The following is a 72,089-nucleotide window of genomic DNA, read 5'->3' on the forward strand; positions in this document are numbered from 1 at the left end:
AAAGGAATCCGCCTTCAATGCAGGAGACCAGGGTTTGATCCCTAGGTCAGGAATATCCTCTGGAGATGGAAATGGCAACCCATTCCAGTATTCTTGCCTGGGAAATCTCATGGACAGAGGAGCCTGCTGGGCTAGAGTCCATGGGGTTGCAAAGAGTCAGAGATGACTTAGCGACTAAAGTTCAAATTTAATACTCTTACATAGGGCAGGGCAAATGTCTAATTATCAAACAGCTGCCCTTCCTCTTATTGTCTTGTGAATGACCTTCCTGTCCTAGGTAGCTCCAGGTTCCTATTCCATTCCTCATCGCTGGATGACATCTATCTCTCATGTTACTTTCTGTCTTCAACTCTCATGTATATGTGATTCCCATAGTATGAAACTAAATTTGATTTTCTCCTATTCATCTGTCTCAGGACAATACTATCCTTAGACCAGTCACCTCTGTCAGTCATATTTGTGAACACAGGTAATGACCTGTGTCTCTGCATGGTCTTTTCTCTGTGTCCATGTATCTTTGGTATCTCTGTGTGTGACCAAATTCCCTTTTCTTAGAAGGACTCTGCTACAGTTGGATTAGGATCCTCCCTAAAGTCCTTATTCTAACTCACTCATATCTTTAAAGATCTATCTCCAAATATAGTCACATTTTGAAATATTGAAGATTAGGGATTCAACATGAATTTTGAGAAGAGACAATTCAGCCTATAAAAGAAAGTCATTTGAGGATTATGAGAGCTGGGAATTTAAAATGCCATTTCCCTATTGAGGAAACCAGTAACCAGATAAACCAAGTAGATCGAGGTTACATACTCAGTCCATTGTATTAATATGTCAAGATTCTCAATCAAATACACCACACTTAGATTGCAGACTTAATTTTAATATGCCATGTCCCACAATCATATTATGTTAATACATATCTTACCAAAATTCAATTGTAGGGCTTGATTTTTCAAAATGAAAAAGGAGAGTAATGTGTGCCTATCTACTGAGGTGTTGAATATGAAACACTATTTTTGGGAGGAAGGGGGTGACCCATGTATTATATTTTCACAGGATTATTAAACTTCGGACTGATTGGATCTCCTGAGTTTTGGTTTCTGTTTTTACCAGGAGTACTTTGTCTCAGGGCTCAAAGCACCAGCTGGTCACATTAAATATAAACTAAATCAATTTTAAGGACTTAATACACATATTAAGTCTAACATGTAATAACAAAAGGACTCTGACTTTAAATAACACAAAGTGAATTGAAGCATCTGACAGGAAACTGGAAATCCTAAGACACCTTGGCTTTATGTTATGACTTGGGAGGAGTTCAGGCTTCACACAGGAGAACCTCTCTGTAAGGAAAGGGTGCAGTTGAGTTGGGACAGCTGACTGGAGGAGATAACACAGAGTTTATCCACTTACAGCTCCCAGGGGAAGGGAGGGTGTTGAGTGAGAAAGAATGGAGGCAGTAATGTGAATTCACCAAGTACAAGGTGCAGAAGAGAGACAGCATTGTTAACTTAAAGAACTGAATGCAAGTCTGCTCATTCTGCCCAGAATGTGAAACACCAGGAATTGATTTGAAAGGTAGAGAGAAAAGACAATGATTGGAAGCTGGTATATTAGCAGTAAGTTATGAAAATAGAGATATCAACTAGGTCCTCATGATGAAAGGCTTATTAGACTCTCATAAAACATTAGGATTTCATCTTGAAAGCAAATGGGAGTCCTGGAAGAGCTGTTAAGTGGATAAACAGAATGATCATATTTATATTTATCAAAACAAGTCTGGTTGATGAATAAAGGATAAATAGGATTGGAATACAAGAGTCTGAAACAAGAAATAAAAGGCTGCAGCAATAATAGAAAAGGATTAGTACTAATTGAACCTCTATTATGTACCCCTGTTATATACTGGTTATTTTGGTGGACATTTAAATGATGCTCTTTCTTTAGACTTAACTTTTGAAGTAATTGTTCTTTTTAGTCACATTTTTGTAATGAGGAAAGCTAAATCAGAGAATTTAAATTCCTTTCCCCAAATAAAATATCTGTTGATAGAGATGTGGTTTGAAGTCTAGCAATCTGACTCCTGAGCTCATGTGCTTAAATACTATAAAATCCACACCCTCAAGAAAAGTAAGACCATGAAGCAAAGGACTCAGGACATAGAAAGAAATGAACAAAATAGGGTAATATATTGGACTGTAAAAGTTGAAGAAGTTAAAAAGAGTGGCACACAATTTATTAGCTCAGGAAACCCATCTTCACAGAAATCTCTGTGATTCCATAGCAATCTGTGTATTCCTCAATTGTAAATATTTCCAAATTTACTTTTATTTGGGAATTTGCTTTCTCCTTCCTATGCCTGATCAAACTCTTCATGGATAGGATTAAGTTTTAATTTTCCTTGTATTACTTTCCTTCCTTGCATTTTATTTTCCTTTCTTAGTATTGCGCCCCCCCCCCCCCCACATAGTGGGTGCACAACAACTTAATTAATGGGAAATTAGCCTGAGGTCTTTGATTCCAAGTAGCAAAACCTCAATTTTAACTTAGAAAGAAAACTTAGTAATTCTTATAATCAAACGGGAAGAACAGAAATTTAGTAGGGTTTAACACAATCATATCCAGAATGGAAAAAAACAAAACACTCCAGGAATTCCCTCTATTCTACATTCACTGGATATAACTGGCAATTCCATTTACTGTCGAATAACTTTTTGCATATAGTATAGACAAAAATATTGTGAGAAAAGCAAAACAACCCTGCCAACCAAAGACCCTGCCATACATTAAGATGAAAATAAATTTACCAAAGAAAGGAGACTTTTTTTTTTATTATAGGAATTATTTCATGCAGTTATTAAGGTGCAGAAGTCCCCCAATCTGCTCTCTGCAAGCTGAGAACTAGAAAAGCTAATGCACCATTCAGGCAAAATCCTAAGGTCTGGAAAGTGAGGGACCACTGGGTTGAGTCCTGGGAATCTGAAGGCTTATGAAGCAGGGCAGCTGATATCTGAGGGCAGGAAAAGATGGACCTCTCAGTTCAAGAAGAAAGAGAGAGAATTCTCCTTTTTATCAGCTTTTGTTCTATTCTGACCCTCCAAGTCTTGGATCATACTGCTTACAAAAGGGAGAGGGGGTTCCTTTACTCAAGTCTACTAATCCAAAGACTTCTCAGGTGGCTCAGGGGTAAAGATGCAGCCTGCCATGCAGAAGCCACGGTTTTGATCCCCTGGAGAAGGGAATGGCAACCTACTCTAAGATTCTCGTTTGGAAAATCCCATGGGCTGAGCAGCCTGGTGGGCTGCAGCACAGACGGTGGCAAAGAGTTGGACACGATTGAGTGCACGTGCACACACTCACACACACACACACACTCTCTCAAATGCAGGCTGACCTCTTCCAGAAACACCCCCACAGACACACCCAGAAATCATCCAGAGATTGTTTACCAGCTATATCTGGGCATCTCTTCACCCCAGCAACATTAACAATAAAATTAACCATTTCAGGTTCAAACATATTTGGAGAGGTTGTTGCTTAGTCACTCAGTCCTGTCCAACTCTTTGCAACCCCATGGACTATAGCCCACCAGGCTCCTCTGTCCATGGAATTTTCCAGAAGAGAATATTGGAATGGGTTGTCATTTGCTTCTCCAGGGGACCTTCATGATTCAGGGATCAGACCCCTGTCTCCTGCTTGGCAGGTGTATTCTTTAACACTGAGCTACCAGGGAAGCCTCTTTTGGAGGGGAGGGGAAGTTAATTAAAAATATATATTTAGGGAGAAAAAGCTAATTAGAAAAAAAACTATTTGAAAATTATATAGTATGATAATTAAAGTTAGCTTTGAGAATCCTGATAAAAAGGGAATATACTACAAGTTCTACAATTCAGAGTTTGACTTGTCTGGTTAGCGTAATCAGTTAAATTAGAAAAGCTAAACCTTTTCAATTAAAAATCATTTCTGGAAGAATTTTATCAACCTGGCATTCATAAAAGCTATTTTTGGCCACAACTAACTCATGGCTAAATTATTTCCAAAAGCTTCATATGTCATTATTCTGCCTTGGTAAATGAAGGTACCTGACATGTTTTCTAGATGACGTATGTAGGTGGTGTTATTGACAAGGAGTCCTGAAATTTTAAGACCTTGACTTGAATTCTCCTTTAGACAGACGGCTGGTTCATTTTAAAGGTACATAGGACACAGGAGTACATGAGGTTATACAACAAATATTATTTTTTGCCTCAAAAATAAATTTGAAATTAGCTAAGTAGATAGACATTTGCAGTTTGAGATTCAAAGTTCAGCCCTATAAACCTTAGACAGACTCTCTGGAACTAAAATTATATAAGAACAGGTGTTATAAATTGGCCATTATGTCTATATAGGAGCAAGATAGTAGTAGAAAATCTGCTTTCAAGTAGAAGTCAGTCATGATGGGTATTTCAAAATAAATTATCTGTAAAATGTACTCCTAACTGCCTAAATAAGTGTCAGTTAGGTGAGGCTACTTAAGAGCATCTACTAACATTTGACAAATATAAAATTAGGGTTTCATTTTTGAATATTTGTTTTTTGATCTTCTTTATAGTAAGTACTTAATGGGAGATTTTTCTTAAATTTCATTTCTTTATAAAATAAAATATCATTATCTAAATAATTCATGTGTCTTCTCAACTACTATTGTGGTAGATTTATATCTAACAATTCCTTGAGCAAAAAATGTTTATTTTGTATACATATATTTACATATATATACACATTGTATATATTTATATAAACATAAAATTATATATAACCTATACTATGTAGTATTAAATATATATCCTATAACAAATGTATATCCTATAATATATAAGAATTTATATGTATATGTATATATATATAAATGTACCCTCTTGGTCCTGTTTCTCTGGAGAACCCTGATTAATACAGAACATCTCCCAAATATTACTGTTGTCATTGTCTGTGTCAAGCAGAGTGAACTTTACACTGTGCATTCATTACCTCATTTAATCCAGAATATAAAACTATGAAATTGATGTCACCTACTTTATAAATATGATAACAGACATAGAGGGGTTAAGTGACTTGCCAGACATCACCAGTAAGTTTCAAATCCTGATTTGAGTACAAATCATGTCAATTTCAGAAGTTATTTGGCTACTGTACCTCTAAGACATTGGAAGAAAAGGATGAGGCTGGATGCTGTGACTAAAGATTCCCAAGGACATAAACACTACCCTGCCAATCATTCTATTTTCCCAGCTGAGATAACAATAGCAAATAATGCTTCACAAGAAGTCAGTACACCAATGCAGAGCTCAGTACAAGGAGATTTATATTTAAAGCGTGAATGGGATCTCCCAACGTGAATCTACACCATTGAGACTGGACTCATAGAATACTGAGACAGAGAAAGAGATGGGGAGAGAGAATCATAGGGCTTTGAGTTTTTTAATATAAAGTTAATTCCCAAGGCTATAATCAATCATATTAATAACTTCTGTTCCCCTGGGGGCTGATAGGAAAAAAAGAGAGAGGAGGCTAGATTAATCTGATATAGAAAGAATCAGGGAAGCATCTCCTTCCTCATATTAAACAAACCTTGTGTGTTGATTCTTAATTAGTCACCTACAGATTATGTGATCCTTTGACAAGTTACTTCATTTTATCAATTATTTCATTAATTACATATGAATTTATGATGATAATGAAGATTTCACATTATGATTAATTTGTCTATGTAGCTGTAGCATTGGTAAGCAAATGTTAATTATCTTTGCCTCATTATTTTGGTGTTCATGGAAACTTCAATCAGAGGATAAGTTAAAAAATAGTGTCTACCCACTGTCTCTAATTTTCCTATTTCCAAAAGGAAAAAGATGCAGTTGAATTCAGTATTAAAGGAAGCTGACGTGAAGACAACATATTATAATATTATATTACTCATCTAGATTCTCATGTAAATCGCTTTTGTGTCAAAGGTACTTACTAAAGCATAGATTACCATTTTAGCATATCCCATTGCACTAGCATTACTCCCGACCAGGACCATTTTCACAAGCTTGCATGTACAAGAGCTCCATACCTGGTTTAATGCACTACTATTGATGTGCTGAAATTTCTAACAATTTTGAAAAGAAGCCTGCACTTAACCCCCACATATTATGTAGTTGGCTTATCTATATCAAAATATAGATAGCTGGCACTCTCCTCTTTACTCTTTCAACATTAATTAAAATTAAATACACCAAAATCCAATTAATATTACTGATTGCACATAGATATTGAGAATTCCAGAAAATCACTGCCTTGCAGATGTTCATTGCTATCATTCTTCTTGTTTAGCATCTCAGTCATGTCTGACGTTTTGTGATCCAATAGACTGTAGCCCATTAGGCTCCTCGGTCCATGGTATTTCCCAGGCAAGAATACTTGAGTGGGTTGCCATTTCCCTGTCCAGGGGATCCTCCCAATCCCAGGATGAAATCTGACACCTGAGACTTTTGTATTGGAAGGCAGAATTTTTTTACTGCTGAGCCACCAGGGAAGCCCACTCATTAACATTACATACATTCAATGGATTTTTTTTTTTTTTTTTTTTATTTAACTACTGGGGATTCCCAAGTCAAGGTATCCTCTCCAGCAATGTAGATTCCATGATATGTTTGGTTTTTGACTGAAAATTTTACCCTTTGCAGTGCCGGGACTTACATTCTAAGTATTTCCTCTGTGTCTTTGCTTCCTCAAAAACCTCAAAGTCAACTGCTGTGATATAATCCATAAATAAAGAAAGGGAAAGTGAGAGATACTCTCCATTGTGTATCTATGTTTTCATTTTTCTTCTATCTGAAAACATCCCAGTTCTTTTAGAAGGTTTTCTAAAATTTCTTCACACTCCTCCTAGTGATCTAGTGAAGAATCTACAACTTGGGCTAGGAAGTTCAATTCTTTCATACATGCATTTAATAATTTTAAATAAATCACTGTACTTTACCTAGCATTCTTCTGGGTGCAAAGAATATAGCAGTGAAGAAGTTATAAATTCTTTTCCTGTAGAAGCTTAAATTCTTGTTGTCATTACTACCTTTTAGGTAACTCTGAAACATATAGTATCAGAACTATAAGAACAAAACCCATTAATAACTTAGATACATTTTTTCTAAATATAATAAACATTTTCATTTTTCATGGGCAAAATTTTTAGATACTTTTTTTTTTAAGCTGAAAGTTTTGATGTCACCAATCTTAGTAATGATAGGGTTTGGGAATAAAACATTCTCTTAAAATCAAATTCTCTTTAAATGTGCATGTGATCACTTATTTATTTTACAGTTTTCACTGTATAGTTTTCCAAATCCAAGAAAGGTACTAAATGTCAACTAAAATTACAACTGAAAACAAATCTATTCAGGAGTATAACTATCACTAAATTAGATTATCAGCTGAGGTTAAATTGTCTTTTGAGATTTAATGAAATTTGTTCATTTTTCCTAAGATATGTCTTATAGAGGACTCCATACATTTTTCCAAGTACTGTAAGAGTTCCCTCTTTCTTAAGTTCTTGTTCTCATTTCTGTTTCCAAGCTTCTACTGTTATATATCTCACTTCTTAGCCCCTTGCCAATTCAGTTGTTAAACACAGTTCTCATCAGTGTATAAAATATATTAGAAGTTTGGAAACAGCAAAAATCTTTTGCACCACACACTTTATAAATGAACACTTTAAATCTTTTTATTATTATTATTACTTGAAAGAACATTGTTCTTTATTAAGAATTGTCCTATATCAATTATTTTGATCAAATATTTTTCTAAATCAAATTTCCACATAAATTCTAGCTTCAGACATTGATTCTTAGGCTATTTTCATTTTTGCTGTTTCCCTTCTTTTGGTGTTTAACCCAGCCTCCAAATTCCTATTCATTTTTTTTTCCTATTCATTTTTTTATCAATGTAGTTTATTTAATTTCTCTTTTTTTGGTCTTATAATCATCTATATTAAACACTGCTTTTTAGCAAAAAAAATCAGTTTATTTCTTAGAGGTAATTTGCTGTAAGAAATTTGAAATACTATTTTTAAAACCTGGTATAAGTCACTGAGTGATTTACTATAATATGTGCATACGTAGCAAAGCACAGGGCACCATGGAATCCACAGGAGAGGTATTTCTGGGATATTGGGATGGGCTGGCTTCTCATCCCATCAAATTAAGTGAAGTGGCACTTAGGATGAGAAGAAGTGAAACTGTGTGTTATATATCGATTAAGGTATGGAAAGTGTTAACTACCCCAAGCCAAAGCTGAGAAGGTAGTTGGCAAAGTGACAAGAAATCAATATGCCTGGCATGTGGTACATGAGGAGATGGATGTAGAAAGGCAACAAAAGTAGAACTGAGTTGTAATGACTAGGGATAGTCACTAGGCTTCAAAAAGTTTGACCATCTTCTGAAAATTGGAAACACTGTAAAGGTTTTAAGCAAAATGGTAACAATCTGTTCTCTACTTCAGAAATTTTATGATGGCTACAATATCCACAGTGGATTCCAGGGAACAAACGTAAAAATTCAGAAGCTAGTTAGGATGTACCGTGGAAATTCATATGATAAATGATTGTGGTTTGAAGCAAGATAATAGCTTGTGGAATGGTCCAACAGGAAGAGGTATGAGAATGTTCACTGTGAGCTGACATTGACAAAAATTCATTGAATTTTGAAAGTCACTGCATGTTAGAAAAGTTGGTTGATTTATATTTTTGATATTAAAGGCAAAGTATATCTGCCTAAACTGATTGTATGTTATTTAAGTGGTTTTTGCTGCATTTTCTGAAGGTTTGATTTACACTTTGGAAGTGACAGAAAATGAAACATTCCTTTATACTTTTTAATTTGATTTTTTTAGACAAAATACCAATAAAGAAAAACAAGTAAGTTACACAATTTATTTTCCCTCAGATAAGAGAGGTGGAATTTTAAGATTTGTTTCCTTTATCTTTTCAGAAAGTCCCATTGAGTCTAGGATTGGTGAAGACTTTAAAGCATATTCTTTTCAATTACATATTTGACAGCAGAATTCTTTTAAAAGCATCCCTTATGAGAGTCACATAACCTGGTGCTCTTCAAATTTTGATGTGTGAACATAGGACATGAAGATCTTGTTAAAATGTAAATTTCAAGTCTGTAAAATTAAGGGGAGGAGTAATTTTAATAAGTTTCAATGTAAAATTTTGAGTTTTTAATAATGTTCCAGCTGCTGCTGACATTCTTGCTAATGGACTACCTTTGAGTACCAAGGGTCTAACTTTTACTTGAAAACAATTCCTAGTTAAACCAAGTTCATTGCTAATCCTGACATTATAGCAACATGAGAGAGCATTGTTGAGTCCAGAATTTTGGTTAAATGAAAAAAATTTGTCTCCATATTTTATTACTTACTTTAACTGATCTAATCAGAGAGCCAGTTTAAGCTCAAGCTTTCCTTGCAAAGTGAAGTGTAGATAGTATCTTTCTGTAAGACTCTCTGAATTAACAGGGGATAACCGATTGATCACATAACAACGAATTAACTGAACAAAATAGGCACTATTTAGTTTAGTTTAAAAGTGAGGGTACAATATATCTATATCTACAAGAAAATTCCTTCATGTTTCTTTACTTATATTTTGAAGATTCATTTATGTGAATACTACTTCAGACAAAGTTTTAGAGTGCTTAGTCGCTCAATCATGTCTGACTCTTTGAGACCCCATGGATTATAGCCCACCAGACTCCTCAGTCCACTGGGGTTCACTAGGCAAAAATGCTGGAGTGGGTTGCCATGCCCTCCTCCAGGGAGTTTCCCAACCCAGGGATTGAACCCAGTTCTCCTGCATTGCAGGTGAAGTCTTCACTGGCTGAGCCATAGCACCAAATCCAGAAATACTCAGTCATCTTAACATATTTTAATGTGCATTTTATGTCATGAATATTTTGGAATGAATACTGAAAATTATAAGGCTACAAATTTGATCCCATGTTTCTTTGTTTGAAGGTTTGTTTTTACATTATTACTTAGCTCTCTGTACTTTTACTCCAGTCAAAATTAGATATGTAAAAAGATCAATCTATTTCTATTCCTCTCATTTATAACATTCAGTAATAGTGATAAACATATTATCTACTTTGCAGGTTCATTTAGTGGATCAGGGTCAATAGGAATATTAATCTGGTGTTTATAATTTGTTCTGGTGGGTGTAATTCAGTTCAGTTCAGTTCAGTCGCTCAGTCGTGTCAGACTTTTTGCGACCTTATGAATAGCAGCACGCCAGGCCTCCCTGTCCATCACCAACTCCCAGAGTCCACCCAAACCCATTTCCATCGAGTCAGTGATGCCATCCAACCATCCCATCCTCTGTTGTCCCCTTCTCACCCTGCCCTCAATCTTTCCCAGCATCAGGGTCTTTTCAAATGAGTCAGCTCTTTGCATTAGGTGGCCAAAGTATTAGAGTTTCGCTTCAACATCAGTCCATCCAATGAACACCCAGGACCAATCTCCTTTAGGATGGACTAGTTGGATCTCCTTGCAGTCCAAGGGACTCCCAAGAGTCTTCTCCAACACCACAGTTCAAAAGCATCAATTCTTCAGCGCTCAGCTTTCTTCACCGTCCAACTCTCACATCCATACATGACCACTGGAAAAACCATTGCCTTGATGAGACGGACCTTCATGGGCAAAGTAATGTCTCTGCTTTTTAATATGCTGTCTATGTTGGTCATAACTTTCCTTCCAAGGAGTAAGCGTCTTTTAATTTCATGGCTGCAATTACCATCTGCAGTGATTTTGGAGCCCGGAAAAATAAAGTCAGCCATTGTTTCCACTATTTCCCCATCTATCTGGCATGAAGTGATGGGACTGGATGCCATGATCTTAGTTTTCTGAATATTGAGCTTTAAGCCAACTTTTTCACTCTCCTCTTTCATTTTCCTCAAGAGGCTCTTTAGTTCTTCTTCACTTTCTGCCATAAGGGTGGTGTCATCTGCTTATCTGAGGTTATTGATATTTCTCCCGGCAATCCTGATTCCAGCTTGTGCTTCGTCCAGCCCATGGTTTCTCATGATGTACTCTGCATATAAGTTAAATAAGCAGGGTGACAATATACAGCCTTGATGTACTCCTTTTCCTATTGGGAACCAGTCTGTTGTTCCACGTCCAGTCCTAACTGTTGCTTCCTGACCTGCATACAGGTTCCTCGAGAGGCAAGTCAGGTTGTCTGGTATTCCCATCTCCTGAAGAATTTTCCACAGTTTATTGTGATCACACAGTCAAAGGCTTTGGCATAGTCAAAAAAGCAGAAATAGATGTTTTTCTGGAACTCTCTTGCTTTTTTGATGGTTCAGTGGATGTTGACAATTTGATCTCTGGTTCCTCTGCCTCTTCTAAAACCAGCTTAAACATCTGGAAGTTCATGGATCATGTATTGCTGAAGCCTTGCTTGGAAAATTTTGAGCATTACTTTACTAGTGTGTGAGATGAGTGCAATTGTGTGGTAGTTTGAGCATTCTTTGGCATTTTATTAAAGGTACTTCTCTGGTTCTTAAAAACAGCATCCTTCTCACAGTCAGAGAATGCACAGTGAAGTTGGAAGATTTTTACCTCATTCACCAGGGGTCTCTCTGCTGTCTTTTCACAGGCTCCCAATTTCTTTATTTATATATACTTGTCATTTTTAATAACATCTCCTATTTTCTTCCTAATTTCACAAGGAATGCATGTTCATTGCAGACAACTAGAAATACATAAAAGCATATAAACAGTTTGCTTCCATATCTTAGCTACTAAATAAGGCTGCAGTGATAATAAGTATGCATATATCTTTATGTATTTTACTATTTAGAGCAGTACAGGTGGCTTATAATAGTATAACCACACACAGAAGAATTGCTCTTATTATTAAACCAAATTAGAAATTTAGAATGAAGGTCAAACCAAGGTGTGTAATTTCTATAAATGATTCATGATTCACAGACTCACTAATATATTTTTGAAGAGTTTCACTCAATTTAACTAGAGTTGGATATGACTTTGTGACTAAACAACAACAAAGAGGCTTTGGTGCTTTTTCACTTATCTAGTATTGCTTTGAAAAACAAGAAAAGATACACAAGACAGCTATTATCCCTTAAATTTATGTCTGTTCATAATTTTAAAATAAAATAAATACTTGATTTAGCAATAATATACAAATTATTAGTAGTTGTGAGATCATGAACGCAAATGATCTGGAAAAGTTCCACATGATAAAAAGTCTATTTAGAAAGAGTGAGGAGATTATTGGCCTTCTCATATGACAAATACATATGTAGTTAGGTTGAGTTTTGGTGTACTTGTTTTATCCTTGACTTTATTATCTGATAATTTTTAACTTTTATAAAATTTTATTTTCTGTTCATTGTTTATGTTTCCTATTTAGCTAGGCAATGAAACCAATGAGATTAAAGACACATGAATGAATATACTTTTTTTTAATAATTATTTGCTCATTAGCAATGAGCATTCAGGTTTTTCTAGTGTTATGAGATCATTGGTTTGATACAAATAATACATAATGACTTAACAAAGTCAGAAAGTGACAATATAGATTTCTCATCTAGTGGAACATTTTTGCTTGGCCAAAAATTAAAGAAAAAAACTGACAAAAGCAAAATAATAGAAAAAGTAAGGTTTTTTTTTTTTTTTACTGCTTTTGCATTTTTAAGATTCATTTAAAGTTTCTCACTGTCCTTCAACAAACACTTATTATCAGAAAATATATTGCTTTAGTTGGCATATTTAATGTTTAAGCAATCAATTTAATAATACTAATTTAGTAAGCAGAGGGCTATTTTTCATATGAAGTAGTTAAGTTTATTTACACAACTAAATTCATCTAAAAAATCAATATTCTTTTTCACTATATTGCTTTATTACACACACCTTCAAGGGTAATACGACATCTTTTGTGAAAAAAAACAATGTTATTTCTGTAATCTTATGGCTGTATGGGAAAATTGCTTAGAACTATTATTTTTAAGAGGAGAATCACTAGCTCCCCTTGGTCTAAAGCCCTTTAACTACAGGATGTATTGATTCAGAATAACCCATACTTAAAAAAAAGAAAAAAGGTGGTTGCTTTGGGAGTGCATAGAGTAAAATTAGAATGAAAAGACTTGAGAAGACTAGCAAGAATAAAAGTGGAATAAAAAGATAAGACTAAAAGGACCTTCAACAAAGATGACAGACAAATATGTGAAGTGTTCATATTTTTATTCTAATGAAAACTAAAGTAGCTGAGTATTTTTTCTTAAAGAGTGAGCTGTATAGTGCCTAGTTAGGTTTAAACAAATGCCAGATAAAGAGCTACCCAGGCCAGAATACTGGCGTGGGTAGCCTTTCCCTTCTCCAGGGGATCTTTCCAACCCAGGGATCGAACCCAGGTCTCCCATATTACAGGCAGATTCTTTACCAGATGAGCCTCAGGGGAAGCCCTTGAATAAATGAGACACAACTTAAATAAAAATAATGTAATTTTACAAAAATAAAGTAACATGATTTTAAGAAAATTTTTCTTGGTATGTAGTTAAATGTTACTTTTTAAATTATGTGTTTTTACCTTTCCTTCACATTAGAACTGAGTTTATAAAAATCACCTTTTTTAAAAAGCATTTTTTTCACTTTTATAAATTCATAAAATTATCCAGATGATGTGCTTTGCATTGCCCAAGTTCATGACAGAATTGTTTAATTCTTTTCATTCTGTCTGGGAAGACTTCATTCAGATATTGACATCTGATGTAATAGTAGTGTTATAAATTCTCTTCTACAAATAAAAACAAATCCAGGCTTAGATAAGGAGAGATCTCATTCAAAAAGACTAATGCAATAGGGAGAAAGCTAGGAGCTCAGAAATCTACAGGTGTCTCAAAATCAAACACAAAAATACTTTTCTTTTAGAGAGAGAAGTAAGCAGAGCTTAGCATAAACTTTTAAGAGGAAGTTGGACAAAGAGTGTATAACAGCATAATAGATGTGATCTGATAAACTAAAAAAATGCACAATCTAAAAGGTGAGAATTATAATTTATTACAGGGACATACTGAGGATTTAAATCTAGTAGACAGTCTCTCAGAGAGTTCTGAGGGACTTCCAAAGATGTAAGGGAAGAGCAGGATATATAGGAGTTTTTGCATAAATAACAACAACCAAAAACAACAACAACAACAACAAAAAAAACAGATGACTGGAACATCAAAAGAGTACTGTCAATTAAAGAAACCAGACATCTCAACTTGATGAATTTAGTGCCTTTCTATGTTCAGGGAGATGTAAGAGTCTGGGCTCACTGAACTCATTCCTGGCACATGCCCCTTAACTATGTAGGGTGAGGTTGTGCAACTTTTTGTATAGACAGATTTGACAGGAATGTGTCTGCTGGGCCTGTTGATCTGGGAATAAGATGATGACGGGGGGAGGGGGGTTGCATATTCTGCATCTTAGTCTTTTCCCCAGGGAGGGGGATAAGCCAAAGTTCAGGAGCCTGTGAGGAAAGAGAAGCCGGAATAAAGTTTGGTCAAGACAAAGCAGAGGAGAAGAAATAGGCAATTGTGAATACTTGGTCAGGAGTTATAAGAGTATACTGTGTGTGTGTGTGTGTGTGTGTGTGTTTGTGTGTATAAGTACATTTACTGGTGGCTGAGTATTCCACTTGTTTCTGATAAGCTAATTTGATGGGTTGGTATGTCATTGTGATATCATAAAATGGTCTTTGATCTGTGTCTCTCCCTTCCTGTCTCCTAAACACAGAGCTCCTAAAAAACTTGGAATATCCTGAGTGCTAACCATGATAGAGGCTTTTTTAAGTCTATTTTGAATTTATGACAATATTTTTTTTCTTTTTTATGTTTCAGTTTTTTTACTCCAAGACATGTGGGATCTAAACTCTTCATCAAGGATCAAACCCACACCCCCTGCATTGGAAGCCCAAGTCTTATCCACTGGACAACCTGGCCTTTTATTCTAACAAAGCAACCCTTGGTAACTGGGCCTCTAGATAGCTTCAGGTAGGGGCGCTGGTTGCCAGAAAGATCATGTCTTGATTGGAAGCTTGAGGTTTTCAACCCTCCCTCCAAATTGGTGGGATGGAGAAGAAGCTAGAGACTTGAGTCAATCACCAACAGCCAATGATATCTCCATAAAAATAACTAAATGATAGGGTTTGAAAGCCTCCAGGTTCATGAACACATTGTGGGATCAAAAGGATGATGTCCCTGGAGAGGACACAGAAGCCCCATGACCCTTCTTTCCCTAATTTGCCCTCTGAATCACTTTCATTTTGGCTGCTTCTGAGGTCTATCCTTAATAACTCTGGAAAATGTAAGTAAAATGTTTTCCTGAGTTTTGTGAGCCTGAGGAGGTTGAACCTTATATATAGTCGCTGGATCAGAAGTATGAATGGCCCACAAGGCCTGATTGGAATCTGGAACTGAGGCAGTCTTGGAATGAGCTCCTTATCTTGTGAGATATGATGCTAAGTCCGGGTAGAGAGTGCCAGAATTGATCTGAATTGTTGAACACGTTGGGCTTAGAACACTAAATAAGTGGTGCTGGGAAAAAAAAAAAAAATGTATTTATTGTCAAGAACCAGAAAAAAAAAACAAAAAACACCTCATTTGGTGTTAGTAAAAATATTTAATTTTCTAGAACAGCCATGGCTCAGAGTAACATGTGGTTTATACAGAGAAAGAATAAGACGATAGATGATGAGAAATCCTTAATCCCTGGATGGCTACCTAGTAACCATCTTATGAGAATTCAGCTGCATTGTGATCACTCACTAAAAGTAAAATTTACCAGTGGTATTTAGAAATGGTTGCAGATAAGACTTGGGAGGACTTCACTCTGGATAACTAATGGAAATGCAAAATAATAAGAAGCATGCTAAACATATAATCCATTGTTGGTTATTATTACCTGTAATAGGTAAAATGTAAGAAAATGCTGAGTCAAACCTTGATGTTAGACAAAGCACAGATTTCACGTGGTGAGAGTTGAGGGACTTATCCTGAAGGGGTGGAAATTTTTAAAAAGTTTCTAAAAAATGGGGTGAGTAAAGGAAACACTGCCAGGGGTGAAAAAAAAAAAAAAGAAGAAGAAGAAAAAGAGAGTCAAAACGGCCGTTTCAAAAGGGTGGGACTTCTTAGATGGTTTATTTAAAATGGGATGAATAAAATGGACATTGATGTTGTTGAAACAAAGGTATTAATAGACCACTGTTGAAGACAACATTCAATAGTGGTGTATTAAGGGGACTAAGAGTGTACCAAAGAAAATCCCTGCTGGTTTCCCAGCATTAAAAAAGACCCGGAACAAGTCTACATGCTCATGTTTGGAGGAATTAGAACAAAATGAAGAGGCAAATATTTCAATGAGCAACTGAACCTAGAAATACTTGATGCCATAATTGGACAGATTAATCAAGATAATGATTGACAAAAGGACCTGGGTGTCAGCGAGAAACCCTGCTGGAGGCTCAAAGCCTTTTGTACTTGAGTGGACATGATTTTCAAGGGGTGGAAAGAAAATTTTCTGGAATTTCTTGACATAGGAGCCACTTGCATTTTGGTACCAAAACTCATGGGACCAGCACTAACATGGGCTTCAGTTAGATTTAACAAACACAGAAGTAAAAGAGCTGATAGGATTAAGGTAGAGGTTTCAAAGAAAATTACAGTGCTTAAACCATTTCTATGTGAAGAGGTGTATCTGTTTTACCTAAATGTTCTGTGAGGGTGGATGTCTATGGATATTATGTCTGACTGTGAAATGCTTGCTCTCTCTAGTATTCTGAAACAAAAAACTGCTAATAAATGCTAGATGAAGGCTACAGTTAGGAGTATAAGGGTTGATGAGATTAACATGAAAACTAGAAGAGGTGGTAAATTTGAACAGGCTTTATTTGAAGTGAGAAGCTTTCTCAACCGGCTTCTCTAGTGCCTCAGCCATAAAGAATCCTCCTGAAATGACTCAGGAGATGTAGGTTCGATCTCTGGATTGGGAAGATCCCCTGAAGGAGAGCATGGCAACCCACTCTGATATTCTTGTCTAGAGAATCCCACAGACAGAGAAGCCAGACAGGCTATGGTCTACAGGGTTGCAAAGAGTCAGACACAGCTGAAGTGACTGAGCATGCACAGCTTTCTCAAATGAATTATCAGGACAGACACTCTGTCTGATTAGGAACATACCCTATCTGGTATTGTAAAATACAAGCCATGTAAGCCTACCCTTCAAGCAATACTAATGCTGAATGGGAACCAATAAGACTGGCTGAGTCCAAATATTACAGAATAAAAGCTGGAGAGATGGTAGAGACAAATTCTCCTAAGACACTCATATGTTGAGTGCATGCACTGTGCTAAGTAGGGTCCAACTCTTTTGTGGACAACCGTCCAATCCATGAACTGTAGCCTGAAGGCTCCTCTGTCCATGGGATTTTCCAGGCAAGAATACTGGAGTTCTTTTTCCTCCAGGGCATTTTCCCTTCCCAGGGATTGAACCCAAGTCTCTAGCATCCTCTAAACTGTGAGGTGAACTCTTTACCACTGAGCCATGTGGGAGTGCATACTAGGGCTTAAACAGGGAAACCTGAGGGTGCTTCTCTGCAATGACTGGGGCTTTGGCCCTATGTTGGCTCTCTTTATCTTCAGGTTCCACATCCACAGATTCAACCAAGCATGGATGGAAATTCTTTTATAAATATCCAGAATGTTCCAAAATGCAAAATTTGAATTTGTCATATGACAACTATAAATATACATTTATGTCGGATTAGGTGTTACAAGCAACCTAGAGATAACTCAAAGCATACAGAAGGATATGCATAAGTTCCATGCAAATACTACCATCATTTTATATAAGAGACTGGAGTGTTCTCATTTTGGTATCTGTGGGTATCCTGGGTATTCTATGGATACTCAGGAATGACTACACAGTCAGATCTTGATACTAGGGTAATCTGAAAAGACACCCAGGGGTAGGGAGCTCTTTTCTCAGTACTGAATTTGTAACTGTGTGAAGAGTTTCTGGTTTCTATTGTCACACGCACAGCATTCTACAAATAGCACACAATTGATCAACAAAGAGGTGCCTGGTTTATGGATGATATTCCAAAGATAAATGGATAACATCCTGTGTAGATGGCCATCACTTTGACTGAAAAAGGTAAAAACTCAGTTGCCTCGCTTGCTGTTTGCCACAACATTTCAGCTTTTACTAACTGATGGGTTGTACCCAGCAGGCCTGCAAGCCCTGTGCTTGCCCAGCCTCAAGACTAAAGAAAGAGCTAGGAGTCCAAAACATCTCTTTCTTTATCCTTGGCTATTATTCCTTCTTATCCTCATTTATGCCCAAATGTTTGCATCTTTGGAAGGAATGTTAGAGTTGAACCATGCACTGGTCTACAGTGTAGGCAACTGTAGTAGTAGTCTAGCAAGTACTTCCCCTCATCCAAGGAGGGGTTGTGGGAACCTCCTGATTTATAACCATTAAGTCAGAAGTAAGGATGATGCAGGGCTTGTCATGGTGGCTGAAGCGAGGGATTTGAATCCTTTTAACTGGTGGGGTCTGATGCTAAGTCCAGGTAGACGGTGTCAGAATTGAGTTGAGTTGTTGGACATTCTGTTGGTGTGTCAGATAATTCAAGGAAGTGATTTGTATCAGGAGATGTGCTAAGTAACTTCAGTCATGTCTGACTCTTTGCAACCCCATGGACTGTAGCCCGCCAGGCTCCTCTGTCCATGAGGATTCTCCAGGCAAGTATACTGGAGTGGGCTACCATGCCCTCCTCCAGGGGATCTTCCCCACCCAGGGATCGAAACACATCTCATTATGTCTTGGGCAGGAGACGTAATTGGCAGGAAGCTTCAGTAGCATAAAATCAAGGGTTAAGTCTCTATTAAAAGTTCGACACATTAGCTTTCTTTCTGTCTACTGCTACTGCTGCTAAGTCACTTCAGTCGTGTCCGACTCTGTGCGACCCCATCCCTGGGATTCTCCAAGCAAGAACACTGGAGTGGGTTGCCATTTCCTTCTCCAATGCATAAAAGTGAAAAGTGAAAGTGAAGTCACTCAGTCATGTCCGACTCTTCACGACCCCATGGACTGCAGCCTACCAGGCTCCTCCGTCCATGGGATTTTCCAGGCAAGAGTACTGGAGTGGGGTGCCATTGCCTTCTCCATCTTTCTGTCTATAAGCCCATCATTAATCCTGGCTCATTATATGAGTCCTATTGGTCATAAGAGAGATTGAAGAAAGGAAGAGTGTTTAAAATTATTAAAAGCTATTCTCAGCACTGATATAAAGAATTTTAAGTACAAGTTCAACACATGATGGGCTCGTAGTGTCAAATTTGCATGTGAAAATAAAGAAAGTGAAGTCGCTCAGTCATGTCCAACTCTTTGGCTCAGTCATATCCAACTCTTTGAGACCCTATGGACTGTAGCCCACCAGGCTTCTCTCTTCATGGGGATTCTCTAGGCAAGAATACTGGAGTGAGTTGCCATTTCCTTTTCCAGTGGATCTTCCCGACCCAGGGATCCAACCCGGGTCTCCCACATTGCAGGCAGGTGCTTTAATCTCTGAACCACCAGGGAAGCCCATGTGAAGGATGGTATATTATTTTCACCTTTCAGGTACTTGAGATTATTATACCTTTAGACAACTGATGCTTAACTAAAGAGTATGTTTTCCGCTCCTGTATTTTTTTTTTTTTTCTGTAATTCAGTGAGTTGATTCCACTAACTATTTCCTCTCTCTTCAAAACTCTTTCCAGATCCCAGGTATATATGGATATTAAAGTAAAAAAAACAGAAATAAATAAAAATCTAATGTCATCTGAGTCACAGACACCAGATAATAGTTGCATTCTTTTTTCTTTTTTAATTTTCTTGCTTTACTGTGCTGATATATCCATCTTTTAACCTTTTTGGACACACTGTCAGCTCATGAGTTCTTTGTCCTCTGACCAGGGTCTAACCTGTACCTCCTGCATTGGCAGTGTGGAATCTTGACCAATGGACCACCAGGGAAGTATAGTATACCATTTATATGGAAATCTTTAAGTCCACATTTCATGGAGACACAGGAGGGAAGAGGGCAGGACACAACTTTCAAAAGGATGACACAGCCTTTGAGGATGCAGCAAAACTGGTTAGAATCCATCAAACTCAAGATGGTATAAGATCTGACTCCCAGAAGACCTTGAGCCTTGTTATACACCCACTGTAATAGATTAACATGTTTAATGATACACCCACAGGTGCCATGACAATTCCAAGGCCAACCATAAAAGGCCAAAAAGTGGACGGTGGTCCACCTCCTGGAAATTCTCTTCCCTTCCCCAAAATAGCTGGACTACTCCTCCCATTCATTAGCCTATGAAATTACCCTGCCCATAAAATCTAACCAGTTTATACTTCAGAGTGGCTCTCACTCTCCTAGATGGCCTACACTCTGCCTATAGAATATGTTTCTCCCATGACTGCTTTCACTTGCTGACATGACCCCACTTCCTGGGGCCACTCCTGTCTTCTGAGAGGGACCACATTCTACCTATGGAATGCATATCTCTCTAAATGAACCTACCTTCACTTTACTATGGGCTTCTCTGGTGCCTCAGACAGTAAAGAGATCTGCCTGTAATGCAGGAGACCCAAGTTCGATCCCTGGGTCAGGTCCCCTGGAGAAGGGAAAGGCTACCCACTCCAGTATTCTTGCCTAGAGAACTCCATGGACAGAGGAGCCTGGTGGGCTACAGTCCATGGGGTGGCAAAATAGTCTGACATGACTTAGAGACTAAACAACAAATCATTGAAATGGGTGGAATTAAAGCAACAACAACAGCAAGCAAGTATGTAACGGCTACTTTTATGTAACACATTTGCATAAATTTCCCAGTATATAGTAAGCCTCTGTACACTTAGACCAATTGTGGGGTTTTTTGTGTCACTCTATTCTCATTCCTGTTTTCACAGGCATTTACTTTTCTTGTTGAATGACAGAGTCACAGAAATTTTATTTTTTAAAAAGCAAAACAGTGATATCATCTAATGCAAGTACTTTATTTTACAAAAGTTATGTCCTGAAAAAAAAATCAAGGTCATGTGCCTTTTACTGGACCTCTGAAAGCTGGGGGTTCCAAGCCACACCCCAGTGCATACTTCACTCTGTATGCAGCTTTTCCCCCTAAAAATAGCAGAAGGTGCTGGTAACTGAACTCAAGTCCCCAACCCAGCACCTTACTCACTTATTTCCCTATATGGATGTCATTCAATGCAGTGTTCTGAAACACAGGTAACACTGAAGAATCGGTCTTTTCTATATGGACAGTTTAACTGTTCACATTTTCTGAAAATCCCATATACTTCTGAGAGATTATTTTTCCTTAACTTTCTTTAAAAAGGAGGCTTGCAATTCTGAATAAGTACTACAGGCCATGAAAGAAGAAGTGTTAATAATTGAAGGATATCTTCCAAATAAAGGTCAAGTTTTAAAAAAAAATCAGTAAGGGATAATGTTTACAGAGGACAAAATGCTTTAAATTGGACATATGTGATATTTTTACATCAGGTTTACAGTAAAAGTATATCTTTCTCATAATCAAAACTTCTGTCCATGATTAGAGAAACAAACTGTACAGTTTTATATACAGAATTAATTTTGATCACTGTTTTTAATATATGTAGTACAACTATTTGAAGAAATATGCATTTTCTAAATCATTTAAAAATATTTATGCCAACACATAACTTATAAACAGATTATCTTTGACAATGGTGCATATCATTCACTGAAAATCTAATTTTTAGTATTTTTTTAAGAGAAAAAAGAAACAAATGATCTTTAAACAATTTCCAATGTGCTTTGGGGCCTGTCTAAATATAAAATTGTGCGATGCTGGTTTATGTTCTAAACTCTCTGTGGGAATCCTCAATCAATTGTTGCAGTGATTAGATCTTAGTTTTGTGGCATGCTGAAACTCCCTAAATCAGGACAGAGGAGGTGAAGAAAGCTCTCTTAGTTAAACAGATAACTTGTGTACTGCAAGGCATTCTTTTGTTTATGGACTTCAGAGAGAACTCTTTGTACATTATACAAGTCTATATTGTGAAGAACAAAGATGGGATTTCAAAGGCTGGCCTCTTTTGTGATAGAACAAAAAGCATTTTTCCTCTCCAGGTGAGTATATCTAAGAAAGATTAATAGATAGAGAAAAAGTCCTCTTCAGAAAAGATCAGAGTTGAGCTATGCTGTTTGTGCTTCATGGCTCTATATATCCCTTAGTAATAGTGGGCCATGCATGGAAAAGTTTTTTTTTTTTTTTCTTCAAACTCTAATGGAGAGTTGGCATAAAATAATTGACAAACATAACCATGTAGGACAAGGAAATCTGCAATTTTGTGGGCATATACTGTATGCCTTCTACTTTGTGCAAATATTCCCCAGCTGCTTTCATTTTGCTAGTAAGGACATATGGTCCTCTTCTACTATCATTCTCTTTTACTCTTCATTGAGTCATTTCTATACCTTTACAGGCACATTTTCAAGAGCTTCTGAAGAAGAATTTTGCCTCCATTGTGCCTCCTCGCAACGTGATGTCTCCAAGTTTCTACAATCAGAGCAGTCTTCCTTTTTACCACCCACTTTGTTTCCTTTGGCTGTGAAGATTTTAAATATTGCAAGTCATTTCATATTTCTATGTAATTCATTAAAAATCAGGCTTCCCCTGACAATTTCTGTAACAACAATGTTCTATTTCCTGCTCTTTTAATATAATTACTAGCATGAATTATCTCATGCCTGACATTTGTACCTGTATAATATATGCCTGACAGGATTGGACTTTTAAATACTCAATAGAGTTTAACCTACTGTAAAGTAGGTTGCTTAGCATGGCCATTGCATCTCATTTTATACATATTATTCATAAATAATCATGAAGAACATTTATGTAGACCAAGGGCAATTTATAGGGTTTAAAAAGGACTTAGGTGAGTAAATAGTGTTTTGAATACATTAAACAGTCAGACTATGTATTATAATTTTTTTTTTGAAAATGGAATTCTAGTAATTCTAAGAAATTTAAAAAATCTCATATACAGTCCTAAAAATCTCCTAATTAGTGAAATAAAAATGTGTCCTGATTTTTGTTTGTATAAAAAATGCACAGATTTAGAAATAATTTCATTACTATGTAGCATGTAACATTTGCTGAAAGAAAACAAGCAAAAAAAAAAACCCCACAAAATTAGATACACAAAATCAAATTACTATCTACAAAAATAATGTGACCAGATTATATTAAAATTAGGGTATAAGATATTAAGAAAGAGGTGTTGGAATTGGAGCAACATGTATCAGGATCCGTTAGCTCTTTTTCCTTAAATGAATAAACTTATTTTCACAGGGACATTGTTGTTCCCCATTTTTCTTGGTAATAGGCAGTTGTCTCAGCAGCAAAAGGCATTTAAACCTTCAAAAATATTTGAAAAACAAATTAGTATAATAAATTAAATATATAAAATGCTATGGTGAAGAATTCAGGAAAAGCTTTGTAAAGTAAGAAACAGAGGCTCGGGAAAAAAAAAAAAAGTAATTTTCAAGTTACAAGATTTTCATGTACACTGTAGGGGCAGAAACACTTTCCCTCTATCCTTCTAGGTTCTGTTAGAGTCAATTCCTAGGCAGGTTGATAAGAAGTTCAGGGTTCCCAGGGAGGAGAGAAGATGAGGGCAGGCAGATTGCTAAAAAAAAAAAAGCAGGGGAATTCTTGCAACTGGGACAGAGGGATTCCTGAAATGTGGATAATCTGCAAGGAGATGCACAAATTTATCAAGTGGCATCAGAAAAGGACTTTTGTTTTATAGGGAGGGGTAAACAAGGCTAGAAAAACCAGATGTGGGTAAACAGGACAAGTGGTGATATTGAACCATTATTGAGGAAATATTTTCCCCTGAGGTCAGCTAACATTCCCGGAGAAGACGTACAGCACTGAGATGCTCAAAGTTGGCGAAGGCTTAGGGGCCTTGGGAAGGAGAGGTGTCTGACTAAAGTTTCCTCAGGTTAGCAAGCATTTCATCCAGAATGTTCAGTGAGAATAACAACTCAGTTCACCATTTAAAGGTCAAATAATGGGAATTTGGAGTATTAGGCCTTGTCTTAGGTCAAATGGGGGTACTCATGGGTTTTGTTTAAGTACACACTAAAGGATGGGGTTTTTTTGCAGTCAGGGAGCACAGAAGAGCTAGGCTAATTTCTGGACTATTGCTATTTTGGGGGATCAAAGGAATCTGGTAAAGTTCAATATTGACAACCAAGTGGAACTTGGCTGGCAAGTGCTGCAAATGTCCCTGGTAAGTGAACTTGAGGTCGCCACCTTCTCAGTTCAGTCAGGTCTGAACAACTACTGTCAAATGGCTCAGTTCCTTATTGCCTCCCATTGGTGCTGAAAACCACAGTGAGCATGTTAATATGATTCCAGTACCATTTCCAATGTGGGGATAAAAGGATTTTCCCATCCAATTCTCTGACACCAGTTGGGTGTCCTATGATTCAACAAGGAGATCCAGCCAGTCCATCCTAAAGGAAATCAGTCCTGAATATTCATTAAAAGGACAGAGGCCGAAGCTGAAGCTCCAATACTTTGGCCACTTGATGCAAAGAACTGATTCATTGGAAAAGGCCGCGATGCTGGAAAAGATTGAAGGTAGGAGAAGAAGGGGATGACAGGATGAGAAGATTGGATGGCTTCACCAACTCGATGGACATGAGTTTGAACAAGCTCCGGGAGTTGGTGATGGACAGGGAAGCCTGGTGTGCTGCAGTCCATGGGGGTTGCAAGGAGTCAGACATCACTTAGCAACTAAACCACAACACAGTTCAACTCAGTCCTGACACTGCATCTGGAAATAACACCAGATTCCACAGGTGACGGGCTTAGTCTCACAGGATTTCCTCCCCATTTCTTATGTTAGTGGCAAGCCCAGGTTGTCACCTTTGCTTCTGACCTACCTAGTACAAATCAGAGCTTCCAATAGCCCCCTTCTTGGGTGTGATTAATTTGCAAGAGCAGCTCACAGGACTCAGAAACACTAGATCACCAATTCATTATAAAAGAATTTAGCTCAGGAACAGACAGATGGGAGAGTTGCATAGGGAGGTATATGGAGAAAGGGCATGGGACTTTCCTGTGCTCTCCAAGCTCGTCATTCTCCCCAAATCTCCACTGTTCACCATCCTGGAAGCTCTTGGAACCCTGCTGCTGCTGCTGCTAAGTTGCTTCAGTCGTGTCTGACTCTGTGCGACCCCATAGACGGCAGCCCACCAGGCTCCCCCGTCCCTGGGATTCTCCAGGCAAGAACGCTGGAGTGGGTTGCCATTTCCTTCTCCAATGCATGAAAGTGAAAAGTGAAAGTGAAGTCGCTCAGTTGTGTACGACTCCTAGCAATCTCATGGACTACACCCTACTAGGCTCCTCCATCCCTGGGAGTTTCCAGGCAAGAGTACTGGAGTGGGGTGCCATTGTCTTCTCTGTTGGAACCTTGCACTTTGGGTTTTTAAGGAGGCACCATTACATAGTCATGATTGATGAAAATCATTGGCCATTTACTAAATTTTCAGTTCATCTCGCCTTCCCCAAGGTTGGGGAGTGGGGCCATAAGTTCCAACTTCTAATCACATGGCTAGCTCCTCAGGTAATGAGCCCCTATCTTTAGATTACATTTTTTGCTCTCTTCTCTTAGGAAATCCCAAGGGTTTGGGGAGCATACCCAGCAATGGGAACAAAGACCAAAGCTACATTTCTTTCTATAAGTCATGTTTTCACAAGGTCATCACCTCACTTCAGCTCTTGGTCTGGGAGGTCTTCTCCCCAGAAATCACACTTCACACAGAGAGAATTATAAGTCAGGTCTGTAAACTTTCAGCTTAACACAGACACCACGAAGAGACAGAAGGGATACAAACCAAAGAGCTGGCTGCCTTACCATGGTTATTTGCTCTCTTAATCCATTATGAACACAAATCTTGGGACTAAATCACCCTGAACAGTAGTGACCTTTTCCAAACTGAATTTTGGATTGGTGAGCAGTCTCTCTGCTCTTAACAGAGCCTTCCTGACCTAAAATGCACTTCAAATGCAGTGATTACAACAGACCAAGCAGAAAAAACAATGAATATGTGATTACTGTATGAAGAATGGAGACATCAGGAAAAGACAAAACATTTTCCTTTCAAAAGTATTATCTGGTTACCCTTAAAGAATTATATATTGAAAACCACAAAAACAAAAAAACAGGTTTTCTATAAATCAGTTTTTAGGCCAAAAATGCAATAAGATAGAAATAATTAGACATCAATAAACAGTAGAACATGACTGAATATGTTCACTTTCAGAGTAAACCGATCAGATTAAAGCAAAGTATTAATTATTTATTATATAGCAGTAGTGAAAGGAAGTAATCAGATACCGATCTAAGAACTTTATTTTTTATTTTTTTATTTTTTTTGGTAGCCAAGTTACAGAACTTGGCAGTGGCAAGGGAGCTGAGACAATCTGACATCTGCTAATCGGGAAAGATCCTCTGTTGTAAAAAACGGAGCAATTGACATGCATGGCTGAGCTCCTTGATTTGACTCCTACATATCCAGTAAAACTGCATGATGTAATCTGTATAAAACTTTCCAGGAATTAATAGAGCTGAGAATTCAACAGCAGAATGGGGGTAGGGGTAAGGGTGGAGGTTAGGCAACACAACAACTATATTTCCAGAAAGTGAATTGAGACAGAATTAAGGAAAAAATTTTATTTATTGATTTATTTTTTAATTATCATCGGACAGAAAAATTCAAGAGATAGTAAGGTTAAGATGGAGTTTCCCTGATGGCTCAGTGGTAAAGAATCTACCTGCAATGCAGGATTAGATTCCTTGATTGGGAAGATCCCCTGGAGAAGGAAATGGCAACCCACTAGGATATCCCATGGACAGAGGAATCTGGTGGGCTACAGTCCATGGGGTCACAAAAGAGTCAGACATGACTTTGTGACTGAACAGCAAAAGGTTAAGATATATACCTTCAGAAAAATAACTCCAAGTTTATTTTATTGTGAAATAAGTACAAATATGGGAAATCCTAATTATTGGACAATAGCATGAGGGTGCTAAAAAACAAGCATATAGAAATATAGATAAATGTCTTTATAAAGACACGGTGCTGCTGCAGCTGCCAAGTTGTTTCAATGATGTCTAACTCTTTGCAACCCTATAGACTAACCCACCAGGTTCCTCTGTCCATGGGATTTTCCAGGCAAGAATATTGGAGTGGGTTGCCATTTACTTCTCCAGGGGATCTTTCTGACCCAGGGATTGAATCAGTGTCTCTTACATCTTCTGCATTGGCAGGCAAGTTCTTTACCACTAGCACCACCTAGGAAGCTCGGAGACATGGATGGCTGTCAAACAGAAATATATCTCTAAGATAGCTTACCTCTCTAAGGTAAGGAAATTTAGAGTAATATACCTTTGCCCCAGTGCATCTTTACACATACTTATTGGTCACGTACCTGATTGGCACTGGTATTATTTCATTTTTCCTTCACAATGGCCAGGAAAGGCGGTGAGGATATGAAAGGTAAAAGAGGAGAAACAGCAGTTGGACAAGATTATGTGATCTTGTGTGCTTATTCCACTGAAGGAGTTTTCATGGCACACCAGCTGTACGTTTTCTGACTTAAAGTGTGAGGCGAGCAGAAGTAACACAGCTTAGATTAAGAGTAGGCCTTCCTACTTGGTAAGATTCGCTTAACACTGACCACTGTTTGCCAGTTAGGACCAATTAGCTTTCACTTAATACTGACTGCTGTTTGCCAATTAGGAAATTAGGAACGGGGCGGAAACCCCCAGGAAAGTCCTGCGCGCACGAAAGTTTTGACCAATGAAATTGCTTTGCAAACATGTAACCAATCCGCTTCTCACCCTATAAATTTGTGTAACAGCTTGGGCTCAGGGCTCTCTGACCTGCACCACTGCGTTGGTTGCAGCAGAGAGTCCTGGCTCGAGTCAGTAATAAACTTCCCTTTCTGCGAGTTGCATTGTCTTGGAGGCCTTCTCTACTCCCGCTCGGGGATTCGGACATCAGGCATAACATCTGGGGGCTCGTCCAGGATCCCTTTACTGGGGGAAGAGAACACTTCCAGGACAGAGGGGAAGGATAGATAATAGCACCGGTGCTCAGGAAAACTCAGGGGGCCCGAAAACCCAGCTCTGTGTTGTCAGCTGTCTGTGTGTTTGTCTTTGGCTCTCCGTGTTTGTGTGTGTGCCGGCATTGTCTCAGGCAGGACAGGAAAAGTCCAGTGTAAATCCGGGGCCCTGCTGTGAAGCAGGAAGGTGTCTGGTGCAGGAAGTCCAGTGTAAATCCGGGGCCCTGCTGTGAAGCAGAGAGGTATCTGGCACAGGAGAAAGCTTTCTATCTGGTGAGAAAACTCAGGGGGCCCAAAAACTCAGTGCTGTGCTGTCGGCCGTCGTTTGTCTGTCCGTGTTTTTGTCTTCAGCTCTCCATGTTTGTCCGTGTTTGTGTGTGTGCCGGCATTGTCTCTGGTCTCGTTCTGCCTCTCTTCAGGAGTTTCAGTGAACAGGCGAACAGTTGTGGGCACAATTGATGAGTGCTGGCCAGGGCTACACTCTGGCGGACTCTGAAGGCCCTACAATAAGTGAGCCTCAGTAACTAGAAGCCCAACCAGGTGAAACTCTCCTTTCACTACGATTGTCCGCAGCTGTTGCAGGTGCTCTTCACCACAGAAGAATGGGAGTGAATTCTGGCAGAAGCGCGGAAATGGGTCCCAGGGGCCGACGGGAGGCCAATCGCCCAGCCTCATCTCATGGACGAGGGGTTTCCCCTGTTGTGGCCTAATTGGGATTTTGAGTGAGCGGAAGGTAGGGAGCGTCTCCGAGTATACTGCCAGACTCTGATGGCAGGCCTGCGGGCCGCAGCAAGAAAGCCGACAAATTTGGCAAAGGTAAATTTAGAAAGGCAAGAGCCCACTGTGAGCCCGCCAGCCTTCCTAGAGAGGCTGATGGAAGCTTTCAGGCAATATACACCTATGGACCCCCAGGCTGAGGAGTCACATGCTGCAGTTCTGTTAGCGTTTGTAAATCAGGCAGCCCCAGATATTAGGAGGAAATTACAAAAGATAGAGGAATTGGAAGAACAGACGATACAGGATTTAATAGGGAGACCCCAGAAGAAAGGGAAGAACAAATTCGATGGGAGGAAAGGGAATTAGCTGAGGAGATCAGGAAGGAAGATAGAGAATATAGAACGAGGGAAAACCGGAAGAACCAGAGGGAGCTAGCCCAGATACTTTTTGCGGGGATAAAAGCCGGAACAGAATTGAGGGAACCTCGAGACCCCTGGACAGGAGAAAAACAGAAACCAAAAAGGCAGGCCCTAAAGAAAGATCAGTGCGCCTATTGCAGAGAACAGGGGCACTGGAAAAACGAGTGCCCTAAGAGGGACCTGAGGAGAGGTACGACCCAGAGAGAGAGAATCTCCCCTGGAACTCGAGTTCTATATGCGGGGGAAGACAGTGACTAGGGGAGTCAAGACTCAGCACCCCTCCCCAAGTCCTGGGTATATGTTGGATAATTGCAGTCATGAGGAACTGGAAAATTCTGCTGAACAATGTTGCAGATACCAGAGCCCAAGACCCCCCGCCAGGTGAGAGAGTTTCTGGGGACTGTTGGATATTGCAGACTGTGGATCATGGGGTTTGCTGAGAAGGCCCAGCCCTTGTATGAGGGAAGTAAAGAGACCCCAAACTGGACTTGGACTGACACTCAGACGGGCCCTACTAGAAGCCCCAGCCCTTGCCCTGCCTAACCCAAATAAGCCATTCCAGCTGTTTGTAGCTCCATGATTGCAGCGAGATACTGGCTGAGGCCCTGGCTGCACGAAAAGACTTAACTGATGTACCCCTAGACAACAGTGAGCTAGTATGGTTCACTGATGGGAGCAGCTATGTAAAAGATGGGCAAAGGAAAGCTGGAGCCGCCACGGTAGAAGAGTACAGTTGTGAATATGGCTCCGTGAAGTTTTATGCACTGTTTGGCTTTGGTGGTGTCTTAAGTTGTGGTCTGACACACTGCTGTTGTTCCTCTGGATTTAGTGAAATGCTGTATGCAGGTGGACCCACAGAAGTACAAGGGCATTTTTAATGGATTTTCAGTTACACTCAAAGAGGATGATTTCCATGGGTTGGCCAAAGGATGGGCCCCGACCTTCACTGGCTACTCCCTGCAGGGGCTCTGCAAGTTTGGCTTTTATGAAGTACATGCTTGGAGAGGAGAATGCCTGTCTGTGGTGAACATCACTGTATTTGGCTGCCTCTGCCAGTGCTGAATTCTTTGCTGACATTGCTCTGGCTCCTATGGAAGCTGCTAAGGTTCGAATTCAAACCCAACCAGGTTATGTTAACACTCTGAGGGATGCAGCTCCCAAAATGTATAAGGAAGAAGGCTTAAAGGCATTCTACAAGGGGGTTGCTATGAGACAGATACCATACACCATGATGAAGTTTGCCTGCTTTGAACGTACTGTTGCCGATTCTGTGGTGTCTGTGTTGAATAAAGAGAAGGGTAGCAGTGCCTCTCAGGTCCTCAAGAGACTTGGATTTAGAGGTGTATGGAAGGGACTCTTTGCCCACATCATCATGATCGGCACTCTGACTGCACTATAGTGGTTTATCTATGATTCTGTGAAGGTCTACTTCAGGCTCCCTCGCCCTCCTCCCCCTGAGATGCCAGAGTCTCTGAAGAAGCTTGGGTACACTCAGTAGATAAATGAAAGCAAATATGGACTGAATCTGCATGTTGATCAGTGTTTGAGGAAAATGCCACTGGACGAGAGATAATCCAGGCTTGCAAAGCATGCCAGCTGATGAGGACAGGGAAAAAGCAGCACAGAGGAACAAGGTACTGAGGAGAAGAGCCAGGACAACACTGGGAGATAGATTTCACTGAGGTAAGGCCAGGCAAGTACGGGTATCACTATATGTTGGTTCTGGTAGATACCTTCTCAGGGTGAGTGGAAGCCTTCCCCGCTAAGGGAGAGCTTAGAGGAGATAGTGCCTAGGTACAGGCTGCCAGTGACTATGGGCTCTGATAACGGACCTACCTTTGTGAGCCAGATTGTACAAGGGCTGGCCCAAGCTCTGGGGATGAAATGGAAATTACATTGTGAATATAATCCCCAGAGCTCAGGACAGGTTGAGAGAACAAAGTTGGCAATAGAGACTGGCGGGGACTGGGTGACCCTCCTTCCCTTTGCACCCTTTTGGGTGCGTAACACCCCTCATAAGCTGCCCTTTTGAGATTCTGTATGGAAGACCCCCTCCTGTGTATTAGAACCTAGATGGAGAGGCCCTTATGTTGTTCTTCTTACCACTCCTACTGCTGTCAAGGTCAACGGGATCAGACCCTGGGTTCACTGCAATCACGTGCGGCAAGCCACACCAGAAGAACAGGAAAAAGCGCGAGGAGAATGGAAGGCAAGTCCTCACCCGTCAAATCCTTTGAAACTGAAACTCGTCCGCCGGGAGGTCTCCTAATTCTCCTGCTGATTGCAGGAGCTGGAGCTGTGTAACCTCTTGTGATGGGCCCCGGGAATGGGACGTAGGAAACAGAGATTTGGTAGCCCCAAGTGTGGCGCAATCCACAGGGCCAAGTACCTCAGATATGGGTACAATTTAACCAGCTTCACTATCTCTGCAAGGCCAAGGGCTTTCCTCCCTACAAGCCACTGTAGATGCAATCAGTCACTTAGAGAAGTCTTTGACTTCCTTGTCTGAGGTGGTCTTGCAGAATAAGAGAGGATTAGACTTGATTTTTCTCCAACAGGGTAGGGTCTGCGAAGTTCTGGGAAAAGAATGTTGTTTCTATGCAGACCATACAAGAGTGGTAAGAGAATCTATGGCAAAAGTGAGAGAGGGACTGGCGCAACGAAAGAGAGAACGGGAAGCCCAACAGAGATGTTTGAGTCTTGGTTTCAACACTCCCCTTGGCTGACTATCAGCCAGTGGCCCAAGATGGAAAAGAGGAAGATTCCTCTACTTGAGCAACAGACAGGAGGGAATGTGAGGCGAGCAGAAGTAATGCAGCTTAGATTTAAGAGTAGGCCTTCCTACTTGGTAAGATTCGCTTAACACTGACCACTGTTTGCCAGTTAGGACCAATTAGCTTTCACTTAATACTGACTGCTGTTTGCCAATTAGGAAATTAGGAACGGGGCAGAAACCTCCAGGAAAGTCCTGCGCGCACGAAAGTTTTGACCAATGAAATTGCTTTGCAAACGTGTAACCAATCCGCTTCTCACCCTATAAATTTGTGTAACAGCTTGGGCTCGGGGCTCTCTGACCCACACGACTGTGTTGGTTGCAGCAGAGAGTCCTGGCTCGAGTCAGTAATAAACTTCCCTTTCTGCAAGTTGCATTGTCTTGGAGGCCTTCTCTTTTCCCGCTCAGGGATTCAGATATTGGGCATAACAAAAGCTCTAATGCTTAGCGCATTTCTCTGAAAGTGATCATTCAAATATTGGTTCTCTGCTAAACTCTATCCCCTCTGTCCATAATATTTGGTCTAAAATCAGACTCTTTACACTAGAATTCCAGATGATGTATGAGTTATTCATGATATTAGCACTATCATCACATATTAGCACTCCCTGATTTTCACCCTGTAGCTTGCCATACCAATTTTGTTTTATTTCTTTACACATAGTGTGTGCTGTGGTGGCCAGTCCCTTTGCTGTTCCCTATAGTTATAATGCCCCTCCTTCAAAATTTTATCTGGTAATTCTCTACTCAATTATCAAAATACACCTCATGAAGGTTTCTTTATTCTAACTCAGTCAATGTAAATGTTTTCTTCTATGCTCGCACTGGAGAATTTCATCTAATACTCTTCTATTACTATGTGTATCATACATGGTTGCAAAATGTACTGTTTTAGTTACTTTCTCAGGAGCACGTGAGCTCCTCCATTAGTTCAGAGTTGTAATCTCGTATATCTCTCTAACCTAGGATCTATTTCACTGCCTGGTGTAAAGTAAACCCTCAATTTGTATGTTGAATGAAAGCTGAATAGAATGATAAGGACTGAATAAATGGCACCACTAATATACAGTGGGAAAATCCCGTGTGCCTGTACTATCTCTGTTGTTTTAAAACTGGTCTAGAGAAAGAGACTTTTTTAAAATTTGTTTTTCCATTAATCTTTACTGGAGTACAGTCACTTTACAGTGTTGTGTTAGTTTATATTATACGGCAAACTCAGTCAGCTATATTTATATATGTACCCTCTCTTTTCTGAATTTCCTTCCCATTTAGATCACTTGAAAAGCACCAAGCATGGTTCCCTGAGCTATATAGTAGGTTCTCATTAGTTATGTTTTATACATAGTACTGGGGCTTCCCTTGTGGTTCAGCTGGTAAAGAATCTGCCTGCAATGAGGGAGACCTGGGTTCAATCCCCAGGTCAGGAAGATCCTCTGTATAAGGAAGTGGCAACCCACTCCAGGACTCTTGCCTGGAGAATTCCATGGACACAGAGGCAGGATGGGCTGCAGTCTGTGGAATGGCAGAGTCGGACATGACTGTGCGACTCACTTTCTTTTTTAACTTTCTTACATAGTATCAAAAGGGAAAAAGGAGGTTTTTATCGATGTCCTCCTTGAGATTCCATTCAGAGGTGGCCTCAGACTCAAGTGTTCCTCTTGCTCCCGTCCAGGCCTTTCATACACAACTTCTCATTACTTGCTGTGTCTCTCACTTTAACTTCTGGATACACTACATAATGGGGTGCCATTCTTTCCCCAAGCATGGTTAATAAACAGAAGAAAGACCATACTTCCTTTCACTGCTTTTTTCTTATCTCATACTATTATGAGAAAGACATATCAAGTTTTGTTGAATTTTCTATTAACTCCAGGAGATAGTGAAGGACAGGGGAGCCTGGCGTGCTGCAGTCCATGTGGTCACAAAGAGTTGGACCTGACTTAGGAACTGGACAACAACAATAAACTCTGAAGGAAACTGTTCAATCATGTGAAATAGCTTTTCTTTTTTTTTTAAGTACAGGACTTCCCTGCTGACTCAGTGGTAAAGAATCTGCTTGCCAATGCAGGAGAGGCAGGTTCAAACCCTGATCTGGGAAGATCCCACATGTCGTGGAACAACTAGGTCTGGGTGCCAGAACTATTGAGGCTGTGCTGTAATGCTTGGAAGCCACAACTACTGAGCTCAGGTACTACATCTACGGAAGCCCATGTGCCCTAGAGCCCACGCTCTGCAGCCATAGAAGCCAGCTCAACGTGAAGCCCACACACCACAGCTAAGTGTAGCCCCCCATTGCCGCAACTTACAGAAAGCTCACACGTCAGCAAGACCCAGCACAGCCAAAAAATAAATAAAATTATATTTAAAAAAAGTACAAAGGAAAATACCTGGAAAGGTAAAACTTTGTGAGGGTTGGTATTCTTCTCAAAGTTATCCTCAGTTTCTAACATCACTTCCCTTTTCTCAGAGCCATGCTTTCTGTGACATGCTTTCAAATCAACAATGTGTCTATTCAACTTTGGAAAATCCAACCTCCTATTCAGAAGATGATCTTAGCCCAGGCTATAAACTCCGTTCTAGAAGATGCACTATGCATCTTCTTCCTTCACTACTTAAAGGTGTGGCCAATGTTTAAATTTACTAATCACCCTGGTCAGAATATAAATCAGTTCATATTGACATCTTGCTGATATGTCTCAGTAATTTCCATTTTCACTTTGACATCTTAACAAGTCATCATCCTGCTTTAACCTTGGATTTTTCTCCAGCTTATTCTTGCATCCACAGCTATCCTGGCCTTGTTTTTATACACTGAAACTGTCAAATTCCTTCCAGACTTTAGGTCCTTTCCAATTTTCTCTGCCTGGAACACTCCGCTTTCTAACCTTCACATGTTTAGCTTTTTCTTTTTCATCAGATGCCATTTCAAAACTCTTATGAGGCTTTTCCTGAACTCCTCAAGAAGTCCATGTCAATACTGTGTTATTTTCTCATGGCACTTGTCATTCATCCAAATGATCTTGCCCAAATATTTGCTTACTTATACTGTAGTCTTCCCGCAGCTAGAATATAAGCCTCAGAGAGCAGGGGACTTCTCTTATTCAATATCATATCCTTACAATATAGAAGATCAATTGGCACTTTGGAATCAGTAAGTGATGACTGAGTGAATGAATAAACAGCAGACAGAGGATATGCTTAGCCTATAGCCATTTTCATACTCCTTCTCTTTTCAGGAAGACAGTCAGTATTTCATTTTTCCAGTAACAACTGTAATAGTTCTTAAATAATAGATCAGTAATACTGTCACATTCAGTATAATAACAAACTAAAAATTATTGTATGCTGATGGATCACTGAATACATCATTTGGCATGGGTTTGAAGACGATGCAAAGAACGTTCAGAAAGCTTTGTGAGAATACTTCTGAGCTTGAGTTTAATTAAAATTAACAAAAGTACAAATTTTCTTGATAAGGAGACTGTTCAAGGGTTTTTCACAGTTCAAATCTTTTAAGAACAGCAAATCACTGATGGATAAGACAAATTGAATTCAAAGTGCTAGAACATTCTTTCATCACAACTTGATGTAGGATACCGAGATGAGTAGCAGTTAGTCAGAATGTATGGACGAAGGGGCACAGAGCATCTGAGCTATCAGCATACATACTGCGATATGAGTCCATTTAAAATGTGAAAGTCAGGACTGCCCTGGTGATCCAGTGGTTAAGACTTTGCTTTCCAGTGCAAGGGGTATGTGTCTGATACCTGGTCGGGGAGCTATAATTAAAAAAAGACCCTGATGCTGGGAAAGACCAAGGGCAAAAGGAGAAGGGGGTACCAGAGGATGAGATGGTTAGATAGTATCACTGACTCAACAGACATGAATTTGAGCAGACTCTGGCAGATAGTGGAGGACAGAGGAGCTTTACATGCTGCAGTCTGTGGGGTCACAAAGAGTTGGGCACAACTAATGGACTTGAACAACAACCACAGAAATAAGGAGGTAAGATCCCACATGCCAGATGGTCAAAACCAAAACATAAAACAGAAGCAATATTGTAACAAATTCAATAAAAACCTTTAGAAATGGTCCCTATCAAAAAAATCTTTTAAAAAATAAAATGCAAGTCTTACACAGTTGAACAAATCCAGAATTCATAGGGTACAACTGAAGACATATATCTAAAACACAAAAAGTGAAATTTCTAGCTGATTACTCAACCTCAAAATAGCATCACTACTTACACCATTACTTAGAGATGCATAAATGCACAATGTCACGTCTTGAATTCCTGCCTGCCACAGGTTTCAAAAATCACCAAAGAATAAATTAAAGAAGGATTGGTGTGAGAAGCATCTCTTTTCCACTTTTTATGAAAGCCCCCTAAATAGACAGCTTCATGAGTCTTTTATATAAAAACTGTAATGCACACGTTTTGCTTCTAAGCAAAGAGCCTCTGTTACTTTTTCTACATTTTTCATAGAAGATCTTGTAGCCTAACTGCTTTTACTTTTTTTTTGTTTGTTTTTTTTTTTTTTTTTTCCTTTAGGAACAAAGCCATGAATTTATATGAGGTGTCAGTGTATTTAGCAAAAATATTTCAGTTTTCAAACTCTGCGACCATAGATGACCACTGGGAAAAACAGGAAAAACAAAGATGCTTTCAGTTAATTCCCAGGAAACCTCTGAAAAGAGGGCTGCCTCAGCTCATAGATAATGACCTCTTGCCCCTCGATCCTCTCCTTCCCCTGTCTCATTCACAATCACTTGAATTTCAGGATAGAAGTCAGCTACTCCATTATATACTATTTAACCTTCCACATAGAAGTCACAGGCTAACAATGATGAGACAGGCAGGATGAAGGAGCCTAAAATAGTCTCTTAAGAAAGACAGAACAAATTCCTAGGGTTTGTTTTTTGTTTTGAATTCACTACAACTGAGTCTTGAATTTTAGCAGCCAAAACCAAATTCTTGCTGATTTATGGGCTTATTTCCATAGGCAATATGAAATTGCTCTAGGATGAGACACAGAAATAATAAAAGCATGACATCATAAAAGTGAGATTAAATGACAAGTAACAAGATAAAAGTGGTGAGTGCAGTTATTTACACAAGAAATCCTTAATATTAAAAAAAAAAAAAACACAACTGAAATTGAAACATATTTTTGCTTGAGCTTCTTGAAAATTAAGAAATCCCGGGAAATTGGATTATTTAATATATTTTTAAGTTTCACGATCAAAAGGCCCTACATCAAAATTGATAAAATGCTAATGCTAAAAAGTTCTATTATACAGAATGTTAATTTTTGTTGATCATTTTATATTTAATTTAATCTTTATAATACGACCAAGTGGTGGATTCTTCTCCTATTTTCATTTTATACCTGATGAATAGAGGATCAGGTATAAAAAGGTTAAAGGGCCATTAGAGGAGGAAACAACTTTCTAAGCTTGAAAGAAAAGTACTCATTTAAAGATGAGGTTATTATTTTTAATAGTGAGGTTTTCATTTCTGGAATCCTAGCTGTCCTTACTCTTTCTTTTCTGAAAATAGATAGGTACTGAATTATCCCCATTATTGTGAAGATTAAAACATTTAATGTAAGTGGGAGGCGTGCAGTAAGCCACAGTATTTCAGCTATTATTGATTTTATTTTGATTTCTTTTTATATCATCAGAGGTTATTTTATCAGAGCTTATAGTCTTCTGCTTTAATGCTACCCAATAAGTGGCTCAAAATTTGAGCAAAAAAGCAGAATTTTATCTTTCTAAAAGTATAGTTTATAAATTTTTTAAATCAAAAAAGATTTTTTTTAACCTAAGGTCTAGTCATTCTTATTTCTTCAGTTATGCTTACATTATATATTATGTAAAGAAATGGGGTTATAGTAATAAAGATATTTCAGAAATATATATCTGAAATTATTAATGTAATTATTGGTATTTTAAGCATAATAGTCCCAAATATTTAGAGAAGTTTACCATTTCCCTCTTGCTGTTGCAACAATGAAAACACATGTCACTGAAATTGTGAAAAGACCTGAGCCTGTCCTGTTGACAGGGCATTTTCAGTAAGACAGAGATGTTAGAAATATTTCTCATTGTCTCAGGTGCACGACTTTTTCTCATAAATAATCTAACTAATCTTATATGGATCTGGGACTGGTCCTTTCCAGCATTCTGATCTATCCCTTTTGAGTGCATCATTTATCATTATGCTTTGCAGAAAGACATGCTTTTGAAAATAAAAGTTCATGTATTCTTAAAGTTCATGAACTGTTTGTAAGCTTGGTAGTTCATAATACTGAATTAATACATTTTTAGAAATGATTTATGATTGCATCTTGGTGTTTATGAGCCAAGACAACCTGTACAATTGAGTAGATTGTATTCCTTACCTAGCTGATGAGCTGAAGCAGATTTGTGTGTGTGTGTATGTGTGTGTACTCTGATGGTCATTCTGCCAAGCTCTTTTGCACTGAACATTAAGAATTTATCAGGTTAAACCCTTTAGCCACTGGTAAAGTTAATAACAATGTTCAGTGTCAGTTAAGGTCAATCTGACATATTCCATTGTTGTGTGTAGTTATGGTTACAGAAGTAATACATCTTAAATGGAACTGTTCAAAAATATACTCATGTTAATAAAGAAAAAAAAATGTCCAAGGAAATTATGTTGGCAAAGAATAAGAAAAGGCTCACTGTCTTATAAGATTCTGCAGGTTTCTTTTATCATCAAAAGCAATCTTCAGTTTCACTGGCAAGAACTGAAACTCACCTGTTGTCTCAATATATAACCCATTGTGCTGTATTTTCATAAAAGGAAGCACATTTAAAAGTATATTTAAAAAGACACACCATTACTTTTGTGAAGATTTCTTGAGGTCATCAAACCAAAGAAATGGAGATATTTTCTATTCATGGGTAACTTATTGCCAACTGTCTGTATTTATTGATAAGCAAAGATTTTAGGCAGTTTTGATAGGCTTTGAGAAAGAGGCTGTGGGAAGACGAGACAAAATGTAGTGGAAAAGGAGAAGTAAACAGTGTTGAGAAGATAATTTTTACTAGTTCCCATGATTTTTAAAACACTAAACACTAACTATGTACTACATTCCTGCAGTGCTTACAAAACAGACATTAGGCATTTTCTTGCTTTTAATTATTTTCAAATTTGAATTGGCTGTCATCAAATGAAATACCACTTTGAAACCAGAATATAATTGTAGTTAATTATCCCTAGGTTTACTTGTGTTTATTCAAGATATACTTCATTATAATTATCACTCATTATCTTTCTTAGTATTATTTTTTAAAATCCCCAAACACAGTGACATAAATCAATAAAGCCATATTAATTCTGACAGGCCTAGTGTAGGCCTGGACAATCATGCTGATCAGTGAGTAGGGCTGACTTTGACTGGATCTGTGGGTCAGAGGTCAGCTCTTAGATCAACCAGGGGAAGATATCCAGAACAGCCACATGGGAAGGCTCATGACTGTTCCACACAGTCACGTCCTACAGCAGGCTAGCCCAGCCTACTTATTGGCTGGTTTCAGGATACTGGTGGATTGAGAGGAAGTTTTGACTGATATAGAGGCCAAGGCTTACAAGTGACATGCTAGCACTTTCATGTTAGTCTACTGCCATAGGAAAACCCAAAGTAAGTCCATACCCAAAGGATGAAGACACAGACTAATTCTTGATGGAAGAGCTTCAAATGGACAATTTAAGGGGAACCAGTATACATAGGTAAACATGCATGTGAAACTTGTTTTCTCCCTCACAGAACATTTAATAAAATGAAAGTGAAAGAAAGTGAATTAGCTCAGCCATGTCCGACTCTTTGCTACCCCATGGAGCCTACCAGGCTCCTCATATTCATGAAATTTTCCAGGCAGGAGTACTGGAGTGGGTTGCCATTTCCTTCTCTAGGGGATCTTCCTGACCCAGGGATCGAACCTGGGTCTCCTGCATTGCAGGCAGATGCTTTTACCATATGAACCACCAGGGAAGCCCAATAAAACAGAATCTCTTTGTAAAGGATTAGTACAACTTGGTCTTACACTGCCTTTTAATAAAATACCTCTGTTACTTAAAAAAAAAAAAAAAAAAGACTATTTCAAATGTGACTACTATTCTAAATATGACTTGATGTTTTTAAAAAGAAAGCCTTCATTTATTCATTGTAGGAAAATTTCTAAGCATCTACTTTGTCTCAGGCAATGTCCAGTGAACTTAATAGAAAAATACGCATATAACAAAAGCAAAAGAAACAAGCAAAAATAAACTAATTATTTTTTTTTAATTAGGAAACTAATTAGACTCAAAAGCTTTTCCACAACAAAGTAAACCATTGATAAGACAAAAAGACAACCTACTAAATGGGAAAAAAAAAGTGTTTGCAATTGATTTGTCTGATAAGGGGTCAAGATCCAAAACAGATAAATGGTATATACAACTCTATAAAAACGGGTTAACAATGGGAAGATCTTTTTTTTTTTTTTTCCCCCCTTTCTGGCTGTACTTAACATTTTAAAACATTATTTGCTTTCTAAAATTACATCCTGAAGGAATTTATGTAGTTTTCTTCACACCATTCTACTTGAGGTTAATAGATCTTGTGTATATGGGTTTATATTGGGTTTAGTCAAATCACAAAGAAAGGCAATGCCAAAGATTGCTCAAGCTACTGCACAATTGCACTCTTCTCACATGCTAGCAAAGCAGGGCTTAAAATTCTCCAAGCATGCCCAAGACAGGCTACAAGAGTATGTGAACTGTGAACTTCCAGATGTTAAAACTGGATTTAGAAAAGGCAGAGGAACCAGAGATCAAATTGCCAACATCTGCTGGATCATGGAAAAAGCAAGAAAGTTCCAGAAAGATATCTACATCTGCTATATTGACTATGCCAAACCTTTGATTGTGCATATCACAACAAACTGGAAAATTCTTCAGAGATGGGAATACCAGACCACCTGACCTGCGTCTTGAGAAATCTGTATGCAGCTCAAGAAGCAAGAGTTAGAACTGGACATGGAACAACAGATTGGTTCAAAATTGGGAAAGGAGTACGTCACGGCTGTATACTGTCACCCTGCTTACTTAACTGATATGCAGAGTACATCATGCAAAATGCAGGGCTGGTTGAAGCACAAGCTGGAATCAAGATTGCCAGAAGAAATATCAATGACCTCAGATATGCAGATGACACCACCCTTATGGCAGAAAGTGAAGAGGAACTAAAGAGCTTCTTGATGAAAGTGAAACAGGAGAATGAAAAAGTTTGCTTAAAATTCAATATTCAAAAAAGTAAGATGATGGCATCCAATCCCATCACTTCATGGCAAATAGATGGAGAAACAAAGAAAACAGTGACAGACTTTATTTTCTTGGGCTCCAAAATCATTGCAGATGGTGACTGCAGCCATGAAATTAAAAGACACTTGCTCGTGGAAGAAAAGTTATGACCAACCTAGACAGCATATTAAAAAGCAAAGACATTACTTTGCCAACAAAGGTCCATCTAGTCAAAGCTATGATTTTTCCAGTAGTCATCTATGGATGTGAGATTTGGACTATAAAGAAACCTGAGTGCTGAACAACTGATGCTTTTGAACTACAGTGTTGGAGAAGATTCTTGAGAGTCCCTTGGACAGCAAGGAGATGCAGCCAGTCAATCCTAAAGAAAATCAGTCCTGAAGATTCATTGCAAGCATTGATGCTGAAACTGAAACTCCAATACTTGGCCACCTGATGCGAAGTACTGACTCATTTGAGAAGACCCTGATGCTGGCAAAGATTGAAGTCAGGAAGAAAAGGAACGACAGAGTATGAGATGGTTGGATGGCATCACCAACTCGATGGACATTAATTTGAGCAAGCTCCAGAAGTTGGTGATGGACAGAGAAGCCTGGTGTGCTGCAGTCCAGGGGACGCAAAGAGTCAGACATGATGAGCAACTGAACTGAACTTATACAGGTTTATATTTTTTCCATTATTTTCAAAATTTTCAGCCATCATTACTTTTTTTGTTCTATTCTTTCCTCTTTTTCTTCTCTTCCTAAGATTCCAATTGTACATACATTAAATGGAATAAGATATCCTATAAGTGCCTGAGGTTCTCTGATACTTTCTCCTTATTTCATGTTTTACTATTAAACTTGGATAGTTACTATAGTTGTTTTCCAATTAACTGAACTAAAATCATGAATTCCTTACTGCCAAATTCAAACTTAAAGAAAGTAGGGAAAACCACTAGACCATGCAGGTATGACCTAAATCAAATCCCTTATGATTATACAGTGGAAGTGAGAAATAGATTCAAGGGATCAGAGCTGATAGACAGAGTGCCTGATTAACTATGGATGGAGATTCATGACACTGTAGAGGAGACAGGGATCAAGATGACCCCCAAGAAAAAGAAATGCAAAAAACCAAAATGACTGTCTGAGGAGGCCTTACAAATATCTGTGAAAAGAAGAGAAGTGAAAAGCAAAGGAAAGTTATACCCATTTGAGTGCAGATTTCAAAAGAATAGCAAGGAGAGATAAGAAAGTTTCCTCAGTGATCAGTGCAAAGAAATAGAGGAAAACAATTGAATGGGAAAGACTAGAGATCTCTTCAAGAAAATTAGAGATACCAAGGGAACATGTCATGCAAAGATGGGCTCAATAAAGGACAGAAATGGTAGGGACCTAAGAGAAGCAGAAGATATTAAGAAGAGGTGGGAATAATACACAGAAGAACTATACAGAAAAGATCATCACACCCAGGTAATCATGACTGTGATCACTCACCTAGAACCAGATATCCTGAAATATGAAGTCAAGTGGGCCTTAGGAAGTACCACTATGAACAAAGCTACTGGAGGTGATGGAATTCCAATTGAGCTATTTCAAACCCTGAAAGATAATGTTGTGTAAGTGCTTCACTCAATATGCCACCAAATTTGGAAAATGCAACAGTGGCCACAGGACTGGAAAAAGTCAGTTTTGACTCTAATCCCAAAGAAAGGCAATGCCAAAGCATGATCAAACTATCACACAATTGCACTCATTGCACACACTAGCAAAGCAATGCTCAAAATTCTCCAAGCCAGGCTTCAACAGTACATGAACCGTGAAATTCCAGATGTTCAAGCTGGATTTAGGAAAGGCAGAGGAACCAGAGATCAAATTGCCAGTATCCATTGGATCATAGAAAAAGCAAGAGAGTTCCAAAAAAATATCTATTTCTGCTTTATTGACTATGCCAAAGCCTTTGACTGTGTGTATCACCACAAACTGAAGAAAATTCTTCAGATCACCTGACCTGCCTCTTGTGAAATCTGTATGCAGATCAGGAAGGAACAGTTAGAACTGTACATGTAACAACAGACTGGTCCCAAAGTGGAAACAGAGTATGTCAAGGCTGTATATTGTCACCCTGTATTTAACTTATATGCAGAGTAAAACATGGGAAACTCTGGGCTGGATGAAGCACAAGATGGAATCAAGATTGCCGGGAGATATATCAATAACCTCAGATATGCAGATGGCACCACCCTTATGGCAGAAAGTGAACTAAAGAGCCTCTCTCTTGATGAAAGTGAAAGAGGAGAGTGAAAAATTGGCTTAAACTCAACATTCAGAAAACTATGATCATGGCATCTGGTCCCATCACTTCATGGCAAATAAATAGGGAAATAATGGAAATAGTGACAGACTTTATTTTTTGGGGCTCCAAAATCACTGCAGATGGTGACTGCAGTCATAAAATTAAAAGATGCTTGCTCCTTGAAAGAAAAGTTATGACTTTCCTAGACAGCATATTAAAACACAGAGACATTACTTTGCCAAGAAAGGTCTGTCTAGTCTAGGATATGGTTTTTCCAATAGTCATGCACAGATGTGAGAGTTGGACTATATAGAAATTTGAATGCCAAATAATTGATTCTTTTGAACTGTGGTGTGGAGAAGACTCTTGAGAGTCCCTTGGACTGCAAGGAAATCCAACCAGCCCATCCTAAAGGAAATCAGTCCTGAATATTCTTTGGAAGGACTGATATTGAAGCTGAAACTCTAATACTTTGGCCACCTGATGTGAAGAACTGACTCATTGGAAAAGACCCTGGTGCTGGGAAAGATTGAAGGCAGGAGGAGAAGGGGAGGACAGAGGATGGGATGATTGAATAACATCACCCATTCAATGGACAGGAGTTTGAATAAACTCCAGGTGTTTGTGATGGACAGGGAGGCCTGGCATGCTGCAGTCCATGGGGTCACAAAGAGTCAGACACGAGTAAACGACTGAACTGAACTGAACTCATTTTTACCACCGCATCTAATTTGCTGCTATTCTCATTTACTATACTTTTAGTTCATGATATTTTATGTTTCTTTTCCAAGAATATGATTTGGATTTTTCTTTCATGTTTTCTAATTTTTTGTCACTAAGTTTGTGCTCTTTTTTCTACCTACAGAAACATTTGTATTGTATCTCTGGCTGCTGGTTTAACAGTCTTCTCTCCTAACTGGGTCTGCAAATCTCTGGATCTCCTCTCTATCAGCTTCTTCTTGATTCCACTAACTTCTCTCTTTTTTTTTTTTGTCCAGACTTTCTAATCTCTTTGGTCTAGAGTCTCTAGATGTGTGATCGCTGGCCTCTCAACTCAGCATGAATCCTGGCCTCTATGTCCTCCCTCCTTTTGCTAACACCTGGACATTCTTTCCAGGAAGTAATTGTCTTGCTTTGTCTTCTTATCTCAAAGATTACTGACCTGTGCTGCTTATGGTCCTTTGTTTCAGATATGTTTGCCTGGTTTCTTATTTGTTCATGTCAGAAAGGTAAACCAAATATGTTTGAAAATCCTTTGTTTCAAATATGTTGCCTGGTTTCTTATTTGTTCATGTCAGAAAGGTAAACCAGTCCAGGTATCAATTTTTGAAATTCACCCTAGTCTAACCATATTTCTATATATAAGTGCTCTCCAATTCTTGGGTCTGTGGGAAATCCCAGTAAAAAACTTCCAAAACTTTAGATGTTTGGATGCTCGGGGCTGGTGCACTGGGATGACCCAGAGGGATGGGATAGAGAGGGAGGTGGGAGGGGGGGTCAGGATGGGGAACACATGTACACCCATGGCGGATTCAAGTTAATGTATGGCAAAACCAATACAATGTTGTAAAGTATAATAAATAAATTAATTAATTAAAAAATAAAAAGTCCATATTTTCTTTCATTATGTTGGGTATATACTGCTTGAAAAAAGTCTGTATTTTCTTTCATGTTGCATTACTAATAATATAATAATAATAATAGTGACAGTTAAATGCACCTCAGCCAAGTTTTTGATAATATTAAATTATCTATGGACTAAAAACAAGAGTTGAGTTGCTGTGAATATAGTCATAAACCTAGCGTCATTTTACTTAGCTTTTTGGATTATTATCTTTGTTCCATATAAAATCTTTTCAAAAGGAAGTGAAAATACAATATTTAAATATGACATGGATTTTTCTTTTGTATACAGCCACAAAACAGTCTCACTGCTACTGTATTAAAGTTCAGCCATTCCAGAGTTAATAGTAATTCTTAGGATGAATTTATCCTTGATTACATTCACTTTCTTTCTGCATTTTATTAGCAAGGATTAGGTAAAGTTGGCATGAGCAGGCTATGCAAGACACAAATTCTTATATTCTGATGTCCACTTAAATTAAACAAGTTGAAAACTTTAACTCATGTTTAATATAAAAGAATATCTTCAGCAATTAATGTAAAAAGGATTGTGGAAAATAGCTCTACAACATGCAGTTTAGTGAACAGAAAACATTCTCATCATTTTCATCCTTTCAAACATTTTATCATCACCCCATGGTGCAGAGAGCCGTTGTTTATATAGAAGGCAAATCTCCTACGGCATAATTGTTTTAAAAAGTCCAAAGACTTCATGGTGATCTTAATAAATGCCACTATCATCATTTAAAATTATATATTATATATTAAAATATCTGTGCTTCTCAAGTCTTGAAAATTTTAATTGCTATAGGAAGTAATGATTAAAAGAACAGTGAGCCATGGTTCAGTGAATGCAAGATATCAGGAAAGGGCATAAATATGGCTATAGTGTTATTCAACTAAGGCCAGCAACACTTTTTAACCTCTACGTAAATTAAATTTATATTTCTTTTAATATAAGTTTACTAATACAGTTATTCTATAAAGTTATTATGTATGGTCAGATCAGGCAGTATTTAGTAATGAAAAATATGGGTAGCAAATAAGTTTTAGTCTTTGTTTATATGTATATGTATGTAGGAAATATGACTTTTTAACATTTTTACTGGAATACAGTTGACTTACAATGTTGCATCAGTTTCAGGTATACAACAAAGTGAACCTGTTATACAGATACATATATCCAATCATTTTTAGATTCTTTTCCTATGTAGGACTTTACAGAGTATTGACTAAAGTCAATACTCTCTATGCTATTCAATAGGTCCTTATTAGTTATCTATTTTATATATTACTATATATGATAAATTTACAGCTTTTCTCTCTCTGAATATTATTTACTACATAAGGACATATTTTTTAGAAAAAGGACCTATTTTATGAAACTTAAGTGCATGCATATTATCTTGATGAAAACATTATAAAAATGTTTTGATTCATTAATATATTTATTTTTCAAAGATTAAAATATTAACTTCTTATTTTAATATTGAGAGGAAATGCATACAGAAGTGAGAGTCATTTTGTAGGGATAAAATTATTACATTTGAAAATGTAGCCAAAAGAGGAAATATAAATAACAAAAATAAGGGCAATGGTAGACTTCCGAATATTACATCAATAAATCACAACTCACAACTTATTTACCAAAGTCTGTTTTAACTAGTATGCTACTTATTCCTGCAAACACAGGAGCTGGCCATTTTAAGTAGACTCTATGCAATCTAAATATAAAATGGCATGAATTGCCAGGAAGAAATCCAATCCCACCTAGCATTTCTGATTTTTATAAGCTTTGTTAAAATGTCGGAAGGCAAAGGGATTGCTCACAACCATAGCACATTGATAAATCCATGTGAATCTTTCTGTTCTATGAAGTTTCTTGGTCAAATTGAACCTGACAGTCGTTTCCCAAATGGGCTAGACTGTGTTCCCCAAAAAGCTATGTGTTGAAGATGAACTTCCAGTTCCTCAGAATGTGACTTCATATGGAGAAGGGGTTTTAATATAGGCAATCAAGGTTAAATGAGATCATTTGTTGTTGGTTAGTTGCTAAGTTGTATCCAGCTCTTTTGCGATCCCATGGACTGTAGCCCACCAATCTCCTCTGTCCATGGGATTTCCCAGGCAAGGCTACTGGAGTGGATTGCCATTTCCTTCTCCACGGGATCTTCCTGACACAGGGATCTAATCCACGTCGTCTGTATTGGCAGCTGGATTCTTTACCACTGAGCCACCTGAGAAGTCCAAAATGAAATCATTAGGTAGATCCCAATTCAGTATGAGTGGTGCCAACTGGAGCCTTTATATTTGGAAAGTAGGTCAGGTGCATGTCTGACCATAGTAAAAACAATGTGAAGACATAGAGAAAAAGCCAAGGACACAAGCCAAAGGAAGATGCCTCAGAAGAAATCAGCCCTGCCAACATCTTGATCTTGGTCTTCTAGCCTCCAGAATTGTGAGGGGATAAACAGTAGAAATTTATGACAGCCAGGCTGTAGTACATTTTTTATCGCAGGCCTAGCAAAATAAGCACCCCTATTCAGTGTCAACTACTTCTTTTCCCTTAGATCATGAGCCCATGACCCACAGTTTTTGAAGACTGTCTTAGAGATCTATATCATGCTACAGTTTTTTGTTTTTTTTTTTTAACTAAAGTTTGTGTTTTATTTATATTTCCTCTGTTTTTTTGTTTTTTTTTTTCCCAGTGGGTTTTGTCATACATTGATATGAATCAGCCATGGATTTACACGTATTCCCAATCCCGATCCCCCCTCCCACCTCCCTCTCCACCCGATTCCTCTGGGTCTTCCCAGTGCACCAGGCCGGAGCACTTGTCTCATGCATCCCACCTGGGCTGGTGATCTGTTTCACCATAGATAGTATACATGCTACAGTTTTAAATATTTCTATCATATCAGTTTAGAAATAGAGCTGGCAGAAACTGATTGAAATGATAATAAAATCTGTTTCATTGGTCCTCTTGACTCTTCAAGTCTGTATATCACTAACTTCTAAAATGTATAATTTACTTTTGTTTTTTATTTTCGTGTTGAAGCACCAAAGAAAATTTACTAGGAAGAATTTCCATGTATTTTTAGCACATAAGAAAAACATGTGTTGACATTTCTCATACAGTTTTAAAATGAACTACAGTCCATGGGGTCACAAGTGTTGGCTACAACTTAGTGAATAAACCACCACCACATCTGCTAAAAGCCATCATTTAATAATATCAAGTACTAAATGTTGCATTCTGCAAAACAGTAACACTTCTCCTTAATTATATACTGTGAAAAATTTTACAACTTAGGACTCTTTTCTAATAATTATGTAGAAATACTACTGCATTTTTAAGTAAATCAAATCCTGTTATATCCTGTTTTACTATTTATGAGCAAATATGTGTATAAAATAATGCAAAGATTTTAATAATTAAAGTGATTTGATATGAGAGCCAAACCAAAGCTTAGGTTTTCCTCAGCGATGTATATTCACACAGATTTCAGATCATAATTTTTTAATGCTTTCAACCAGGTTCTGTTGTTTGATTTATTTTGGAAGAGATTTCAATCAATCCTTCTAGTTTCAGTATTATGAGACTTAACATCTATGCTCACTTGAGTGCTTTATCAACACCACACACATAGAAACACACATACACATTGGCACACACAGGATTTCAAGGCTTGCAGCTCAAATCACTTAAGATATGAATTTAAACCACTTATATCACTTAGACATACAAACATTGCAAACTCAAGGCTTCTCCAGCATCGACTTCTGGGGTCATACTACTTGAGGATGTTGGTCATGGAGAGATGAGTGGTTGTACCTGAGAAGTAGACTAAATAATCCCTCAGATAAATACTTATTGGCATTAAACTTCTGGAATTAGGATCAGACACAGAAGAAATGTGTTTTCTATGAAAATTATGATCTGTAAAAAAGACTAGTAAATTCTTACCTCCTCTACTGATATTTTCTTTGAATGTCTCTCTGGAAAAAAAAAAAAAAGAGCATGAATTTATGTTTCCCAAAGGGAGGGTGCATATTTCCTCCTCTTTGTTCACTTCCTGTCTTTGAAAAGCCTACATTTCCTTATCAAATCAAGTGTCCAGTTCCTAATTCCTGGCATAATATTACTCATTCATTCCCAACTAGGTGAAATTCAAGTCTTTCTAAATTCCTTCCAGGTGCTCTATAATCACTGAATCAGGGCACAGCATTACCTTCCAGGAAATACACAGGATTTGTTTTTTTTTTAATCTTTGCTTCACTGTTACTTTTTTTTTTTTTTCCCATGCTACTTGGTATAGGGTGCTGCATATGTGGTGGTTTCTCCTCTGTGATGTCTAATATGAAACTGCAATACAGGATACGCAGGCTCAATCCCTGAGTCAGGAGGATCCCCTGGAGAAGGAAACGGCAACCCACTCCAGTATTCTGGACGGGAGAATCTCATGGACATAGGAACCTGGCAGGCTACAAACCACAGAGTTGCAAGAGTCGGACACAACTTAGCAACTAAACTTTTACCTTTACCGATGTCTACAAGGGCTTCTCTGGTAGCTCAGATGGTAAAGTGTCTGCCTGTGATGTGGGGCACCCCAGTTTGATCCCTGGGTCAGGAAGATCCGCTGGAGAAGGAAATGGCAAACCACTCTAGTACTCTTGCCTGGCAAATTCCATGGACGGACGAGCCTGGTAGGCTATAGCCCATGGGGTCACAGAGAGTCGGACATGACTGAGCAAAAAAAAAAAAAAAAAATCCTGTGTATTTCCTGGAAGGTAATGCTGTGCCCTGATTCAGTGATTATAGAGCACCTGGAAGGAGTTTAGAAAGACTTGAATTTCACCTAGTTGGGAATGAATGAGTAAGTAATATTATGCCAGGAATTAGGAACTGGACATTGATCTGATAAGGGAATGTAGGCTTTTCAAAGATAGGAAGTGAACAAAGAGGAGAAAATATGCACCCTCCCTTTGGGAAACATAAAGTCAAGCTTTTTTTTTTTTTTTTTCAGAGAGACATTCAAAGAAAATATCAGTAGAGGAGGTAAGAATTTAATAGTCTTTTTTACAGATCATAATTTTCATAGAATACACATTTCTTCTGTTTCTGATCCTAATTCCAGAAGTTTAACAAAACTTAGATGCAGAATGCGTCATGAGAAATGCCAGGCTGGATGAAGCACAAGCTGGACTTAAGATTGCCTGGAGAAATATCAATAAACTCAGATATGCAGATGACACCACCCTTATGACAGAAAGTAAAAAGGAACTAAAGAGCCTTTTGATAAAAGTGAAAGAGAAGAGTGAAAAAGTTGGCTTAAAGCTCAACATTCAGAAAACTAAGATCATGGCATCTGGTCCCATCACTTCATGGCAAATAGATGGGGAAACAATGAAAACAGTGACAGACTTTATTTTTTGGAGCTCCAAAATCACTGCAAATGGTGACTGCAGCCATGAAACTAAAAGACACTTGCTCCTCAGAAGAAAAATTATGACCAACTTAGACAACATATTAAAAAGCAGAGACATTACTTGGCCAACAAAGATCCATCTAGTCAAAGCTGTGGTCTTTCCAGTGGTCATGTATGGATGTGAGAGATGGACTATAAAGAAACCTGAGCTCCAAAGAATTGATGCTTCTGAATTGTTGTATTGGAGAAGACTCTTGAGAGTACCTTGGACTGCAAAGAGATCTAGCCAGTCAATTCTAAACGAAATCAGTTCTGAACAGTAATTGGAAGGACTGATGCTGAAGCTGAGCCTCCATTATTTTGGCCACCTGATGTGAAGAACTCACTCATTGGAAAAGACCCTGATGCTGGGAAAGATTGAAGGTGGGAGGAGAAGGGGATGACAGAGGCTGAGATGGTTGGGTGGCATTACTGACTCAATGGACATGAGTTTCAGTAAACTCCGGGAGCTGGTGATGGACAGGGAGGCCTGGCGTGCTGCAGTGTATAGGGTCACAAAGAGTCGGACATGACTGAGCAACTGAACTGAACAGAACATATAAATATACTTCTATGAGAGATGCTCTGAGGGATGTTACCTTACTGAACTTACCTTAATGAACATTAATGAACTTACCTTAATGAACATTATTTAGAGGAAGAAAGACATTTTACTCTAGGGTTTGGAAACCTCTGATTTGATTAGAAAGGTGACATGAGTCATAACTTTGCTGGCCTACAGCATGTCAATTTATAGGATCATCTATTCTTTTGGAAGGACTGATGCTGAAGCTGAAGCTCCAATTTTTTTGCCATCTGATGCGAAGAACTGACTCACTGGAAATGACCCTGATGCTGAGAAAGATTAAAGGCAGTAGGAGAAGGGGACAACAGAGGATGAGATGGTTGGCTACATCGACTCATGGACATGAGTTTGAGCAAGTCCCCGGGAGTTGGTGATGGACAGGGAAGCCTGGCATGCTGCAGTCCACGGGGTCACAAGAATCAGACATGACTGAGCAACTAAACTGAACTGAACTGATCATTTTGTAATAATACTGAATGGCTTTTTAAGACCATATCCTCCATGGCATCCTTTTTCATCCATTAAACACTGAATTTATTGCTATTGTGCATGCTGCAACGTGATGGGAGGGGTGGGACAATGCAGCAGATGAAAGTTGTTCGCTCAAATTCATATCCACTAATGCTAGAACTGACAAAAGAAATAGGCTAAAAAATACATGTTTTTTTTTCTTTCCTTCATTAAGAGGCTTGTGAGTATCTCAAACATCTTAAAACAATTTCTCTCCTTTCTTCAGAAGGAGTGTCTAAACATCCATGTCAATACTACTGCTAAATCGATAATTGTGGAATAAAATGACTAAATTCACACTCTGTTTATGACTTAAGTATAGGAAACCTTATCTGATCGTTCAAAAATTTTTAAACATCTGTTTTCTTAGAAGTGTAACTGATACTTTTGCTACAATCCAAATTGTAATTAGAAATTTCCTGCCAGAAGTCACCCAACAGGTCTTTACACCAGGCTTGACATAAGTAATAACAGAGGAAATGAACAGTATCATAAATCTAGTTAGTGACATTTCCTGTGGGATAATAGAGAAATCACAGTTCCATTCAGATATTTTAAAAATATTAGGGCTGAAGGGAACATGTCAAAATCAGCACATAATTATCAATGATACCTCTGAGGTTTCCCTAACATTGCTGACAGCTCAAAGCTGAAAAAAATCAAGAGCTGTATAAAAAAAAATATATATATATATATATATATGTAGCTGAGGAAGGCTGTAAATGTGAAGCAGCCTTCTCACCTGACTACAACACAGAAGTGCTCTGGGAAGCCAGGGAGGGAACCAAGGACACTTGGAAAGCTAAAGATAAGGAAATTCAATTTTCCAGTTAAGTAGACGAGAAGAAATGAGAGGCACACTGCTATTTGGATTAGAGTGCTATACACATTTTCCCTATTCTTCTTAGAATGATATGTGGTCTACACACTCTAGTGGGAGTCCTCTCCCAGGGCTGCCATTAGCTAGTTATGTTTCTGTGATCACATCATTTCTGAAGAACTTGACTTTATCTTCCGTAAAATAAGCGACAGATTGGCAGTCAGCAATATTCTTGTTATCTTCCACCATGAATATCTAGGCATGCGTGATGGTCAGAAATATGTAAATGGTGCTGCTTAAAATGAACGAGAGGGACAGAAAAACATGTGACCTACTGTTAAAGATATACAAATTTCATTCTTCCTTGGAGACCATTTTGTATCCTCCAGAAGGTGAGATATCTAATTTGTTCATCCACCTACTTATATTTATTGCATGCCTACTACCTGCCAGACACATGAGGACACAGTAGGAAACAAATCAAAGTTGCTGTCTTCATGGAACTCAGGTGAACTCTCTAGGTTCTCTTTCAGCTTGGGTTGTCTGGGAGGTCAGAGATCTATTTTCTCTTCATTAAAACAAGAAAAGGATCAGCTGAAACGTGCCTTTCACCATTCCTTACTCTCCTTCCCCCTGTCCTATTCCTACTTAGAATGCCAGTGAAATGTAGGCTGGCGGTTTAGTTGCTAAATTGTGCCTGACTCATGTGACCCCTGCCAGGATCCTCTGTCCTTAGGATTCTACAGGCAAGAATAATGAGTTGCGATTCGCTTCTCCAGGGGATCTTCCCAACCCAGGGATCAAACCTGGGTCTCCTGCATTGCAGGCAGATCTGACTGAGCTATGAGGGAAGCCCCAAGTGAAATGTACAGAATTGTAAAAGCCATATTGTAGCTTGGGGTAGACTGTGCATCTTAAAAACATTAACAGAATTATAGAATGAAGAAATGAAAAACTAGTGGTCATCATATGTGTATGTATTAGTCAGCTAGGGTTGCCAGGACAGAGCACCATAGACTGAGTGGCTTAAGTGGAAATTACTTTTTTCCTAGATCTGGAGGATGGGAGTCAAAGATCAAGGTGTTGGCATGGCTGGTTTTGAGAGAGGTATCTCTTCTTGCCTTGAAGACAGCCTCCTTCCTGCTGTGTCTCACATGGCCTCTCCTCTGTGTGGATGCCTTCCTGTTCTCTCTCCTTCTCCCTATAACACCAGCTTTACTGAATTAGGGCCCTACCCCTAGGACCAGATTTAGCTGGAGAAGACTATTGAGAGTCCCTTGGACAGCAAGGAGATCAAACTAGTCAATCCTAAGGAAAGTCAACCCTGAATATTCATTGGAAGGTCTGATGTTGAGGCTGAAGCTCCAATAATTTGGCCACCTGATGGGAAGAGTGGACTCATTAGAAAAGACTCTGATGCTGGGAAAGATGTAGGGCAGGAAGAGAATGAGGGGACAGAGGGTGAGATAGTTGGATGGCATCACCGACTCAATGGACATGAGTTTGAGCAAACTCCAGGGGATAGTGAAGGACAGGGAAGCCTGGCATGCTGCAGTTCATGGGGTCACAAACAATTGGATATGACTTGGCAACTGAGCAACAACAGCCTTTTCAAAGGCCTTATTTCCAAATACAGTAACAATGGGGTTAGAACTTTAACTTATAAATCTTGAGGGTTGCACAATTTAGTCCATAACAATATGGAACCACATTGACAACTGTTTTTCTTCATGTTTGTCTTCATATGTTTTCTATGACACTTAAATATGGAATTTTCATTTTGTATGCTGGCTCATAATTTAATAACTGATTTTGTTGACCAGAAATGCCTTCTCTCCATTTTCTTTGACTAGCCCATTCTCCTCAAAGTTGTTGTTCATCTCTGCCTCTTCATCCCTATTAATTCTCAATGTTTTATCCTCTGATTTTAGTGTGTTAAACACATCAGAAAAACACCACGTCTTAAAAAAACAAAAAAAACAAAAAACAGTTTTCTTTCATTGGGTCCACCCATTCCTAGTTCCATGACCACTGAAGTCTTACACATCCTTCAAGACTACTGTAAACAAATCCAATACTGTAACACATTTCCTAACCCTAACCCCTAAGTAGAAATTGTTACTCTAGTCTTTCTACCGCCACTATACCTACTGGATGGCTCTATTAGAGTAATTCTGATTTTAGTGTGTTTGTTTAAAAGTCTGTGTCTCTACAAGAAAGTAAAAATGTGATCTGAATGTAGTTTACTAGCCAGGATATATTGAGCTCTCAAAAATGTTACGCTTGGGACTTCCCTGGCAGTCTAGTGTTTAAGACACTGTGATTCCACTCCAGGGGCCACAGATTCAATCCTGAACTAAGATTTTGGCAGGCTATAGCCAATATAATTTTTGTTTGTTTGTTTAGATTTTAAAGTGTTACATATCATCACTTGGTTTGCCACCAATTCCATGGATTATTCTTGTTCAGAATGAACAATTCAACACACTGAGCCTTGGTTTCCTTGTCATGAAAATGGAATTATAATACATTCCTTATAGGACTGAATGGGGAAATATATGAGAAACATTAACATATGTTTGGCATTTAGTAGATTCTTGGTGAATAATTACCTATATCTAAATATGCAATTATCTTTGTTCATGAAATCCTAGAGAGTTGGACCATAAAGAAGACTGAGCACAGAAGAATTGATGTTTTTGACCTGTGGTGTTGGAGAAGACCATTGAGAGTCCCTTGGACTGCAAGGAGATCAAACCAGTCAATTCTAAAGGAAATCAATCATTAATATTCATTGGAAGGACTGATGCTGAATCTGAAACTTCAATACTTTGGCCACCTGATGGGAAGAGCTGACTCATTAGAAAAGACCCCAATCCTGGGAAAGATTGAAGGTGGGAGAAGGGGATGACAGAGGATGAGATGGTTGGATGACATCACTGAGTCAATAGACATGAGTTTAAGCAAGCTCTGGGAGTTGGCAAAGGACAGGGAAGCCTGGCATGCTGCAGTCCATGGGGTCACAAAGAATCAGACATGACCAAGTGACTGAACAACAACAATTAAATCCTAAATGTGAAAGATTGGATGCAAACATCTTACCTAGTTGATGAGATAATAGTGGACCCAGGCTTTGTGGGATGGGACCTGAAGCTTACATACTTTGCAGTACAACTTAAAAAAAAAAAATACAAGATTAAGAATACTAAATTACATTATAGCACAAATATTTACTTTGAGAGATAAAGGAGTCATAAAGAATTGCACATTTAAAAAATAATTGATAGAAATCACAAAATGCAGAATCACATTCTTTTTTTGTTTTAAATGACTGCCTAACACATAGCTTATATTTTATATATTTTTGGCTACATAGTCTTAGATCTTTTTTTTTAAATTTCATACAGACTCTGCAATAGCATTTTGTGCAGAGAAAAATTTTAAAAATTAATCTTAGAATTGTTACGATTGATTTTTTTAATTGACAGATTTCTAGGTTTCTTTTCTCAATCTATTATTGCCAATGACATATCAAATTCAGGATTGCTGCCAACTTTGAGAAAAATTTCTATTGAGTTATATTTATATATGAGACAAATAATTTGAAAGAAGTTTCCCACAGATTGACCTCTAGCTTCATGCACTTAAAACATTTCTTGTTGCATCTCAATTGATCACATAAGACACAATCTCACACAACTTTTGGCCCTGAACCTTCATGTCAAGTGGCCAAGAAGTTCACCTCATAAATAGTAATAGAACCTAGACAGTTAGCATAATCTAACTGAACATGAAAGTGCCTACAAACACATTGGTTCAACTTCCTCTTATTCTAATTCCCAAAATGCCCATGCCTACTACTTCACAGCAATGTTAAAGGTATAAAATGTGAAGGGTGGAAGTTCAAGTAAAAACAGACAACTGAGTTAGCAAATTTTGTTGATATCTAATTTTCACAATTTTTACAAAGCGTATTACCAGTGAATACCCTGCTAAGGCCCTGCCCAGCCACTTGGAAGGAGCCGATGCAAATGATTCCTATTTATCACTGAGGTCCAACACATGATTGGCCTCATGGTAAATCTACCTCTGATTACTGTGCCCATCTTTTGAACAGAAGCACAATAATACAAAGTGATGGTTTCAAAGAAAAGAGGATTTCAATGTTCCTTAAAGCATGAGTCAGATTTGAAGACAATAACTGGTCAGAAAAGAGGAGAGGGAATGGCAGAAATAAATGAGGAAAATCATACAGTGTGTATGTGGTGACCATAAATAGGAGATAAGCTAATGTAGGGATTGGAGGAACTGACAGGTTAGAAATGAGAGTTGAGGTCTAACTGTACACTGCTTAAAATTATGAGCTGTGGGGTCTAGTCTTCATATGACTAGCAATGGAAGATTTTTGAGTAGAGATAAACTATGATCAAAGTGCTAGAAGAAAGATGAAGGAGTTAAGGGACAGAGGCATTACATGAACTGCAATTTAGAGAGAAAGCCCATATCATGAAAACATGTGAACTGGGCATTAATACATATTTTTCAGTCTTCAAGACTCATACCAAACTCTAGCACAAATGACAATGTCCCTTTTTTAAATTTTCTCAACTACACAACACCAAAAAGTGAATCAGATGATTGATTTTATACAGTGTAGCCAAACAGCGAGAAATATGTTTTGACTGGTTTGTAGAAATGTTAATGTATTTGTAGCAAATGTTAGAATATTATTTCTTTTTTGAAGCACTCTACACTTAATATAAAATTAAAATAAACAGAAAGGCCTCATGATAAACAAAAGATGAAAAAATTATAATTCAATAGTAAGAATCATATTTAAATATATTGAATGAATAAGGTTTGTTACATATGAATTATATAGTGATATCTATAAAGACAAAGAATTATCCTCTAATTTTCCATATATTTCACAGTTTAACATACAGGGTATGCTTAAAGCAATGACTACTAAAAGTACATGTCAAAAACCATAATCCAGAAAAACAACATGAAAAAATAGTCCTCTAAAAATATTTTGTTTATTTAATTTTTACATCAGATTTATTGAGAGGTAATTTGTAGTAAAATTAACTTTTTTCAAGGGGACATTCCAATGAATTCTGATATATGAACACAGTCATGTTACCATCACCAGAGTTGAAATACAGACTGTCAGCCATTTGCAAGTGATCCACACCCCAACTCATATCTCTGCTGCTGCTGCTGCTGCTAAATCGCTTCAGTCCTGTCCGACTCTGTGCGATCCCCATAGACGGCAGCCCACCAGGCTCTGTCATCCCTGGGATTCTCCAGGCAAGAACACTGGAGTGGGTTGCCATTTCCTTCTCCAATGCATGAAAGTGAAAAGTGAAAGTGAAGTCATCCAGTCATGTCCGACTCTTAGCAACCCCATGTACTGCAGCTTACCAGGCTCCTCCATCCATGGGATTTTCCAGACAAGAGTACTGGAGTGGGGTGCCATTGTCTTCTCGAACATCTCTAGCTGGGAGCAACTCTATGACTCTAGTCTTTATAATTCTGAGTTCTGCAGAATATCATATAACTTTGACTTTTGCAGAATGACTTCTGCAACATGACTATTTACTTCACAGGTGTTTACGTCTTCAAAGCCAGCAACATAGAGAGAATTTCTAACTTCTGGAAGGTCTCTCAATTCCTTTGATTAACCCAAACCTAGTGAGGATAATTGCCTTTTTAATTAACTCAAAATCTATAGATTTGGACCTTAATTACATCTTTAAATGTCTTTCATTTTATGAAAAGGGGTATTTCATAATTATAAGATGGTTATTTCATCATGAAGATATGTTTCCTAATTGTATATTTGTTTAATAATAGACCTTTAAATATGCAAATCCAAATCTTACAGACATTAAAGGAGTAGTGAGATTTAGTGTTCTGAAATCTCTAAATATAGCAGAAGCAGATGGTTACAAAGTAACTACATTGCTGATGGGACTGCAAGATAATGCAACCACTTTGAAAAGCAATATAGTTGCTTCCTATAAAAATGAACATTTAGCATTTTACCAGTCAATCCTTGCTTCCCTAGAGTATCAACCCAGTAAAAAGTACAATCTATGTCTTCACAAATATTTTTATAAGAAATATTCTCAGCAGCATTTTTCATGATAATCTCAAACCAGTCATTATAAAAAGACCTTAGGACTGGAAAATAGATAAATTTGGTAATACTATGCAATGGAATACTGCTAGATAATAAAAAGAAAAAATTACTCCTATATATTTAATACAAAAACAGAGGAATTAAAAATATTTATACTAAAAAAACAGATACAAAGCAAACACAAACCCAGCAAAAGACCCTGAAGCTATATGATTGCAAGGAACCACGAAGAGCAAGACAATGAAGCCTGAGCCCTACAGCTGCAAGGAAATAAAAACTGCCCACATCCTGCAGAGGCCTGGGAGTGGCTCTTCTCCAGGACAATCACTGAGGAGGCTGCTGTTCTGACCAACTGGATGGCAGATTGTGGAGACCCTGGAGCACAGAACCTAGTTTAACTGTACCTGGAATTCTGACAAATGTGTGCTGTTGGTTTTTAAGCCACTAAGCGTGCGGAACCTTGTAACACAATATTAACAACAGCCTCTAAAATCCTTAAGCAAAACAGACCGTGTGGCCATCTCAGTGCAGCTGTATCATCAACATGATTCTGAGAACACAGTATCACAGTTATGTATCTCTTTTGTCTTCACAGAGAAGCCAATTATCCTGTTTTTGTTTTTAAGTATGAATCCTTGTCTCTCTCCATCTCAGTCTCAGTTTGTTGGTCTCTACGTCACTGTCATTGTCTCTGATGTTCTGTCTCTCTATCTCTCTCCATCCTTCCTCTTTCTCGACCTCTGTCTCCCTGCCTTCTCCCTTCATCCCTCTTGGTATGTGGTACTTATTGAAAATTTTTCTTGGTATGAAAAAATCAAAACAGTACAATATGCTTTATCTGAATGTATTAATGTGCAAATGGAAGCAGAAATATAATGATAAAAATAAAATATTGGCATATACATGAATAATTGTGTGGTAACAAAATGGCTCTCCAAGTAGAATTATTTATCTTCTTTGAACAAGGCATGCAACTCAAATAAATTTCATTTTCAAACATGAATAAAATAATAGAACCCAGACTTCTGAATGGCATACTTATGCTCAATTTTAAAGTAAATGGTGCTACCTGTTATAGAGTGACTCATTGGAAAAGACTGATGCTGGGAAAGATTGAGGGCAGGAGCAGAAGGGAGTGACAGAGGATGAGATGGTTGGATGGCATCACTGACTCAATGGACATGCATTTGAGCAAACTTTGGGAGATAGTGAAGGACAGGAAAGCCTGGTGTGCTGCAGTCTATGGGGTCACAAAGTGTCAAACATGACTTAGCGACTAAACAAAAAAAAAAAAAACTTTAATGAGGAAGCTGTAAACTTAATAAGGCATGCAAAGAGCCAAGTTTCCAATTTCTTATAGTTTTGGTTGTTCTGGCTTTAACCTGTATTTACATGTCAACCCCCTGGAAACTTCTACATACCTAGTTTCATGGGGACTTAGGTTTACATATTTATGTACTGTTAATACAAATCTTAAAACAAGACATCTTATTATCATTTTATTCTTCATATGTTGACATGAAGCATTTTACTCCCTGTATTGACTATGTAAATTTAGAACTTAAATAAAATCTCCCTAAATCTCAAATCACTAAGGAGGGTTTGTTCAGTGGTATTACTTCTCCAGCATTTCATTATTAATATTCCTTAGCAAATAAACTTCATTAGAATTGATCTTTTCCTTTTGAAGAGTGGAATTCTGGAACAAAATGTAAAGTCACAGAAACATAGTTTCCCTAAACCTGCAATGGATTAGAATTATGTGGGATTTTAGAATATAAAATGCTCATAAATAGTGAATGTGATCTTAAACTGCTCTCTTTTTCTCAGATAAAAATAAAGTCCTTCTCCCTATTTCACTGATAAAAATAACATCTGTGGAAAAGATATCAGCATTATGAACCAAAGGCCAAGGCCTACAGAGTGTTTTGTTTTTGTCTCCTCTCTACTCTATCAAGAGACAGGGTAAGACTAGGATGGAGTATAGTTTTGTATTTTGGATCTTTTTTTTTTCTAAAACCAAGCCCTATAAAATCAAAATAAATAGCAGTGAGTTACTTAAACTGAAGAGTCAATCACCTAGATTAAATGACATACAAAATGACACATATGAGTCATTTTGCATCAAAATGAAAATGTTTCTCAAGCTGGTGAAGTGAATCTTAAGCCACTGAGGACCTGAACATTTAACAAATTGCTCTGCTTGAGCAATCCTGTCAAAAAGGACAGTAATGTCAGACTGAACTATATAGAGGCCCTGATTAATGTAAGTCCCCATATGATGGAGTAAGTTACAACCTTAATGTACAAATAATGAACCTCTATTAAAAGGAAGGATGTCATAAATCAAAATGCTGTAGGAAAACCATAAACCTGTGGCAACATAATGGCCACCAGGGCCCAAGGTGTATTAATCTTGTATGGTGCAATATCATTTCTCTAGGAGAGATGACTAAATATATCCCATACGAAAGTGAATTATGAGTGTGATAAAGGTTCTGGACTATTCATTTAAGTTAATGGCAAGGTTCATATTGAGATATCCCCCCTGGTTAACTCCTCCTCTTGATCTGCCTTGAACTCTGCTTCAGTGAAACAAACATCAACATGTTCATCTACATTCTCAGCCTCCCATTTGTCTGAAATGTCTGCAGAAAGAAAGGAAAAAAAAAAAAAAAGAAAAGAAAGAAAGAAAACACTAAAGGCCAGAGAATTATCTCGTCTTCAAAATATTTCTAGCATTTTCTCCCTTTGGCTAATGTTATTTAAACCTTCTTTATATATATATATTATATCTTTACTCAGAGTTACACACATTATTTCATAGCATGTTAGGACTATGTATAGCATTGAAACTTTATCTTTTCATATGATTCCTGCATATTTTTCTATTGCCATTTCCATATTGGAAATACACCTTCCATATGAATTAAATTCTAAAGAGCAAAGAAAATACTTAACCCAAAATACCTTAGTGTAACATTTGTTCAGAAAATGTTTTTCACTTACATGTTAATGTAACTGAAGACATTTTTCATTAGTAAACCCTGATATGTCATGCTTTGTAACTATCTTCCATGCATAGAAGAGATTCAAGCAGGAAAAACAATCCAACTTGATTTTTTTAATGTATTTTGTGCTTATTAAAAATTATTTAAATTTTGGGGCTTCTCTGGTAGTCCAGTGGTTAAGATTCCATGCTCCCAATGCAGGGGCACGGGTTTGATCACTGGTTGGGGAAGTAAGATACTGCATGCTATACAACATGAAAAAAAAAAAAAGTATTTGCACTTAGTCTTATTCTATTAGAAATCACTCCTGGTGTGATCACTGTGCTTCAGCACCACCTAGTGTAAGATCCGACAGTCTCTGTTAGTTTTAGAAGCTCATGTGTTCTCAGTTGTATCATTATTATTTTTACCATTTATTTGCCTATAATGAATTTAAACCTAGCTCTGGAAAGGTTTTACTTTTTTCTATATTGGATACATTTATATTGTAAATTCAAATACATCAAATATATTTCAGTAATTCATAAATAAATCTTCCCTCCTTTGGTAACAGTCAATTCAGGATGCCATTTCTCTCTCCTTCCCTTTTGTACCATGGTGACCCACTTTTCTAGGCTCATACTTGTTGGCATTTATCCACCCAAAATTCTATAGTGATGTGAAATCCGAGAGGACCTTTGGTTGTTAGTAACTCTGTGTTTTAACGTGGGTTCCATTATCATCTCAGGGTAACAAGCTTACACAACCTTACTCTTCATATCTGGATACTGAAGTCACTGTAAAATTCCTTACTTCTACGTGGGATCAAGGGTAGTGTGTAGGAGGTAAGGGAACTCCTACTTTCCTGCCTGGTTTTGTGACCCACTGAGACATGAGGTGGTGATAGTATTTCATGAATTAAATTTGCCATAAAGGAATATGCTGTCTCTAATTTAATAAAACAAATAACCAAATAGGATAACCCCTTACAGTGACCAAATTAAGGAAGAGGATAGAATGTGGTCATGCAAAAGAAGAAGTAATTGGTGAATCCTTTGCCTAGGATCATATGAAGTCCATCCTGAAGACGTGACATTCGAAGTGACACGTAAATGAGGAGAAAGTGTTGGGCATGGGAACAATTGAGAGAAACCTTTTAAACTGGAGAACATTCACCATTGCAACCAAAAGAATAAAATACTAGGAGTATATCTACCTAAAGAAACAAAAGACCTATATATAGAAAACTATTTAAAAAAAAAAGAAAGAAAGAAAAAAAAAAACCACCTATGAAAGAAATCAAAAAGGACACAAATAGATGGAGAAACATACCATGTTCATGGATTGGAAGACTCAATATTGTGAAAATGGCTACACTACCCAAAGCAATCTACAGATTCAATGCAATCCCTATCAAGCTACCAACAGTATTTTTCACAGAACTAGAATAAATAACTTTAAAATTTGTATGGAAATACAAAAAAATTCAAATAGCCAAAGCAATCTTGAGAAAGAAGAATGGAACTGGAGGAATCAACCTGCCTGACTTCAGGCTCTACTACAAAGCCACAGTCATGAAGACAATATGGTACTGGCACAAAGATAAAACTATAGATCAATGGAACAGAATTGAAAGCCCAGAGATAAATCCACATACCTATGGACACCTTATCTTTGACAAAGGAAGCGAGGATATACAATGGAAAAAAGACAACCTCTTTAACAAGTGGTGCTGGGAAAACTGCTCAATCACTGGTAAAAGAATGAAACTAGAACACTTTCTAACACCATACACAAAAATAAACTCAAAATGGATTAAAGATCTAAATGTAAGACCAGAAACTATAAAACTCCTAGAGGAGAACATAGGCAAAACACTCTCCCACATAAATCACAGCAGGATCCTCTGTGACCCACCTCCCAGAATATTGGAAATAAAAGCAAAAATAAACAAATGGAACATAATTAAACTTAAAAGCTTTTGCACAACAAAGGAAACTATAAGTAAGGTGAAAAGACAGCCCTCAGAATGGGAGAAAATAATAACAAACGAAGCAACAGACAAAGGATTAATCTCAAAAATATACAAGCAACTCCTGCAGCTCAATTCCAGAAAAATAAATGACCCAATCAAATAATGGGCCAAAGAACTAAACAGACATTTCTCCAAAGAAGACATACAGATGACTAACAAACACATGAAAAGATGCTCAACATCCCTCATTATCAGAGAAATGCAAATCAAAACCACAATGAGGTACCATTACACGCCAGTCAGGATGGCTGCTATCCAAACGTCTACAAGCAATAAATGCTGGAGAGGGTGTGGAGAAAAGGGAACCCTCTTACACTGTTGGTGGGAATGCAAGCAATGTGGCAGGTGCTCAATCAGTTCAGTTCAGTTCAGTCACTCAGTTGTGTCCAACTCTTTGAGACCCCATGAATTGCAGCATGTCAGGCCTCCCTGTCCATCAGCAACTCCCAGAGATTACTCAAACTCATGTCCATCGAGTCAGTGATACCATCTAGACATCTCATCCTCTGTCGTCCCCTTCTCCTCCTGTCCCCAATCCCTCCCAGCATCAGGGTCTTTTCCAATGAGTCAACTCTTCACATGAGGTGGCCAAAGTATTGGACTTTCAGCTTTAATAGCCACGTGCAAATTAAAAGGTGACTGAGTCAATGAGACTATAAAATCCAAAAGGAGAGAATGTGTGTATTCACACATTAAATATGCTTACTATATTTGCTGACACATACATATGAATGTTTGTATATATGTATGCAAGCAATGTATTAATATAAATATATGTATGTATGTATATAAACACAATTCCCAGGAGAGTGTTAGGGGTAGACTAGGACTTAAAATTTAGTTTCAGGAGCTGTCAAATTCAAGGACTATGGAGGACAGAACCCTGGGAGACATCAAAGTCTAAAATTATAATAGGCAAAGAAGTACTATAAAATGCTGAGAAAAAGTAGGCCTCAAAACAGGAGAAAGACCAAGTGACTAGAGTAAAATGGAATGTTATCCTACAACACAATTAGATTTAAAAAATCAGGTATCTGCATAAATCTAGATATTCAATAAAAACCCATTCAACCCATATAAGCCACTGTGCCAGTCCCTAAGACACAGGAAATAAAAAGAGGCATAGGACTTGGATCCTATCTTTGAGACATTTATTGTAATGAGCTATACAGTCCATGGAATTCTCTAGGTCAGAATACTGGAGTGGGTAGCCTTTCCCTTCTCCAGGGGATCTTCCCAGCCCAGGGATCGAACCCAGGTCTTCCACATTGCAGGCAGATTCTTTACCAGCTGAGCCACAAGGGAAGTCCAAGAATACTGGAGTGGGTAGTCTATCCCTTCTCCAACAGATCTTCCCAACCCAGGAATCAAACCAGGGTCTCCTGCATTACAGGTGGATTCTTCACAAGCTGAGCTATCAGGGAAGCATTGTAATGGGCAATAAGGCACACATAAATTACAAGACAATTGTCATATGTCATGATTTTAGTACTTATCTTTTCTGAACTCATTTTATAAAGAGAATATATGAAATTGAGTGTATTTTCAAACATCTAAAATATAGAGTACAAGGTGACAGAAAAGCCCAACCAGGCTTCTGGCTCTCAGGAAAATAAAATACAAAATGCTGTTGGGAATCCTTTGTTTGTGGGTGGTAATGTAGTCACTGCATGTGTAAAATATACCTGGAATTAAAATAGTTTTTATTAGTAGAATCCAGAGGCAGAAGCTGAATATTGAAATGGGCCTTGACACAAAATCTGAAGGATTCTGTTAAAATTTCTGATGCTATTTATAACCTGAAGGTATCTAAGAAAAAAGAACTCTATGTGTTTTTAGCTCATTGAAAACAAAAAAGAACTAATGTGAACATACACTGGAAGACCTTTTAAATGATAACGTTAATTTATACATTTTCTCTAAAATGATGGTGATGAAATAAAATGTTTTTCTATAGAATCGCATGCCATTTGTCAGGATGATAAGCTGAGTTTTTGTTGAACACTCATCTGCTATACAAGAGTGATGAAAACTACAAAGAGACCAACAGGATCTATTTGTTTCTTGGACCACAAACAATGGCTTTCTGCCCCCCCCCAAAAAATGATTCACTTTAAGACCTAATAATTAAAAAATTTTAATCATTACAATGTTTAAAAAAGAAAGATTCATTTAATTTAAAATATTTAGTGAAAAAATGTATATTTGCCACTGAAAATCACATTAAAACACTGTCACAACATTTTCGGTAATGCCCACACACATATAGTCAATATTTAAATATGCAGGTGAATTTAAAAATAACTCCTCTTATTGATCAAAAATACTTATTTAACAAAACTCTTACTGGACATCATCACTAAAGTTAATTGTTTATGTTCAGTTAATACATAATAACTTGATATATAGATGAGTAACTTTATATCTAACTACTTAGGCTGTTTCTGGTATTTCTTTGTTACTTAAAAATGTGTTAAATTATATTTAAATACTAAAATGGATATTCCAAAATTAGAAATGTTCCCATATTTTTTTCCTCTTCATTTCAAAGTCAAATTATTGTACATTACCTTGTAGTTGTGCATTAGTCGTTCAATGACACAGAAAGGATCAAGTTTAATCCCAGATCAGTGGGATTTCTGTTGCTCTCACATTGAATGTTGTATTTAAAGTATAGTTTCACTTTAGGAGACATACAATTTATAGATAAACAATGTGTGGACCAGACTAAGCTGTATCATTTGTGGGACTATGAAACATCATGGAGTAAGACGTACAATTTTCTTTTCACAGCCTATTAGAATTTAAACACTCCCTGGGTCAGTTTTCCTGATGTGAATAAATAAACATAAGTATACTGCTCCTTTGAGAGAGTCACTGAAAAATATATGTAAAGGAAGTAAACCGTCTAATGTACAGAATAAATTCAACAAATGGCAGAAATTATTTTTATGGGCTCATTTTATTCTCTGAAGATTTTGGAGCTTTAAAACAGCTCTCAGAAAAAAGAGACTAAGAGCAATCTAAAATATATATGTATTCATCAATGAATAGTACCTTCCTTTTATAAATAATCAACTGACTACAAATTTTCCTATTTAAGGTTAATATTTTTTACAAATCCAATAAAAATTTAGTTGTATTCTGAAGAAAGCTTGTCTTGGATAATAGGGGAATGTGAAGAAAGATATTCAAGTGGTAACAAACATTTATTTATATATGATAAATCAGATGTAATAAATAATATAAATATTTATCAAATGTATTTTAGATTTTATCACACAGTTCTAGCTTTTAAAACTATTCTTTTGCTTATCAAGTTAAAACTAATAAAACCTTTTTAAACAATAACATCTTAAGTTTGTCACTTAAACGTGAGAGACTGAAGATACAATTTGACAATGACCTGATCGTGCATAAAGATAGAACTCTTGACATATGATCTACACAGCAAGAAGCCCAGAAACCCAAAGCATTATTTAGAGCGACCAGGCCAGGAATCCAACACAGTAGCCACAAGAAAGACATGTACAAAGTCAGAACACTCACTATCTCTAGCACACATTCCAGGAACCTAAACAACAGCTCCTGTTACAATCATCCTAAAATGGCCAGAACTTGGATAATAATTCTCAGCTTCCCTAATTTTTGTCCCTGCTTCCAACAGAGGGCCAAGCAGAGAAAATCAAATATAAATATATAACCATCACACTGGGGTTCCTTAGTGGCTCTAATGGTAAAGAATCCACCTGCCGATGCAGGAGATGCAGCAGACACAGGTTCGATCCCTAGGTCGGGAAAATCCCCTGGAGGAGGGCATGACAACACACTCCTGTATTCTTGAGTGGAGAATGCCATGGACAGAGGAGTCTGGTGGGTTATAGTCCATGAGGCTGCAGAGAGTCAGACACAACTGAGCGACTAAACAGCAACAATAAATCACTCTGGATGCCCTGATTCTAGTTATCCTTCCTGCAGCTTCCCAGTGTTAAGAAAGCCTCTGGTCAGGGCATTCCTAACAACACCCCACCCCCTTTTTTTTCGAACTAGAAAGTATTCCCATTCTACTGCCTGCCTTTGTGTTTCTGCCAAAGCACAAGTGATGATGATGACTCTCTTGTAAAAGCTCTGAAAAATAGACTTCACTTGCTCTCATTTGGTTGGTCTTTATTTCCACAAAAGAAAAGAAATACAAAATCATTGATGCTTTTTAATACAAAACAAATTTTAAAAAATCTATAATCAGTGTAAGTAAAAACAAAGACTGCCCCAATTATCTGCTTTAACCTCACCAATTTTTTTGCTCTATCTTCTTCCTTAACATTTAAAGACATGACTTGGCTATTTCAGCACATCCCTTATAGAAAGGGCCTAACAGGAGTGACATGCTAAGAATGAAATACTACATGCCTTACAAAAGTAGCTTTCTTATTTTTTTCTCTCACTTTTCAGATAATTAGTTATAAGAATATTAAGTCAGAATTAAATGTTATCTCTAACATTCCTTTCTATTGATACAAAGCTCATATAGGAGTCACACATCTAAGATGAACAGTTATTCAGAGAATTGAATGATGACCAAATCAGGATTCTTGGTACTAAGTATTAGGGAAACCATCATAGAAGATCAGAAAAAATATTATTAAAGGGACCAGGAGGAATTTGTTAAATGTCATTGTCTCTCTTAACATAAAGGATCCAACCATCAAAACCAGATTATGCATACAATTTTTTTTTAAAGTAACCTGAAGGAAAGGGAGGATTTAGCCCACCTTTCTTTTTGTCATATCCCCTAGTAAAACTGATAAGTAATAAAATTTTTACACTCCAAAAGGGTAACTGCAATTTAATTATAAATTATTATTGAATCATTTGCGATAAAATAATTATACAGGAAGAGCCATAATAAAAATAAATAAACAGTAGAGTATGCTTGAATTATACTTGGTACTGTGCAAGGACCTTGCACATCCAGTAGCTCATTGAGAGAGCTCTGCTTGACAATTTGAAACAATGGTGCAGATACTATTTTACCATGGCCTCATACTCTATTCCAATTCTGTCTAATAGACATTCCAACTCAAACTACTACCCTACAGTACAAACCAAGAGTCTTCTTCAGGAATTCACTGTTTTAAAAACAAATGTCCAAATGTATACATACAGGACATATTGCTTTGGAATGTATAAACATGTAATATAGGGGGGAAAACCCACAACTTCACACCTGTTTAGGTAAGTCTTAATCAAAGCTGTGAATTTTCAAGTAAGAAGATGTAGGTGAATAATTAATAGATGCTATTCATAGTTACTACCATGCTTAGTCTAAATGATTGATGCTTAGTATAGTTGAAGAGGAAGGAACATGGAAATATATATTGATATTTAATTTAGGTCACTGTTCTATAAAATAAGAGAAAAAGGATAACTGAAGGGGGAAAGTAGTCAACACAATGCTTCTATTTCCAAAGGTGGTAACTTGAATACATTTTCACATTATGAATGTCATTAGACCTTGACAGATAATTGTAATATGACATTAAGTCAAATGGCTCAATTTTAGACCTCAATTTATTTTTTTCAGAAATGATAATATTTTCAGTTCAGTCGTTCAGTTGTGTCTGACTCATTGCGACCCCATGAACCGCAGCAAGCCAGGCCTCCCTGTCCATCACCAATTACCAGCGTTTACTCAAACTCCTGTCCATTGAGTCCGTGATGCCATCTAACCATCTCATCCTCCACCATCCCCTTTTCCTCCTGCCCTCAATCTTTCCCAACATCAGGGTCTTTTCCAGTGAGTCAGTTCTTCACATCAGGTGGCCAAAGTATTGGAGTTTCAGCTTCAACATCAGTCCTTCCAATGAACATTCAGGACTGATCTCCTTTAGGGTGGACTGGTTGGATCTCCTTGCAGTCCAAGGGACTCTCAAGAGTCTTCTCCAACACCACAGTTCAAAAGTATCAATTCTTTGCCACTCAGCTTTCTTTATAGTCTAACTCTCACATCTATACATGACTACTGGAAAAACCATAACCTTGACTAGATGGACCTTTGTTGGCAAAGTAATGTCTCTGCTTCTTAACATGCTGTCTAGGTTGGTCATAACTTTTCTTCCAAGGAGTAAGCATCTTTTTGGAGCCCAAGAAAATAAAGTCTGCCACTGTTGATAACATTTTACACAAAGCAAAATAAACTTTCTATATTCAATCATGTAATTGATTTCTGAATACTGTGCATTAATCATAATGGAAGACATCAGAGGGTCTCTTTTTTCACTTTAATTCATATTGAAATGTAATTTCATTAAGTATCAAGAGTATACAAAATAATTAAAGTCACAAATATCCCAGTTTGGATATTCTGCAGTGTGTGAAATATGTTGCAACAGTCACACTGAAAAACTAGCATTAATTTTTACTTCCAGAATTTATACAACATATTTCAATAGGAAAAGTTTATAGTTCAATATAGGGGAAAAAATCAAGTGAAAAAATGAGAATAAGCGAAGTGTAAACCCAGAAAGATAAATTGTAACTGAAAAAAATAAAAGGAAGAAATATCAAACAGAGGAACAATTTTCACTTATGAATGATAATATATTATTGCATACTTATCGAATATCCAACAATATCGTAGTTTCAATTGATTTAGCTTCTCATCTTTTTTCACCAATTTACACTAATTTCTTTACCAGGGATGTAAGAACTCAATTATTGAGACTTCATGTTGATCATTACTATTTCAATTTTCTGCTGTGTGGTCACCACTTTTTTATGTGTAGCCTTATCAAACCCTATGTGCCCAGAAACACTGGTGCAAAACATTAGCACTTAGGAAATTACTCAAAAACATATACATAAGGTAACTTTTAACTAGAGCATTACTATGGTAAATGTAATTTATGAACTGCGAAATTCTTCTAGTGACAGCCTAGAAAATCAGACAGTATTTAAACTGGATGTCATGTCAATGTATAAAAATTGTTACTGTCAGGCATGTTATTGAAAGTGACATCACCATAACATAATATGCGTCTTTGATTGATGGTGTAGCCAAATAAATGTAATAAAGAACAATGTAACGTTTGATATCTAGTAACCTATTATCAACCAGCTTTAAAATTTTAACTTTTCAATCTCACTTCCTGGTGGTTTTAGGGTTTAAAAAGAAAGATTAAGAGACAGACTACTATTTCACTATTTTTTAATCTAGGTACAAATGTCATAAAAAAATCTAAGATGTTCTTGCTGCTGCTAAGTCACTTCAGTCGTGTCCAACTCTGTGTGATCCCACAGACGGCAGCCCACCAGGCTCCCCCCTCCCTGGGATTCTCCAGGTAGGAACACTGGAGTAGGTTGCCATTTCCTTCTCCAAAGATGTTCTCAAATATCCTCAATTATCAGTATTAATCTACCCAAGCAATTAATTTCTTTGGACAATAAAACTAAACATAGAAAATTCATTTCACTTTTTATTCTATGTTGAAGCATTCCATGCAATGTTTCACCAAGAAAATATTCTACTTAAACACAATACCTTGTATTTTCCTTCAGTAACTTCACTTTCAATAGAGTTCAGAAATTTAAGTCCAATATTTTATAAAATTTTGTCCCATTTTATTCTGTGACAGTGTACTTAGATTCTAGGACAAAGTTTAAATCTATATTCACCAGGATAATAAAAGACATAAGTTAAACAAGAATATTCAGAAATCATTGAAATAAACCTTGAAATAAACTTGATAAACATCTTGTTTGAACTTCTTTCAGTTTCTTTTGTGATAATATTTGCTCTCTACATTAAAATAAATGAAATTGTGTTTTTGAAAGTGTTTAGTATCCTTTAAGCTCAGAGTTGCTATGCAAATATTTTATCATCATTACCATGCACATTTCATGTGTTAAGAACTCAAATGAAAGTCAGTAAAGGTTATGTGCCTAAGAGATCTCTTAAGTCAAAATTTATTTGTGTTAATAAATACAGAATAGAAACTTTCAAAGATTTTATATTTGAGGTGCATGTGTGTTCCTGCCAGTATGGCTGTCTGTAGTTATATTAAAATGCTTACTGAAAATGTCCATTTTGAAAGAACATTTGCTTTAAGTGACAAG

General features: G+C 37.6%; 1 pseudogene; it reads left to right on the forward strand.

The window, feature by feature from the left end:
• Window positions 1-27,678: 27,678 nt before the first annotated feature.
• LOC122687295 lies at window positions 27,679-30,911 on the forward strand (annotated as a pseudogene).
• The last annotated feature ends 41,178 nt before the right edge of the window (window positions 30,912-72,089 follow it).

Source organism: Cervus elaphus, chromosome 31 (genome assembly GCF_910594005.1).
Source record: "Cervus elaphus chromosome 31, mCerEla1.1, whole genome shotgun sequence".
Taxonomy (NCBI): Eukaryota; Metazoa; Chordata; class Mammalia; order Artiodactyla; family Cervidae; genus Cervus; species Cervus elaphus.